Genomic DNA, 66,679 nt, shown 5'->3' with positions numbered 1-66,679 from the left:
CGGGCTATTTTTGGGGCGATACAACGAGGGTACATTGGCCAAGGCGGCACCATCACAAGTGAGGAGTGAATGGAGAGAGCAACTTTGAGTAGATTGTGGTTGTTGACCGTTGACAGACAAAGGAAGAGGCTGAGAAGGAAAAGGAAGTTGATGAACACAAAAAAAAAAAGAACCCATTCGTTTCAGATGCCGCTGCGGAAACGCATCCTGGTTTGTGTGCATCAGCGCTTGGCTGGACCCGACGGCCCCCAGTGAGCTACGCACCCCAGCAGGAACCAGGTAGGTACCTGTTGTAGTTAGGTAGGTAGGTTTGAACAATGGGCGAATGATGAATTGATTGATGATCCGAATCCCAGCCGGCCATCTTCATGGTTCCCAGGGCTGGGTTTGTTGCCAACTTGCCATTGGCCTAGGCCTGGTCCGTCGCGGTCTTGTACCTCAATGTACGCTAACGCCTCAGGTACCTACACTACCTTGCCGCCCGCAGCCAAGTTACAGGGCCATTGTCCGCTGTAACAGACAAGAAAGACACCTGCAGCTGCAGAAAATAGTTTCCCCCAGGGCCAGCCCACCACACTCTCTCCATACCCCCCCTCCCTCATCCACTCCTCCCACACTCCATCTTTCCGCCTTCTTCCTCTTCCTCTCCTTCCAGGGAAACCTATTTTGCCATTCTACCAAACATCGACGTGCCAACACTGTCGACCCGTCCCGGAACTGGCATCTCCTCTCCCTCTAGCCCTCCTCCTCCTCCATCCCTCTCCGGAATATGCGTTGACTGTAGCCTCTTCCTTCTTCCACTTTTGTCTTTTTCTCTTCTTCGACCTCGTCTCTTTTTTTTTTACCCGTCCGTTTCGCCAGCGCCCATTTCCGCCTGTTTAACCCTTCGTGTCTCTGCGTCTCGCTGCCACGTTCGACTGCTCTTCTCTAGCCGCCCGACCGGTCTTGCTGTCTCACTTGTGTCGCTGCACCTTCATTCCGTTTGCGATTCGAACCGACCACCACACTATCCTCCCTTGCACACGCGCCCACCGCCCGTTTCTGCTTACCTCGCTCCTCGCCGCCGCGCCTCTTCAAACACGACTGTGGCCTTGGTGACTGGCCAGATAGCCCCCCGACCGAGACTGCCCGTTTCTGCGACGAGATACGCCCTGCGTCGAGACTCGATTCTTCAAACTCTTCTCCTCCAATTCTTAACCGTGTTGCATTGACTCGTTGTCCGACACACACCCAGAGACTGCCCTTTATTTGCGCCTCACGGCCCAAGTCTGACGACATTCCGACGCTTACTCCCGTCTCAACGACTTTCCTTTCATCTTTATACGCGCCCTCGACGCCGCTGTCCTCGGACCCAGCAGGACTGTTTTCCTCCGATCGACGCCTCTGCGAAACACCTCTTTTCTCACCTTGACTCTGCTTTACAAACGGCCGCCTAATAGTCGCGCCGATTGTTGCAATAATTTCTCGTAACACACGGTGCGGCATCTGGTACGAAACCATGCCGTCCGCTGCCGCCCGTCGACTATACGAGGATCAAATACCGACTTTCATGTCCGTGTTTGATCTGGACGCTGATACCATGGGCGACTGCGAGACCGTTACCGTCCTCGAACCGAAGCTCGTTGGCATGGACTCCAAGACTGTCCTGCCCACGCACGGTCAGGATGGTACCATTCACCAGGACCAAAACCATAAACATAGCGACAGCACATCGACGCAAATGTCAGAGTCGGCCGACTCCTCGCCTACCACAACATTATCAACCACTGACTCGTCACCTCTTACTGATCGCTCACCCTCTTCCTCGCCGGACTCTCCCGTCAATACCAACCTTATTCCTCTCAACAACTACCCGAGTACTACCTTTGGCGCACTTGCCTTGAGCAATGTCACTAGCTCCTTCCCGGCCAGCGACTCGCCTGCCCTCAGCCGTCCTATGACCTGTCCCGCCCCCCGTCGCCCGCGTAACATGAAGGGTCTCTCTATTCTCCCGCCTCTAGCTGTCACCACCATGACCAAGGCTTCCGCGATCGAGCCCCCCTCGCCCTGCTTCATCAAGCCTCAAATACAGGCCATGAAACGCAAACCCAGCCAGCTCAGCCTCCGTACAAACACCAATGAACTTGTACGACCAGTCCTCCAGGTACCGCCTTCACCTGCCTTGCCGCCCATGCTTCAGCGCCGCGCGCTTAAACACTCAACATCGACACCGCATATGCTGAGTATTATCAAGACCTCGCAAGCCCCGATTCTCCCACCCTTGCCTTCCTCGCGGATGCTCGAACGCAACGAATCTGGACTCTCTGAGGTTCTGCGACCCATGAAGACTGGTATGCGCTCTTCCTTTGACGCTGCCATCACTGAAGAGGATTCGCCCATCAAACCACAAATGGCGAACCGCCACGGGTGTGAGCCATATGACGAGAGTATCAACAACGAAGACCAAAAGTCGCCCACATATCCCGGTGGCCCTATCGCCATCTACGATGACAACGTATATCTGTATCTGGAACCCACCGCAGAAGAGGCCGCCAAATTTGACGTCGTCTTCAATGTTGCGCGTGAAGTCGAGAATCCCTTTGAGGTGCTGAAGCGAAAGCAGGCCGAGGAGCTCGCAAGTCAAATACAGCCTGACTCTAGTCCAATTCCCGACACTGCTGTCACTGCTGCCAGCTTCGCCACCGCCTTTGAATTTCAGCCCGACGACGGTACCATTGAAACGCCAACCACGCCCAAGCCCAACCCGCTCAAGGCTCCTGAATACATTCATATCCCTTGGGACCACAACACTGATATTGCACCAGATCTGATGCAGCTGTGTGAAATCATCCATGGTCGTACCAAGCAGGGTAAAAAGGTTCTAATCCACTGTCAACAGGGCGCGAGCCGCTCTGCCAGCTTGATTATTGCCTATGGCTTATACCTCAACCCCGGACTGAGCGTCAACGACGCCTATCATGCTGCCCAGGCCAAGAGCCGCTGGATCAGCCCCAACATGAAGCTCATGTACTCGCTACAAGACTTTCAAAAAGAAATCTCCAAGAAACGGTCGGCCCCAAGCTCGTCCGCTTTCCGCCCCCGCACAGGACGCAGTCCCAACAAGCATCGTCTAACCTTGTCAGCCGATGCCATTGACGTATCTCCCAAGGAACCCTTATCGGCGCCATTACCAAGTGAGGAGGAAAAGTCGAGGGAAGAAATGCTCAAGGACGGCAGTAAACGCGCCCGCGGGAACTCGTCCCCAGGCCTGCAAAGCGTGTCACCCGGGCCGGCCTCAGCCCCATTGACCTTTTCCTGGAAGAATATCGAACCCTTTGCCCCGGTAGAAAATGACAACAGCAAGGATATTGAGCTGCCAGTGCCGCCAATGCCCACGATGGCAGCTCCGTCGCCCCCCATTCCGCCAATGCCCACCGAGGCACCTCCGCCCATTCCAGGTCTCGCGCCTCTGCGGCTTGGTCGCGTGCCACAGCGACCCAAGTCAAGCATGAGCCGACCGGAACCCAGCTCCAATAAGAATACCGCCTTGTGGCTGGGTAGCTTACAACCGCCTCCTGGTCCCCGGCCGCGGTCCAGCGTGGGCACACGGCCGCTTCCGCTGCGCAGCTACCAAGACCAGATGCCCACCGTGCTTGATCCCCGGGCCCTTGCGCCCACCGCGAGCCACCAGACCGTCGAGCTCGCCCCGACAACACCCCTCGACGAACCGCCGCTGATGTCGCCCCGTGCCGAGACCATGACGAACGCGCTTCCCGACTATACTGGCTTTTCCGGATTCGCTGGTATGCGATTCATGGACACGGCGGCTGCGCCTGTGCCCGTTGACAGCGGCCTGTTTTCACCGCGCGGCACGACGTTTCCGCGCGAGGCGGCATTTTTCTTTGGTCAGCCAGCCCCGACGACGGACCCGCGCAGTCCACCAACGAGAGGCGAGGTGCCCATTATCCGATCAATTGATGACCTGTTATGAGAAGGGATTTTCCTTGACGAACTTGGCGTTTAACCCTATTATATATACAACCAAGCCTCCACGACGCGCCAGCCCGGCAGAGCAGGACTTGCTGCCGTTTATTCTCTTACATTATTTCGAATCCACTCCTTTAATCCAAGCCCTCTGTGGCAAATATTCACACCACCCCCTCCCAGAACTATTTTGCATGCCCTCGGCGTTTTGTGCGCAGAGCCACACGAATTCTCTTTTTTCATCTTTTGAGCAAAAAAAAAGACTTTTTACACGTTGGGCGTTGTATACAATCAGCGATACCCCCCTGCCGTTTCCTCTGGTGGAAATCACAGTCGGTCACGACGCATTTTTGCATACGCTGGGCTTGTCATGAGCCCAAACGAACTCTTTACTTTTGACCAGTTCTTCTCTTTTTCTCTATTGCAGGTGCGAAAAGGAGATGAGAAGAGCGCCATCTTTTTTTAATTTCCTTTTTTTCTTACATGCGGAACTAAATCTTTTTGGTTCCGCGTCTGTCGTTTATTCTCACGGGGCCGGTGGTAATACAAGTGATTTTTTTCTCTTTTGGGAAGTCTATTCGCCCTTTGTTGCGTGTAGTCTTACACCGGGGCGTGTGGCATGAGTTTCTTTTTTTCTTCGGTTTTGGTTTCTTAGTTATGATGATGCTTATTAGGCGTGACGGAGGCTGGGCAGTTTCCAAATGCCGGGAGATGTCTGTGGAAATACAAAAGCGATGACCATGATACTCAGTTTGTGCATACCATGTGAATGTCGTGAACGTTGAATATCTGAGTTGGTAAGACGTCTTTTATCCTGTCGAAAGTCATCTCGTTGTATTCATAACTAGGAGCCAGCCAATGTTTTTCGCCTTGGACTGGCTGGTAAAGACAAAGAAAAAATATTATGTATATATAATTCTATTCCCCCTCCAATACCGCATCTTACATCTCTCTGTCTTATTTTTTTTATGAAGAGAATACGTATATACAGTTCTATTCCCCACTGCAACACCGCACCCTGACATCTCCTAGTCGTCCTTCTATAAAGAGATTATGTATATACAAGTCTATTCCCCTCTCCAACTCCATACCCTTGTCATCTCCTTTGTCTCCTTTTTTTTTCACCTTCTTCATCCCGACTTGGCCTTCTTCGCCTCCTCCTTGGCCATCTTGTCCCTCCTCGCAATCCCCGCCTCCACACCGATGCCGCCAAAGACCAAGCCCACGCCGAGCCACTGCATGCCGGTCAGCCGATGCCCAAACGCCAGCACCGACAGAATCATGGTGAACATTTTGCGCGTCACCGTCACCGTCACCAGCAGCACTGATGAAAACGTCGACAGCGTGTAAACTAACACATCATTAGCCTGTTTTCTTTTTCTTTTTTTTTTGCTCGCTTCGCTCGACGTCGGCCCGTAAACCATCTTCATCTGCCCTTCTAAAACCGGGCATGACACAAAGTGCGTGACGCACAACCACCCACGTCGAGCGAAGCGAGGAACCCATAAAAACTTACAGATAAATACTTGGCCGACGGCACCGCAGACGGCAAAGCCGAGCACATCCCACCACACCGCCGGGTACCGTGCCATAAACGCCATCGCAGCACCCATCTCACCCGCATCTCCGGTGCCCACCCCGAGCCACTCACCGGCGCCCGTCGCCGCGAGCAGCGCCGGCCCGACGAGCAGGTACGCGCCGGTGACGAGCGAGCTCATGGCATTGTTGGCGCACATCATTTGGGGGCCGGCGTACGGCTGAAAGGCGCCAAAGATGTAGTCCTGGGTGCTATTCGTCAGCCCGTCAAACAGCAGGTTGATGCCGAGCAGCAGCATGCCCCAGGCCGCGCTCGCCTCGTCGCCGAGCTTGCTCCCGCGCTTCTTGCGCCCCGAGTGCAGCGTGAAGACGGCCACGCCGGCCGTCACCGCCGCCACGACCGCGTACTTGTGCAGCGGGTACCGCCGCCGAAACACCGTCACGTGCAGCAGCATCACCGGCACCAGCTTGCAGCTCTTGGCCAGCAGGAACGTGATGTAGTCGAGGTGCGCCAGGCTCGCGTAGCCAAACGGGGACGCCAGGCTCGACGTCACGGCCACGAGCGCGAGCGGCGCCAGTATGCGCGCCGAGGGAATGACGGGCGGCACGCGCGCGCCGCGCGGCGTCGACGCGACGAGGTACACGAGGCCGACGAGCGCGGCCAGGACCGACTGGATCGTGTTGAGGAAGACGGGAAAGTGCCAGACTTCCTGCGCGGGGCCGTGGCGCGTCGTGGTCAATTTTTCTTGGAGGTACGCCCAGATCAGGCTGTAAATACAACAACGTTAGTTAGTTTGATTTCTCAAGCTCCAAAGAGCGGCAAGTTGATTAGGAAGGAGCGCACAAGGAGGCGTAGATGCCCGCGACGGCAATGACGAGCTGCACAACGCCCGCCTCCGCTTTGGCCGGCGCAGGCTTGCCCACGACAGCAGATCCATTCGGCTTGGGCTTTGCGTTGGACGACTCCCAGGCGGCTGTTTCCTTGTTGAAGAACTCCGATGACGCCTGGCGTTTGTTGGGCACTTGCTTCGTGCGCGTCATGGCTCGAATGATTTTGTGTGTGGTGGGCGGATAGGGATCAGTGTCGTGCGCTGTTCGTGCCTCGTATCAATTGGTAGAAAACGACAAGAAAAGAAGGGAGGATTCGCATAAAAACGAGAGAAAAGAAAGCGCGCTTGAAAAATCAGGACGGCGTGGACAGGTGTGTAGTGTCAACTCTTGGATTTGGCAACTGGACAAGTTGGCTTCATGGCTAGCTTGCCCCCAGATTTAGATGGACCCTGGATGGTGGGTGGGGCTAATGGAGATAGCGAGTGCCGCGACGCCACAGGCACAGGTTAACAGTAATTAAGTAGAGGTAGGTAGCCTGTAAAATAAATATAGCAGTCCAGGAACTCTGTAAACTTACACCATGTTACGTGTCAACAACACCACCACTTAGCCTCACGCACATCAGCTGCATAACTCATCAAAGTCAGAAGAGAAGTAGCAATATATTTCATCCCGGCCAGAGGCTAAATACTAGTAATTACCCCGTGACCCGATGCCCAATCAAAAAGACAATGCCATGCAAACGGCAAAGGGGTATAAGCAAGAGATGAGTGAATCGCCAGCCCAACTGGGCTCAAACTAGGTTTTTTGTTTTGTAAAGCAAAGCAAGTCGTGCGTCAGGACAGAAGAGAGGGAGGATATCATGATTCCAGAGGGCGCGGCGCGCACCTTGTCGGGGAGGCGGAGTTGTAGAGTGTCCCAGGGTGACAATGTCGTGGTATCAGCATAAGTCATGGAGCCAGCGCACATGCTCCGAAGAATAAAACAAAAAAGACATGCGAGCCTGCATAGCTAAAGTTTATACAGTGAAAGCGTCGATCAAAGGCGGATAATGTTCAGTGGCGGTGTCGTAGAGGCGGAAGGAGAGTTGTGTGAATCGACGTTGTGAGTTGAAGCAGAGTGAAGAGTTCGAATCCCAGTCGCAAGCGTAAACAAATGAAGCAAAGAATGATAACGCGGCTCACTACTGGAATGAAAGTGCGTCGCCGTGGATGATGCTGGTCCTTTTGCCAAGAATCACGAGACTGGTTCTTGCGCAGAGGCTGCCAAAACGCCATTCAAATAAAGCCCATGCATAAGTGGTATAAAAAACGCAGGTAAGAGAGCAACGCAGCAATCATGCAAACGTGCAAACGTGCCTACTCCGTGTCCTGGAGCTGGCTCCGACGCATCTTTTCGGCTTCGAGGTTTTCGTACAGGAGGAAGAGGGCAGATTCATTAGCCTTGGCCGTGCCCATGATAGTAAACATGCGTTCACCAGTCTCATCGTGGGGGGCCTAAACAGTTAGCTGGGCCATTTACATTGTGTGTCTCAGACATACCTTGGCAATGGAAATGCGGGCACCAGACGTCTTGCGGATTTCCGATATCTTGCTACCGGCACGGCCGATGATGCATCCAACCATGTCTGCGGGGATCGAGATGTTTTGCGTCTGGATCTCCTCGCCATTCTCATCATGGGTAGGAGGGCCGCGAGAGGCGGCATCAGAGTCGGAGCGACGAGAAAAGGGACGAGAACCACCGCCGTTGCTAAAATCAGAGCCGTTGCCGGTGCGCATGACACGGGGGGTGCTGTACTCGGCGCGTGTGTTGCCCGTGGCGGCAAAGCTACCGGTGCTACCGGTGCTGCCAGTGGTGCCAGCCTGAGTGCGGACGACGGGGTTGTACAAAACGGTGCCAGTGCCGCGCTGCCAGTCATCGACAAGGCACTTGCAAATCTCCCAAAGAGCGCGTTGAATGCCTTCGGGGGTTCCCTGAACTTCGACAATGCGCTCGGTCGACTGGGGCAGCATTTCCTTTTGGGCGACCATGCGGACACCAGATACGTCCTGTATGTGTTTGATCTTCAGGCCTTGACGTCCAATGACGGTGCCCATCTGGTTATGCGAGATGAGTAGCTTGATGGCTTTGATGCGTCAGTAAAACAAAGTGTAGGGCTTATGGGCTTTGATACATACGGTGAGTCCCGTTGCCTTGGACAACGCCGCCCATGCCCATGGCGGGAGCACCTTCGAGGAGCGCACGTGCAACAATGGCGTAGGCGCGAGAAATGGCGTCGCATCCTCCCGTGATGGTGAGAACGCGGTCATGAACGCCCTGGACGACCTTGGACACGCCGGCTTTGACACCGGTCTCGTCACGTAGATCGGCGACGTTCTTGCCACCCTTGCCGATGATGACGCCTGCTTCCTTGGAGGAAACTATGGCACGGAGGGTGAGCTGGGCCTGGGCGTACTCCTCGTCCGTCTTAGGGGCGGGTTCACCGTCGGGTCCGAGGCGGTCCTCCATCTTGAGGTGATCCATGGAGTCCATGAGGTCGTTGGAGCCATTGGAGGAGTGGATATCCTGAGTAGACATGGTGGGTGGAATGAGGGAGATGACGTAGGCAAACGAAAGCTCGGGATGGGAGGAATCGAGAGGTTTTGGATACTGCAAAAGTAGTGTTAGCATCGTGAGAAGATACCATCATAACAAATTGCTGGCGATAGGAGCTGCATTGCCAAGAGGCGTAGACGTTGAGCACGTGTGGCCTGGGGGCCGAGACGTGCTACTGGCCGCGCCGACCAGGGGATGCGCCAGCAAGCAAACATTATCCACGTACCTGAATCCTGTTCCAAAGAGAAGAGGAAAAGGTTGATTAGGACGGCGGGAGGAGCTCAACAATGGTCAATGGCCGTTGAAGAAGTGTTTTTTGGTGAGTCGACGTGGGATGAACGCGACGACGTTGGCGGGGTCGAGGAACGGGGAGGCGGCGGGGGGGAAGGGCGTTGAGTTGAGGGAGAGAGATGAGCTGAAGATGTCGAGGACAGAGGCGGGAGGAGGAGTGGTCGGGAAAGGAGATGGAAGAGGAGGAAGAGAGAGGGTTAGGCGAGGGGTTGGAGAGGCGGGAGGAAGAAGGTGAAGTTGGCGTAGCAGGAGTGGTGGAGGGCGAAAAAAAAAGAGCTTGGTGGAGGTGACAAGGTAGGTGAAGGAGGAGAAAACGGCAGGGACTGTCGCAGGAGCGCAAATTGGGAGCCCTGGAAGGACCGCTGGACAGGCCCATTGAGAGCCCACCAGTAGAATCAGGCGGCCAGGACCCCTCCTCAACAGACGAGGCGGGGTTTGCATCTCTACTTGCTGGGTACTTGTCTTCGTGTCTATTAGACGCGTCCTCAACAAGTTCCTCGTAGGTACAGTCACCACAATAACAAACCTCCACCTTCTAGGTAAACAATTGATGTCGACAACGTGACAAGATGAAGATGCCTTTTTTTTTCCTTTCGAATTTTCATCTTAGAACATTTGAAGAAGGAAAAATTGGAATTCCCCATTGAACGGTTTGCCTATCAACCTGATGCTTTTTTCCCTTGTCAAACTGCTTACTACCTAGGTACGCCACCAGGGCACCACCAGCTCCCTTCTTCACGTCATGGTGACTCCCAGCCAGCCAACCAACCAGCGGCAGTGGGACCCGTTCCGGTGCTGGTGCGGGGGCGGTTTGCCGTGAGCTTCATTAACTTGAGCAACACAAGAAGCTCAAATCACCAACATGGCAAGCATGGCCATGCCCTTGTCGACCAAGCGATGACGTCGCTGCGCGCGCCGGAACACGGCATTGGTTCACGCCTGGTTCACTGTCGCCAATCCCTTCCCCGCTTCTCACATCCCAATGTCTGCGGCAGCAGAGCCGGCACCCATTACCGATATCCGGACATGATCTACATGACGAGGTTTAATTGCAGGCGTATTCTTCTTGCGATAGTGTACATTATTTTCTTTCTTCTTCATGCCGGGAGCATGGCCCCTCTCGGCTGACACTCGGCCGTTGCATGAAGCATATACTGAAATTACCCCCAAACGAGCTTGCACCAGCAAATAAACAGATTACCGCTGCCGCAGACTCTTTTCATGCTCCAACCAGAAATTCTTGCACGCCCGGTGTCCCCAATGCTCTACCCACCACTCGCCAAAGCTATCTTCCACCTCAAAATCCACCTTGGCGATGCGCTCGTCCCGCTTCAGCCCGCACACCACGCACGCCTTGCGCGCCGTGCCCACCATCTTGGCCGTGTGCGCCGACAACGTCTCGCTGAGCTCCGGCACCCGCAGGCCGGCCTGGGCCGCCGCCACCACCGACCGCAGCCGCCCGACCTGCTCGCGCCACACGGCCACCACGTCGGCCGCCTCGCGGTCCTCGCGCGCCGCTTGTGTCTTGTCCACGCCCGCCAGCTTCATGCCTTTGCTGCCGGCCGCGGATATGGACATGCTCTTGGCTAAGATCTTGTCGCGGTGCCACCGGTGCTTTCGGCCGGCTATGATGCGCGCCGCTGTCGTCGCGAGTGAGAGGTAGCCTTGTAGAAACTGCACCGCTTTGGGATCGGACAGGATCTTCTCCTTGACACTGCCGCTTAGCCCCAATGTCGATTTGAAGAGGGCGCTTCCGGAGCCCAACAGCTCGGGGAAGAGCGAGAGCAGAACGGATGGAGGTGGCACATTGACGGGCGGTGCAGTATCGTCCGAAGATGTAGCTGTGTTTTGTATCAAAGTATTGTCTGAAGACGTAGTTGTGTTTTGTGCCGGGGTATCTGTCGAATTCCAATCCCACGAGGACGGATCAGGTATCGTGTCCATCGCCCTCCCGCTGGTGCTGGGTAGACTCGGCTCATCGTCCCAAGCGGCCCATTCCTCATCATTGCTAGCCGTCGCCCATGAGTTTGCCGATTTTGGTACTGACACATTGGTTTTATTTTGCCCCTTCGGCTGAGTCTTCGGTTGTGTTATCTTCTGCGTCTTGGTCGACGCTGCGTGTGTCTCGAATTGCGTCCAGTTCAGGTCTTGTATTGAAGATCTCTTGGGTTCTGAACTAGCCGGTATTGAAGCCCCAAAGTGTAGCGCACCGCTGGCGCTTGAAGTATGCGGCTCTTGCCGACTCTCCTGCGCCGGAATAGGGTCATCCAGCGATAGAAGATCCATAGACGGCATGGAAGGTTGTGGCGGTGCTCGAGCAGACGCCGCCTCTTTTCGGGGCGCCGGTTTTGTCGTTGTAGATGGCTGCTGGAAAGCTTCAAAATCGCCAAATTCATCATCGCTCTCCCCCGCGAATTCCCCGTCTTCTAATTCAAAGTCTGCGGCGTCAAACAGCACGCCTGGGTCGTTGTCCTGCGACGGTACCGGATTCCTCCGCTTGGGCTGTGGTAGCGGCTGTGTACCTTGCGTATCTCGGAGAGCTGTTTGCGAGGGACTCGACAATGTGTTTTCTGGAAACCCGCGAGCTTGCCGTGCTTGAGCTGGCAACGTAAATGACGGGGCTGCATTGCCAGCAGGACGATCCGACGTCACCGGCATGCTCCCCGTTTGAGCAGTCGTCGTGCCTGGCCATGCTATCGTCTGCGCAGGAGGTTGTTGATAGGTTTGCTCTATTTGGCTCGGCTGAGGAGCGTCTGGCTCTGCTACCTCGAAATCACCCCACCCGTCGTCTTCATCCGCGACATTTTGCGGTTGCGGTGCTGCTGCGGGCGACGACCACGACGGCTGCGCCGGGAAAGACGACCATTGCTGAGGCGAATGGAAAGAGTTCAATGACGGGCTGCCGCTCAAGTAGCCCTTTTTATCGTTGCTCCCCGCATGAACAGCATATTGCTGTGCCGGAGCGCTGACTGCACCATGGTACAGTGGTTGAGTTGATTGCGTGGTCGGAATCTGATCAGCATTCCCTTGGCTGAACTCGGCAAACAGATCCGCTGACATGACAACTCAAAGCATCCAACTTCCAAGAGGCTGCTGCAATTGATTGAGAGAACCAAGGCTCCTTGCGCGGCAGCAAGGATGCTGTACTAATATGGGGCCAAGAACAAGCCACATTATGTGGCTAGTGTCGCCGCCGTGAGGCGGGACACGTTCTCAGGGTCGTAGAGGTGATGTTATCTAGTTCTATTATTATTACTACATAACTAGATTTATAGTCGTTTTTACGCTTACTTTTTTCAGATTTGCCATCTCATTTATCGTTGAATTATCTCTATTTTTACTTGACCGGTATGACTGCTGCCACTGTGTGTGCAGCTACTATTAATAGCCATTCGTTAGGTATGAAAGCAGCGCGAAGAGCTACTGCGAATAAGCTACATCTTGCTTTAGAATCAGCCGCTGTGGTGCATCTTGTTATCCTCGAATGCCTCAAACAATTTTCGAGAGAAGGTTCGGAGTCACGAGGTCCACTGCATTTAAGTACCTCGGGGGTACCGTTCCAGCCATGCAGCTTGCTGGGCTAAATGGGTACTATTCTGGTTTCTTTTCGTGATTCGCGCCTCTCTGACTGGTCAGAAACGCTGCAAGTAACTTTAACCAGCCTTCCCCCGCACCGTCAACGGGATACTTGATTCTTAGCATCATCGAATACGGCTACCCATTATCTGCCCCTTTGACCGTGCATCACCAACTATACTCCCAGATTATCCATCGCTGATAGCCCCCCAGCACCAAGAACCGCGAAAATGGGTGAGCCCGATGTCAAGCGCCTCAAGACCGACGATGAGCCCGAGTATGAATTGATCTACTGGCCCGGCCTCCCCGGCCGCGGCGAGTTCGTGCGGCTGCTGTTTGAAGAGGCCGGCGTGCCGTACACGGACCACGCCCAGGTGCCGGACCAAGCCGTCGCCCAGGTCCTCGCCCTCACCGACGCCAAGAACACCGGCGACGCCAGCAACCCGCCCATCTTTGCGGTGCCGGCCCTCCGGCACGGCGCCGTCCTGCTCAACCAGACACCCAACATCCTCCTCTACCTCGCGCCCAAGCTCGGGCTGTCGCCGCCGCCGACCGAGACGGCCTTTTACCACCTGCACCAGGCCAGCCTCACCATCCTCGACGGCTTCTGCAACGAGGTCCACGAGACGCACCACCCCATCGCCGTCTCGCTCTTCTACGAGGACCAAAAGGCGGAGGCCAAGCGGCGCTCCAAGGCCTTTATCGAGGAGCGCGCGCCCAAGTACCTCGCCTACGTGCAGCGGCTGCTCGACGCCAAGACGAGCGGCGAGGGGCCGTGGATCCACGGCAACAGCCTGACCTATGTCGACCTTGTTCTCTTCCAGGTACGTTCCCGTTTCGAATGGGCAGAGCGTCGCTGCTAACAGGAAACAAAGTGCATCGACGGCACGTTGTTCGCATTCCCCAAGACGATGGCGCAGCTCAAGAGCTCAGGCAAGTATGATGGCGTCTTTGCGCTCTACGATGCCGTCAAGGAGCGGCCAAAGATCAAAGCCTACTTGGCGAGCGAGCGACATCAAAAGTATGCCGACGGCATCTGGCGCCACTATCCGGAACTAGAAGCGACGATGGAGGCTGAGGTGACAGTGAAGGAGTAGCAAGTTGTACATGTTATTGGATACTTTGTCCATTGCTTTCCAGTCTCGTCGACGAATTTCGCGATTGTCTGTTCAGAGCTCTTGTCCGACTCGTGAGAAATAATGGAACCAAGAAGAAGAAAAAAAAATTGAAAAATTATAGAAGAGAAAAATAACTATCGGAGATGAGGTACTCTCGGGTTCTCGCCGAAGCGCTTAGTTGCCGCCCATGCCCTTGTAGATGGCGGCGTGAGCCTGGCGGTGTCCCTCGCGCAGCTGGCTGTTCTGGGCGGCGGGAATGGGCTCCTCGGCGCTGGCCGGGGTGATGGTGTACTTGAAGTGGTCGGCCGGCACCTGGAGGTCGGCGAAGACGCCGCCGGTGCCGCCGGCGTTGGGGGCGTAGCTGGCGCCGTTGGTGTGGCCGCCGAGGTTTCCGAGCAGGCTGGTGATGCCGCTGAGGATACTGCCGCCTTGCTGGCCTGGATTTTTTTGTCAGAGTTTTTTTTAATAACACAGGCCTTTTTTTTTTCAAAAGAGGGGGGAAATTACTCACGCTTATCGACGGGCGCGGCTGCGACAACGGCAGCGAGCAGCGAAACGGTGGCGATGGAGAAGCGCATGTTGAAGTATCGAGTTAAAAAGAATTGGCTGGCGAAGCAAAATTTGCTGTAAAAGAGTGTATAGTAGCGAATGACTGTCAAAGTGAACGAGTTTGCAGGTGTCAACAACGAACGCGCCATCCCGTCGTCTTTATACGGCGATGGCCTCAAAACTACGCCATCGTACTGCTCAGCTGTCCTGGCTGCGCACCCGTGCGCGCGCGTGCGGGCCCCAAGCGTTCATGCCGAGAAATACATTGACGAGAAAACCTGCACCAATTGCGGATACGCAGGTCGTTTCAGGGTGCGTGTCGAACGACGGCGGCGCTCCACGTCCAAGCCCGCGTCTGTGCGGCTGCGACGGCATGAACGGCATCTCCTTCTGAACATAGTAATCAATATAAGACGAGCCGTGCAATGTTTCGATCTGGCCTTGATGGGCTGATACATGCAAGTTGAAGGGGGTCATTAATAGTAGGGGTTGGCCAAGGCGGCGTGGAAGACGGAGCGATGTGGTGATCGATGAGCTTCGCAGATGGTCATCAACTCTGTGCTGGATGCAGCAAACAGAAGCCTCCGTTGATTGGGTGGATTTGGCGAAGGTCTTACTCGAGACGTGATAGAGTAATCAATATATATACTTATCAGAGATGTCTGTTTAATTCCAATGTAGACCATAGTTCCTTCCTTGCGTGAACGTTTGCACGAAATGAGTCCATCATTCGACTCTACATTATAGTCTGCTTCAACACCCCCTTCACACTTTGATATGGCCGCATCTTTTTGAACCCTTATCGTCTGATTTATCAAGATCAAACTTTGTTTGCAAGCGTAGCCGATCAAAATAACGGTACTCTTGGCGTGGGGAAGACTAGCATAATCGCCAATATCTTGCTCACACCAACTCCATCGGGAAGCATGAAAATACACGCATGTCCCATATTTGTACATTTCAATTCCAATCAGTTCCTATACTGTATATCGCGACTCATCGCCAGGAACACCAAGCTCCAGAGCTGCCTCACATCGCTCTCCGTCCCGGCCCCCGCGCCCGGCGGCGGCGGGAGCACGCCGAGCGGCGCGTACGTGAACCCGTCCCGGCGCGTCGAATTCGGCGAATACGTCCAGCTCCACACCTCGGACTGCAGCGTGCTCTGGTTGTCCTCAATTACGTCCCAGATGCGATTGTACGCGGCCCGAAGCGCGCCGTACACGGACACGTCGAGGCAGAACGCCGCCGGCTGGCTGGTGGTGGTGTTGCCGCATCGTCCCAGCTGCAGCGCAAACCCCTGGGCTACAAGGGCGAGCTGCCAGCTCCAGACGACGGTGCCGTGGTACGCCGCGTTGGTAAAGTTGGCAATGATGGTGGCATCCCCGGACAGGGCTGGGTTCGCCACGACGGCGCCAATCGGCGTCGTGAGCCCGGCGGGAAAGGGGCGCAGGATAGCATTCGCAGTCGAGTTGATGAATTCGGTGAGCTGGTTTTCATCATCCGTCGTATTGAAAAGAAGCACGTTGCGGAACGCAGTGTCGGTATGCGTGATGCGGAGGGGGCCCGAATCATTCGCACTTGGCAGAGCAAGGCCATAGTCCACAAGCGTCTCTCCAGAAGAGTAGTTCGCCACAGAGTCTGCGTGTGTCGGACCGTTGTAGAATGTATTTTCCTTGACGTAATTCTCCAGTAGCGCGGTGCTGTTGCCGACAGAGTCGCTGTATTTGAAAAATGCGAGCGTCTTGTTCTGCCACACGTCGGCGCGCTGGCCAGCCGCCGCCCGCCACTTTTGCGCGTCCTCGGCCGGAAAGACACCGGACATGGCGGACAAGCTGGCAATCGCGCGCAGAGCAGCCGGCACAAGTGCGCAGTTGACGTCAAACGGGATGCGGCCATTCGCTAGACCGCGTTCGGAGTCACGCCACTGTCCGACTGGAACGCCGTCCTGCAGATGCATCAGATTGGCCGCCGTCTGCTGCTGTTCGAAAGCCGCCGTGAGGTTCATAATCTTGGAGGCCAGTCTGTGACCCAAGTCGCCCCACGTCATGTTCTTGTTCGCCACATTCACCGCGCCAGCCTTGGTCGTCAGCAGCGGCCTCACGCGTTCGGGCGATCCTTGGAAGTATCTGTTCATGAGAATGGGCAGATAGTAGTCGGTATCAATCATTTGATAGGTAAACCCGGCGGCCGTGGAGTTGAAGATGCCGTTTTGCATGTTGGTGAAGGTGGCATAGTCGCCAATGGTCTCTTCGTGGGCCACCGTGCCGTCAGTCTTGTTGATGCGCTCCAGCGCCGCGCCCAAAACGGCTTCCATGGCGGACCCGGGGCCGCTCTTTAGGATCGGCTGCAGCAAGAGGGTAGCAATCATGCTGTCCCTGCCAAAGTAGGTCAGGAAGCGCCAGCCGCCGGCGAGAAGCTTGTCAGAGTACGAAAAGAAGGACAAGGCGTCGACTTGTTCGGGGTCTATACCGACAAGCGACATGGATTCGTTGCGTAGGATATCCTGCGGCTTTAGCTGCTTCAGCTGCGGGTAGTTGTAAGTGGCGGAGAAGCGGTAGAAGCCGGCACCGAGCGTGACAGTCTTATTGGTGACGTGAACCCGTCCGTCCTGGTTCTGCCAAGGCGAGAGTGTGAGGGTTGTGGTGGTGACGTTGTCGAGCCACAGGCGGGATATCTGCACGGCGGTGCCGTTGACGTGTTGGATCTTGACAGCATCCTGGATCAAGGGCGTGAGAAGGCTCGGGCCTTCGACAAAGTCGCGAATGGTGCGCACGCTGCCGAGAATGGACAGGGATAATGAAGCGGAGTTATTGAAAGACAGAACCCCTTGGACGCCAGTCTTGGGTTCTTTTGACGAGCCATTCTGCACCACGGACGACAGAGGAGAGCCCAGTGTCGAGTTGACGAGCGCGATGGCGAGACTGCCATTGTTGCCGTTTTGGGGCGCGAAGAAGGCGCACACGCCGCTGTTGCCGCCCGGCCAGGCGACAATCAAGCGCGGTCCGATGATGGAGAGATTGCTGTCTGGAAGTGGGCTTGTGATGACGGCCTGGGCATCGACATGGCAGTCCGAGTAGAAGTAGTTGTCGTAAGGGGGGTCGGGTAGGTGTAGGGTCGTAGCCGCGCACGAGGAAGTAGAGGCTACTGCCGTGGCTGCAAGAAGGAGGAAAGCTGCAATGAGAAGCATCATGGCTGCAGGAGTAATGATTGTTTGGAAATGCAACTCTTGCCGGTGACGAGTAGACATGACTTTTACATAGATTGCCACTACCCCTCACCCCGCATTTGAGGGGTGGCGATGGACTGGCAGGTTGGCTGTTGGATGCCATGATGCCAACATTTGGAGTGATGTAGCACATTGTTGGCTTTGGGCTAGTGAGAAGCAGGTTTTTGTCGCCATTATCGGTAGAGTGGCGATTTGCTCGGCAGTGAGGCCCGTTTGTTGGAAACGCCACAGGAGCAAGCCACTTACACGTCGAGGCGGCGGCAATAAGGTGGCTGTAGCGCGCGGAAATTGGATCAGGACGTTATTTCTGGTGAAGGAGGATGGGAAAAGCTGACAACATTTTTTCCAAAGAAAAGAATCTACTGCTATTGATTACCTAGTGCCTCTTGACGAATCCATGGACTCGGCTGGATAAGTCTAGTTGCGCTCTGCATTTCCCAAGTTTCCACTCAGGACCGGGTTCTATTGGGCAAGTGTGCCCGCTCAGATACTATTCGCTGCACACTCACACATCGTTGAGTTTTGAAGGCACCGAAGAGTTTTTTTTTTTTTTCAAATTTATTCCGTCTGCATGTCACATTCTATTGAATTCTTATTACAGAGCATGTCCTTTCGGCGCGGCATTTTGCCAAAAATCAACTCGAGCTGGGCACGCATCAACTACCCTACACAAGTGCACGTCGCGGGCGCTCCATATCGCCCATGGCAACGGCAATGAAAATTGTGCGATTTTGACAGTAACTAGGAGTTGACTAACAAGGCCGTTTTGCGATGAAGATCAAACATGCAGCTTATTATAGCGTGCCGCCCGCACACTGGTTGTCCGTGACGGCGACTCGGCGACCCCGCGACTCATGAGATGGAACAGGTCTGACGGGCATTGTTCGTCAAAAACAAGTGTCAAACCCGTTTGCTGCACGGTCCATGTCGTATGGTAGCAGTATCATGAGCAACTCCCAACTCCGTCTTCTTGTTTGCAATTTGATTGAATGCACGAGCCACGTTGCTTGATGCCTTCTGGAACCCGGGGTGCAGAAGCTTCTGTGCGGCAAAGGGATCGTTGTCTCTCTTCTTAATTAAACCCTGTCGAAGCAAAAGCAGCGGCCGCTGGTTTGTCCCACTAAACAAGGCACCCATATCCTATTCACTACCCCATGCAATAGTCAACGTTATCGTGGAGAAGAGTTTGTGTTTGTGGTTTGGAGGGGCCCGGGCGCCGCGGAGAAGCAAGACAAAAAAAGATATTAGTTGGTAAAAAGAAACGATTTTTTTATAGAGGAAAACGGCTGCGGTCGCTGATGAACAAGGCAACAAGGCCGTCGCTGTACTACCCCGCGAGACAAATTTCGTCACCAGGATTTGCCCGAGCTTCGGAGTTGGTGGTGGTACAGAGTAATACTTTTTGTTCTGATTTGCTATTTGAAAGAGGTTGGGCGGGCGACACGCTGGCTGCTCCCTCCAGGTAGATACCTCGAGCAAATACGCAAATACAGGCTTGCCAACGTTACATGAGCCATAGCCTGTAACCATCTCCCAAGGCTGGGCGGGCGCTGTTGCGCTGTTGCCTGCTTGGTGGCGGCGGAATCGGAGGGGTGCACTCTGTAATTTGCAGTGTGACAAAGGAGTAGTTATTCTGGCTAATTATAACAAGAATAAATGTTTGGCCATGTCCGCGGCAACCCGTTGACCAACCAGATTCCCGTCACGTCAACACGCGCATCTGGTTGGCCGATGACCAGTACGAGTGACTACCGTTAGTTAACCTGTAGGTTGGTAGGTTACAACCACACATTTCGTCACGAGTCCGGCGCGTAAATTATGTGAGGAAAGCCTCGCAGCGCGAATGTACATCTTTTTTTAACATGTTTGCCTGCCAGATCGATCGGTTGGTTGGGGAAAGTAGCTAATAAAAAGCGTACGGGCGCACCCACTGAGTTGAGACAAGGGCTGCTGTGCTTCCGACACTCGGCGCAGGTTCTGGAATCAAGCCAAGCGCCTTGGGAGAAGCAAACTTGGGCTGGATGCAATATTGTTTTGTTGTTGGGCCTTGTTGCGTGCCTGTTATTTTTTCTCTCGTCTCCCCCTTTTCTTCAACCCTCACCAACTTTTGTACCTATGTAGTTACTTATTTAGTGCACTTTCTTTTTCTTGTGCCCTTGATGAAGCCTTGGAAAAATGTCTCGACTAGGTAACTTGTACAGTTACTTTGCGATCTATCAGATGGGAAAAGAGGCCATATTATGTATCAGTAACGAAAAAGAAAAAAAACCGGTACGCTGGATAGGTCAACACGGAAAACGTCTCGAAAGCTGGGTATATCCTTGGCAGTCATTCCGGAACGCCGGGAACCTCGCGAACCGGCTTTTTTGTCAGACTTTTTTGATGAACCTAGGTAGGTACTTTGTAGATAGTGCAGCGCTGGCAACCCTTATCCTTACCGCCTGAAGCCATCTCTGCCGCCACGCGGGGGGGCGTGTGCAGCGAAACGAAACAGCGGCCCGTCTTCACGTTCCAAAGAATAATGTAGGGGAGCATGGAGCATGTATGTATTAATAATTAGTCACCCACCCGGCCCATCCAGCAAGACGGTACACACGGTACCAACTGGTTGGGCGCTGAAAATGCGGTCGAGTCACACATTTATATGTAGGTACGGAAGCTCGCTGCTGCAACCCATCGCCTTATCAAGATGCGTGTCAGAGGGCGGTGAAAATTCGTCCGGCTCGGAACGCCCAGAATGTGGTCATCCGGGGCTTCCTAGTTATGTACATACATACTAGGTATGTAGGTAGCTGGCCACGCTGTACAGATTACGGAGTACTGATATGCAAACCGTGTACTCCGTACGCGATGCCATCTGCGCAAATGCCCGACATTTCGAGAGCTGCGACCGACGTCCGTACCTTTGCTCGGGGGCTCCTCTTTAGGAGTCATCGTCTATTGCTGGCTCCCGCCAGCCGACAGGATGCCACCACTTGCATCGTGCAGCCCTTTTCAGCCTGGGTGAGGAACAAGAGGCAGCCTGAAAATGACGCAGAGAAGAAAGAACGAACTACTCCGTAACCGCATGTACCAGTATGTAACCACCTACCTAGGTATCTACCTTATGGGGGAGCGAGGAGCCGCCCGCCCTGAAGATGATGGGCGTGCCGTGCCGGCTCTTGTCAAGACTACGATGCCGGATCAATTCCAAACGAGCAGCACGGGGAGCAGGAGCCTAGTCTGCCGCCCGCCTCGGTTTTTTTTTTCCTTTCAAAAAACCCCAGGGGGAAGCAAAACCGCCCGCGGTCCCAGCCGAAACATTTCTTTTTCGACTGTGCCCAACCGTGCACACCCTTGCGTCCATCCAGAAAGACCCTTGCGTCGCGCAATATCAGTAAAAAAAAAGAAAAAAAAAAAAAAAACTTGCCGCGCGAAAGAAGACTATTAGTATGTACAGGTTTTTGAAAAGAAAGGGAACAAAGCGGTCAAAACTGCAAAGCGACTCATGTAGTGCCCCGTGGCTGCATCGTCTTCTAGTTATCAGCGGCGGTCGGTGAGTTGATGTGCGCATGGCGTTTTGTCGCCGTAACAAAGGGCGGTAACAGAAAGAAAAGTTTCTGGCACGACTTTGCAATGTTGGAGGCAACGAGCAACGAGTTGGGAGCGCTTCTACGCCCACGCCCCCCGGCGACTTGACAAAGGGCCGCCCAAAGGGGCAGCTTGAACACGGCCGGCAACCCGTTGCTCTCACCCCCCCCTTCCGGTTATTTCTTGATACTGATTCGTTACATTTCATTACTCACAACCCCTACGTACTTTGATTCACTTTGGGTGCCACGCGCCGTCTGAGAGTTGATGCCGTGTTTCCTCTTTGCCCTCTTTGCCCACCCTCCTCGGCCATCGTCTTCAGGCGGTGATGCTTCGTACCAACGTATTAATAGAAATCAATGACTCCTCCCCTTTGTATCATGCCCGAGCCTTGCTTGTCTCTTTGTATCAGCTATTTTTCTCTTTTTCCCTGCCTTTGGATCGTTGCTACGTCTTTGATCTTCAGTACATGCCGATACAGTCGTTATTTGCATCCAGCTTATTCATAGTACGACACCATTCTCGCAAGCGCTGAGTGCATCACCGCCGACGCCGATAACATCAGCCTGACTCATCACCAAAAAAAATTCCGGCCCCGGAACCCAGTCAAAACGTTGCGTCTCACAGCTTGGACACTTTGTCGAAACCTCTCGAATCCCATCATTTCGCTACGACTTGCAAATTGGAACCGGATCCATACTTCCGAACACCCGGGCAAAAGTCGCGACCCGAGGCGAACTTGAAGAAGAAGCTTCGCTAGTTGCAACTTATTCATACCAGATAGGCCCTTGGCTCCAACCGCCCTTGGCTCCAACCGCCCTCGGCCCCAGGCTATTGCCACAGATTGCCAGCCCGGCTGTGCTTACTCGCGTAGCAAAGTACAATCGGTGTGCCTCCCATTCACCACTTCACACCCCCCCTACCGACATCCCCCACCCCCCCCCCCCTTCCCCAGGCTCACAAGCCAGAAGAAGCACAAGCCAGAGACGTCTCCGGGCGCAGTTCTTATTATAAGCCCTACTGCACTCACACTTGCTTCCCTTTCACACGGTTCACCTCAAACAAAGACACAAGCAAGCGACAGCCGCCATACCCTCTTATAACATCCTTCCCTCCCCACGCTTGTCTCCTACCCCAGATCCTCCATCAACAACAACACTTACCATACTCGACCCCACGACTTGTCGGCTCCTGCCCACAACCCCATACATCCATCACCAAACCACTCTATACAACATACAGACAGACATGCCAACAGCAACCATGTACGGTTCATTTGGCTCCTACAGCTCCATGGGCATCGGCTCATTACCCATGAGCAGCACCAGCAGCGTCACATCCCGCGACGAGTCGTGCGCCTTTCCGTCGTGGCCGCGCCGCGCCTCGCTCAGCTCTCCCTCGTCCTCGTCCTCCTCCTCGACCGCCTACGAACCCCGGGCCAGCGCGTATCTCTCCGACGACGACCTGTTCCTGTCCGACGAGCCCAGCGGCTCCGAGAGCGGCGACGACGTGTGCTGCCGCAGCAGCGTGGCCAGCGTCAGCGCCTCGCCGCCCTTGGTCAGCGTCGATCTCGTCTCGCCGCTCCGCTCGCCCCCCAGCGAGGCCGAGATGCTCGACGCGCAGCGCCAGCGCAGCAACATGCGCAAGGACCTGATCCGCATGGTGCAGCAGGAAAAGGAGCGCCGCAAGCAGCAGGCCAGCAAGAGCCGTCGCGCAGCGGCCTCGAAGAAGAGCAGCCGCCCCTACGCCATGGCACCCATCACCGAGGCCGAAGAATGAGGCGCATCTCGGTCCGAAAACCCTTACCTTGCTTGGTCTGCCCCAGCGCCCCCAGCGCCGACTTGTATTGTGAGCCACATGTCAATAGATGCACTGGCCACACGGGCGCCTCCCCGGAAAGCTTATTCCACGGACTCTCCACAAAAGAAGGCGCGCCTAGCCCGACACCAAAAAAGGCCGACCGACTTTTTCACAAGGCAAAAACACGGTTTCACTCTTGGGCGGCTACTCTTTTTGTTTCTCTCGTTGCAACAAACAGGCAGAGAGCCTCTGCCTGGAAATGACGTACACAGACAGCCCGCCTGCAAGGGCTGTCAAAGGGGGGATTTCTCGGAGCGCCACACCAAGAGTACAAGATACCCCGTCTGTGGCGGTGACGCCCCGCCAAACACAAGTCTCGGACACTTGGGCACACATGTGGGACCGGGTCCTGTCGGAACGCCAAAAAGGCAACCCGCGATACATGCCGAGGGCCGGCCTTCCTCCATACTGCTGCCTGCTGCCTGGTACCGCCCAGCGCTCAACAACCCCAGCGGCGATTTTCACTCACTCAAAAGTCCGCCCCTGGACATTCAGGGTCTCGCTCACATGTGAATCGCCACTTTGAACATGCGCAGAGCCGCAACCACTTCTTCCCCAACTTTGATTACCCCAGGCTTGTTCTTGTTCCCGGCTATCTGCCTCGGCTGGTGACTGGCACCCGCTTATATTCTTCCTCTTCTTGTTCCATTTCTTATCGACCTTGACGGGATATAACCATTTTTTTACCATCTTCACATGTTTTCTTCTTCTCCTCATCATCAGCGTACACGCCTTTCTGAGTCAGCTTGTTAGCATCTGAGCGAGCCATTCGATTTCTTTATTCCCTTCTTCTTTTTCTTCTTCTTTTCTTCTTCTTTTCTTCTTCTTTTCTTCTTTGGTTTTTGTTGCATTTTATTATAATACGACAGTACAGCACACTGTGGATTGTTTCGGCAATCAGGGGCATTTGCCTTTCTTCTTTTTTTACTTGGTTCACACGCATTAGATAGTCACGTTTAGGATACCCCCCCCTTTCTCCCAGTCTTGAGCTATGGAAAGACTTTTTAGCTAGTTTTCAATACCCATTTGTTACTCTTTTTTTCAACAGCAGTGCCCCATGCAAAATACCGTGACGTGAACGCTGGCTCGTCATTTCTTCCGCTCGGCTTCCCATGGATTATTCGGCCACGAGCAATCAAAAAGAGTCATCAACCAGGGCTTGTAATGCTCGTCAATATATCGGCAAATGTCCGTCAGCACCTTGACGAGCCGGTATATCGATAGCAGAGTGCGCGTCGAGCCCATCGGGACCCCGTCCAGCAGCACAATCTCCTTGCCGCGATCGCAGCCAAAGTAGAGGTACCAGTCGTGGCCCGCCACGTACACGAGCGGCAGCACCGGTATCAGCGGCCGTCTATGCGGCTCCGGGATGCCCTCGACGCCCCGGGACGGCCACCAGGCCCCACAGGTTCCTCCATACCACGCACCCGGATCGGTCCCGTACTTGGCGTCCAGAAAGCTCGACAGCCGGTTGTGCAGCGCCGCGGCGTGGACGCCCAGATCGAGCCCCCACAGGTCCACGTCGGCCGCCACCGCCGAGGACGGCGCGCGCGTCGCGATGAAGGCGCCGATCGGGTCGTTGTTGCCCACAAGCTCGTCGAACTCGTCCACGTCCCCGGATACGTGGTTGACAAACGGATCCGGCCTGCCAGGCACGTCCAGCTTGCGCGCGATGCTGCCCGACAGCCGCACCTTGTCGCAAATGTCAATCGTGAAGCTCATCCGCCGCCCGTCCACGGCGCCGGGCTTCTCGCGCAGCAGCTCCTCGGTCACGGAGTCATACGCGAGGAGCACATCGACGTCGCCGTACTGGCACCGCAGCGTCTGCTCCCCAGGAGCGGTCCCGACAACATGTTCGATGAGCGGCCGCCTCACTTTTTCGTTCCACTCCGCGTCGTGCGCGCCGCAGCGCGCCGCCGCGTCGACCAGTTTCATGAGCGTGCCCAGCTCCTTCCCGCGCTGCTCGCGCTCGTTGCGCTGCTGAAAGGCCTGGCCGTTGACGAACGGGCCGGGGTAGAAAAAGGACGACGGCAGCGGGCCCTCCTGCCCCAGCTCCGCCGTCACGTCCTCGCGGATGCAGGCGGGGAGGAAAAGCGTGGCCGGTTCGTCGTCCCGCCGGGCCAGGGAAAAGTACAGCTGCCAGAGCGGCCTGGGCAGCAGCGCGGTGGCCCTTTTCCAGCGTGTGTTCCTGGCGCAGCACGGGGGGCCGGAGCCTGCTCAGCCATTTGTGCGCGAGACTCTCCTTTTGCGGCCGCCGCGGTTCAGCCGCGCGCGTAGACTGTGCTCTGGACGCGGCGGCATCTGGATTCGCCTGTGGCGGCAGAGGGGAGGCGATGCGGCCGGTCTGCTGGGGTGGCTCGGCCTGGCTGTTGCTCGCCGCCAGGGCGTGCGCATCCAGCAAGGCCTGATGCTTGACAGCGAGGTTGGCTCGGTGTTGCTCCCACGTGATGCTCGTCGGACATCGTCCGCCGGCAATATCCAATTTGATAAGCTCGTCGTCTTCGCGGGCTTTTCTTTTGCGATCCAAGTAGGCCTGGTACGCGCCGACGGGGGCTGGCGCGTTGCCAGTAGAACCTGGGCCCCTTTCTTCGCTCAGCGCGGGAGTATGAACGGCGTTGTGGACTGTGCTCTCTCCTGTTGACATATTGACATGTAGGGTGTTTTATTTTTACAGCGCAAGTAGTGTAGGAGCGTAGGATGTCGAGAAGGGCGGATGCAGAAGGCGTTGAGTAGCCCCACCCCCGACGTGTTCTCGCGTGTTGGGTGGTGAGTGATAAGAGAGTTCTCAGGAAAGATCCAAGGGGCATCGTGTATTATAAATAAGTTACTCGGGATATTCTAGGGGAGCTGTGCAGAAGGGTATCACAAACTATAATATACAAAGTTGCCGCTTCGTCCCTAGCAACAAAAAAACGAAGGTCTCATGATAGTTATATCTAGTACCGATAAAATCACTATCAGTATTGGATTTCAGCCTCTCCCAAAATTAATCAAACAACTCAGTTATGCAATCAAGATGTTCTTTCTCCAGGTATTTTCCAACAAAGCGCAAGTTTTTGATCAAAAGGTAAATGTCCGCCAAATCACGCGTACCTCCGATCCATTGGCCATCGAGCAAGTCCACATGGGCGCCGCGATCGCAGGCAAAGTACAGATACCACTCATGCCCGCGCACACAAAATTGAGGGCTAGCCGGAATCAGGGGACGCTCCCATATCTCGCGACCGTCATCGTATGGGCGATCCAAGCCTGCGCGCTCATCATGCCTCCAATGCTCCTTGTGCGCCTCAGTGCACCCCTCGCTGAACCCGTCCTTGCCTTCCCCCAGCGGCATATCTAGAACAGGCCAGTGTGCGTCCAGAATTTCGGTCAACCTCTTGTGGACAGCGGCGACCTGGCGTCCCATTTCGGCGCCCCAGTCGGCCACGGCGTCTTGCTCCGGCTGCGTCGCGCTCGTTTCGAAGAAGCAGGCCACGGGTGAGAAGCAGTTCACGAATGAGAACCGCAACTCGTCCTGCTCCCACGGGTTCACAGTTCCCCCCTCGTAGAAATCCACGTCTGTACCTGCTTGCACCCTTTCCAACAACCGGTGCTCCTCCAAGAACAGGCCCATGGTCACCCTTCCTGTCTGTTTAGGCGGGCGGTTCGTAGCAGAGGTCGGGACAGGGTCAGCTATTCTTATATGCTTTGCTGGGAGGACTTTGTGGCGAACGTTGGGGAATTCAGCCATGACATGCTTCAGGAGGGGCATGCGGACATTGGTGTTCCAACGAGAATCAGGGAACTTATTTGCCTCGCATTCGTTTGCTTTGGCAATAAGAACTTCGACATTGTCAAAGTGCTTCTCAGCGTTGAAGCCTGTATACAGCGCCAAGCCAGCCTGAGTCTGGCAAGAGGCCTGGTCAGGGTAGAAGAAAGCATCAGGTAACGGCCCTCGCCCGAGCCGGTCTGTGATGATGTCTCTCATGGATGAGGGGAAGAAGAACCGATAGCGACCGGGAGAATCCGTACCCCGGCGCAGCTCAACATGGAGTTCCCAAAGGCTGTTTGGGAGCATAGTGATCGCATCCGTATTGGTCGCTGCTTTGCCAATCACATTCGGCGATAGTTTCGCCAGCTAGTCATGCCGCTCCTTACTCGCCTGCGATCTAAGTCGTGAAGTAGACGGCGGTGGAGAAGGTGCGCGCAGGTGTGACGTCGGAGATGCCACGGACGACAATGCAGCGCCGTTGAGACCCCCCGGCGTTATAGTATTTGCGACACGGCGAGTTGCTCTAGAACCCGCTCTCGCGCGGCCCGTGTCAGCATGGCTGTTATGAGCCATGTTTCGACCATTGTAAAACACCGCTCCATCTTCTATGCTCTGGTCCGAGTAGTGACTCGCACTGTATTGTATCGCGTCGGGCCTCGGTGTGCTCTCTTCCGATAAGGGGACGAACAGTCCATCGTCCGAGCCCATGTCAGCTGGCGACGAGGTCGAGGACGCCACTTCATGCTGGGCCGTTGTAGGTTTCTCGAGGACAAATCCCAGCGCTGCCAGATCCTCTTTAAAGGGGAGAAGTCGAAGATATCGCGCTACCTCTGCTTCGGAATCGAGCGCTCTTGCCGAGTTGGGATGATTGGTTCGCTGTCTCTTGCGGCTCGGTTCTTCGGGGGCAGATTCTGTCGTGGAAGTTGGGGAAGGCCATGTGCGGCTGGTGCCCCGAGCCCATGCTGTCCCATTTTCGGATCCGATGGCGCCGTGTGTAGGTTCGCGGTGGCGAATGCTGGAAATCATTGAGGCCTCTCTGGGGGGTTGTGGTACGTGGTGAAGATGGCACCGGTTTGTACTTGGGAGCGCGTGAGACGTGTAAAGTGGCCCTGAAGCGTTCTGAACGCGGCCGACGCGGCGGCCTGGCAAGACAGGTTGGCAAGAACGTGACTGCTCTACCAGATGAAAACAATGAAATTTGAAAATGGATCCTACTCTTATTATTACCAACTAATGGATTTTTGTCATGTTGATGGAAGGTATTCTGAGTAGTATCAGCGCGTTTTCGTTCCCGCGTACCAATCTCACTATCTGCTCGCGGCCAATCTCATGTTTCCACGCCTATAATTAAGCCCTCGATTTGACCATATAATACGTCATTGAAGACTTGAGCTTGGACAATAGATGCGGCAAAGAGCCTTGTGGGATTCTTCGTCGCTGCAGCCTTTCGTTTTCCAATCCTGCTGTGGCAATCGTGCCTTGTAATCTGTCGTAAAAGTGCCATCATGAATACAGCCAACACATCGGCAAGTACAGAGGTAATAGTTCCATAAAGTAAAAGAACCACCGAGCTACTTGTACATGTAAAAGATATTATCAATGGCTTATCTGCTATCATGAAGAAAGGGACTTGGGCAGAAAATGTCGCGAATAGTCCTTGTACCCTACAGTCCAAATCCGCCTCGATTGACCATTTGCTGTTATCAGTTTCCCCCCCAATTCTCAACTCTGTCGTCGTCGTCGGCCCTGGCTACACCGGATTTCCACCATGTGCCCCTGCAAGGAGGAAAAAGCAAAGAAAACGGAGAGAGGCTGGCTGCCCGCTCGCGGAAGCCCCCCCGGTGCACTGGCTTTGAACTAGTTAGCTTTAAGCACGACTGACAGGTCTCGCTACAATCTGACGGCGTACTGTTGGGCAACGTGATACAAGTGAGGGGAAACTCAGACACGGGTCTTTCTTCTCATTCTATTTCGGGCGGTATCCACGAACCGACGCAACGTGCCGAGAAGCAAATGCAGAATCTTGATTGATCAATCCACAAGCGAGATGCTCCATGACTGGTCCATTTCCGCTGTTTTAGAACCTGGACAATAAAATAGTTACTGGTAATACTTGACCGCCCAACAATATGTTAGACCGCTCTGCATGATTGTGGCTTTTTAGGTCAAATACCACCCCTGCCAGACCAATGGAGCCGACCGGGAGTGATTGCAACGGTGGAACGGCCCTGTTCCGGCGTGATTGTGATGCGGAGTGTGGCCCCCAACGAAAAACGTGCAACATAGTTTTCTTGGCTTGCAAGTTGCGTTGTACAAAGTGGTTGGTAGTAACCAACTATGCCAATGCACGTTTGCGAATCTAGCCTGGAGCAGCTGCGGGGGACGTTTGCCAGCGCGAGGTGGAAAGGGTGTGATATCTCGTTACGGAATAAGTAGTTGACTTTCCTTGGGTAGGGAGCCATTGACATATGTACAAAATGTACAAATCGGTGGGTGCCCAATATACCACCAGTAGCCCCGGATTGATTCATGGTCTAGTTAGAGGGCATGACTTGCCCGTTGATGCCGGCAATGCGTACATGTAAAAGTCTTCTTCGCATTGTCGGTGATGGGAAAGCCTGTTGGCAAGATATTGTGGCTAACATGGGGGGGTTACAGTGTGGCTGACAACTATTCAAGTTGGTGGAGGGGGGGGGAAGCATCCGAGATGGTGCGAACAACCCTGCCATCCACTCACTATTCAACAAGCGACTGGGAGTGGGCTGGCTAGGTTGTAACTAATAACAAGTTTCTATCATTTCAAAGGAAGAAAACTGGGATCCAAAATCGGTATTAGTAAAATCTCCAGGCGAGACTGATATATGACAGCCTGGCCGTGCATTGTACTTGGCATCACGACTGTGTGATTTGCACTCCATGCTGGAGAGAAGCACCAAGTGCGGAGACTGCCCTGAAAGACGAGCATGGAGATCTTGTTGCTTTTGCAGGAGATGCATTACCGGCCACTGATCCTCGCTGGGTGTTTGGTGGTTGGCAAATGCAAGGCTACCTAATGGCATCTGTGCATCTTCACTGCTTCTCGATAGTTGGAGAGGCTAGAACTTGCGTCATGTCCACACGGTCACAAAAACAGGGCGCGCTAGGGCAGCCTGTTGAGGGGGGCCGGCGAACTAATGCGAGGCGTTGATGTCGAGCATTCAGCGTGGCTATCTGGCGGAGCCAAATCCTTGAATAATTCGTGTGATGTGTAGTATTCTGGCTTTGGGCAGCCGGTCTGATGTTGGGCTTGGAGTCGTAAAAGAAAAAGTGTGGTGGCCGAGCAGTTCGTTGATCATAATTTCTTTTTGCGGCCAAGCCTCACAGCCGTTGCAATCGCTTGAGTGGCATAGTTATACGGGATGGTGTGAAGGCTCCTCCTCTGGGCCGGGGTCGTGGTCTCATCCCGGCTGCCGAAAAGCCCGAGCACCCTGACCACGTCGGTTTTTTTTCTCAAGTAATGTTTGAGAAAAGAAAGAGGCTGGGCGATGAAGAAACAGATGAGGGAGCAGAACAACGATCGCTTGACCGATTTGCCTGCAGGCGTGCCATGTCTCTCAACTCTCAAACAAGCCTTGTATCTCTGTACTTTTGTATAAGCCGAATTCGGCGTCTGACAGCATGGGACTAGAGTAAAAAGATTGAATTGTTGTCAAACGCGGTTACCCGTGATTATCAATGCTGTCTCAGCCAAAGGTCTGCCCAACTGAAAAGAGACGGAATGTTTACGAATGTAGCTAGTCCATAGAGAAAGAGGGAGGGTCAATAAACGGAGGTATTCGTGGCTTCGGACTGTTGGACAAGATGCTGTACAACGCGACTGATAGGCACCTTTTCTTTTGGCATGTATAGTATGTCTGGTCGGTAGGAAGACGGTGGTCGTGGTAATAGGTGACATGAGGTGCCGTGGTTGGCTCGCCTAACGTTATGAAGAAAGACGAGAAAGGAACCATCGGTCGATGGTCAAGGACTTGGTGTAAGACAAAGTCTTGAGTGTCTGTCATGAGGAGGAGCACGCACAAGGGTAGTGCTGCCCATTTGGTTACAGGCGATCTCGCGAGACCGTACTCATTCTACAAAGAATCAAGAAAATCCGAAAGCGAAATAGCTATTGATCCGAATAGGCCAAGAGCTGTCACCGGTGTTACCTGCAGAGTATCCGTACGTGGATGCCAGGTACTGAAGTACGGATACGGCAAGTTCTGCAACGCTGGCCACGAGCCGTCAAGTGAGACAGCGCGGCAGCAGCCGGCCCACGGAGGATTGAGTTCCCGTATGACAGAGGGCGGCCTCTAGCAAGCCACAGCTCAAGCAGATGCAGAGCAACAAGACATTTCTGCAATAGAGGATGCCATATCCATGCAAAGGCAGTCGGTAGGATCGGCGGTCAAAGCAAAAGATGGGTACATAGTCGGCCGGCGGAGATGGGCAGGGTCTAGTGGAAGAGTGGAAGAACCAGAGGTCCGAAGCGAGATACAGTAGTTATCGGTAATACTCCGTAATTCGTACATGGTACGGAGTACGGACTACATTCATTCATTTCAGGATTGAGAATGACCATGTCGGACGTGGCTGGGACGGGCCGTAGATGAGTCGTGGGCGAGGATCAGGGTAAGAGGTTTGGCAGACAGGGAATGCATTGGATAAACGATATAGACTAGTCACGGGAAGCAAATGAAGAAGGAAACAAGGTGAGGATAGCCATGCCCGTTGGGAGAGAGAATCGCGATTGGTGGCTGGTTGACGAGTAACTAGGAGCTGGCTGATGGCGAGGCGCAGGACGGTGGAGTCTGGGAGCGAGTGGCGTTGATTCATTTAAATGCTGGATAGAATAGGTAGTTAGGAACAGGGGAGTATGGAGAGGAGAATGGCGTGTAAAGCGAGGGAAGGAGCGTGATTCTGTGTGGAGGAGGATATGGAATGGGATAGTATGTATGAGGAGTGAGTGAGGAGGAGAGCCAAGGAAATGGCGGCAGTTACTATGACCTGTACAAATTAGTACTGTGGGCTTTAGCCAGCGCCAGCGCTGTTAGGTCCACTGTTCACACTGTTCAGCGCTGTTAGGTGCATTGTTCAGCGCTGTCAGGTGCATGCCTGGAGCCTGCCAGGTGGTGAATTGTTAGCGTTGTTAGTTGTTAGCGGCGGGACATGGGGATAGCGACGATCGGACCCCTGCAAGTCCCTTTGCAAGTCCCGGGAGAAGCCCCGTTGACAAGTGTGATGGGCGCTACGATTGGCCGCAGCTCGAGACACGCTTGCAGCGCAACGGACAAATCAGAGGGCCAACTAAAGTTGGGCGCTTCCTCGACGGCTTCGATTGCACGTCTGGCCTGCGCGTCCCCACTCTGGACCGCCAGCCATCAAGCCTCGCTGCACGCTAGCTCACCCAGTCAAACCAGTCAGTGCTCGAGCTTCACCTTGTTCCTCGTCGTCCCTCTTTCTTCACAGTTGCACTGTGTGTGTGCTCGACAATGCCCAGCAGCAATCACAAGGCGTCGCTTTCCCCCGCCGACTCTATTGACCCAGGAAGAGCGAATTATCTGCTAGTGCATCAACCATCCTTGTTCGCCCGGGTCGAGGTCAGCACGGTTGCTGTTATTTTTGGAAATGGGCAAACGCACGCAATTTGAGCTCCCGCTACGGGGTAACCGTCGCCCGTTCTTCATGACCACTGGTTCCCTTGTATGTACTCCGTACAGGCACCATGACCGATGACCGATAGTTAGCAGGAAACGACCAACCGGAATCGATTGCTCTGCTGTACCAGTAACTAGCGGCAAGCCGGTATGACCAGGCACCAGGCTCGTACGGCGCGCGCCCACGCCAGCCCATCTCATCTGCAGCGACGCCGGCAGCTGTGTATAGAGGAGTGGCGCTCATGCGGCGTACAGAGCAGCACAACCCTCACTGTCGGATGTGTTGTGTGTGTGTTGTGTGTGTGTGGTGTCGGACCCCGCAAGTCTACCAAAACGTGCGAGCACGACGCTGCAATTTATCTGAGGCGGGCACGGCAAGCACTGGAGAAACGAGGGCCCAAGAGACGGGGCGAATTGGGCGAAAGAAAGACGACGAGGACGAAAAAGAAACGAATCGCGAAACAAGGCAGTGTACTATCGAATGAGCCCTCTGGGAAACAACCTATAATGCCGTTTGATAGGCTCCGTTATAGTCGGGCTCATGTCCACGCGGGACGACCGCCCACCGAGCTAGCCATGGGAGCCCTGCATTGTTCGTGACAGCACTGGCCAATTCCTGTCCGGAGCAGATGGTTCTTGTGATGGATGGCATTCATTCGGTTGAGCACCGTCAGCTGGCCAATGCAACCAACGCTTTATTACTCTGCGCGCGCACATTCGCCTGCCAGCGCATCCAAACCGGCTTGCCTCAGAAGGCTGTGGCTTGTCTTGCCTAGGTAGTTACCAGTGGCTGCAACCAAGCAACGCATGTGGTCTCCGATTTCGTTTGCCTGCGAAAAGCTCTAATTTTATACAGCCCTCAGCAGCCTGTCCACCACGAACAATCCATCGCGCCACTCCTGCAACGTTAGCCGCCTTGGTCCATCGCTCCCCAAGAAGACCCAAAGAGGACCTCGATACTGTACATACCAACCCCTGGTCGCTCACTCACACCCCAGCACGCTCTCCATCGCCAGATCCCTGCTAGCAGACCGTCTCTCTCTCTGTCGAACGGATACACAAAGCCTGCTGCTGCTGATACCAGGCGGTAGGTAACTAACTAGGTAGCCTGTCTGTGTCTTGCCTGTGTTGCGTTGCGTCGTGCTTGTGGCCGTCCTCCGCCTCTCTTTTTGATCCGTCACTGGTCCCCTCTCCGTGCCTACTGAAGCTCCGCTGTCTTGCACATTTACTTGCCCAGCCCACCGCACTCGCATTCTCACCTCGACACACTTTTTTCCTTTGGACAATCTGGTAAACCTCTTGTTCCCTCTTCTTTCGACAGCCCAGATCTAGCTTTGACTGCAATCTGCTGTGCAACTCTTCGCACCCTCTTTGTTCGCAGCACGCGCCACTGCCCCCCCCGCCCCTGGGTCCGAGTAAGTTACACTCCCTCCTCCAACCGCCAGCCCTTTGCGTATCCCCTCATCTACAAGCGCCCGACCGACCCACTCCGCACCAACCTGTCGCTCGTTCTGCGGCTACTTACTTCAGGCCGCTTCCAGTCCGCCGTCTTTTGCCCTTTTCTATTATTCGAGGCTGTCACCCCTTTCCTTCAAGTCTCCTCTTCCAACTACCTGCCTCGTGTATTCTGCGCTTTGTTCCCTGCCGCGCCGCACCGAGACGAGTCGCATCCTCGTCGTCGCAACATCACCATTCCGTGTATTGAGAACCCAGCAGTTCCTGTCGCACAAAGCTTCTGCACACGCAAACCGTCACACGCCTGACGCTCAGTGTTTCCACGACGCTCGCTGCGACCACCTTTTGCGCCGATACTGATTCTTCCTCGACCAGCGCCTCCATGTAATTCGCGACCCGGACCGCCATCGGAATCCAACGCACCGCCATCTAAGTCACGTTCGTGGGTCGTCGCCTTCTGCGCTCTCACTACGAGGCACAGAGGCTTTGATCCACGGATACCGGCGTGGAACGGTGCACTCGCCGTCCCACGCTATTGTCTGCCGCACCGAGCCTGTGACGACAACTCACTGCAGGACCGCTGCTGCGAACCGTCCCTCCTGCAGGACATCGGACTCGGTCGCAACAACCACGCCGTCAACGGCCGACATCAACCCCCACGCTACACCAAATCACGCGAGTTCGTCACTTTGAAACCATTTTATCCCGTCCTTCAGCATGTCTGCCCCGGCTTCTTCACAAGGCCATGCCATTTCCCGAGCCTCCGAGCGATCGTCTACCGCGAGGGGGCGAAATGTACATGAGTCTGCTATGCCTTCAATACAGGATCTCAAGTATTTTGATCCTTGTGGAGCAACAGCATCCATGTTTCTTTATGTCCAGGGCTCTTCCGTCGTCTGCTGCCACCACGATTCACTCACCATCGAGCGCCGCTTTACTGGCCACCAGCATGAAGTTTTGCTGCTTGCCATCGACAACCATAGTCAATATGGCGGAGGTCGCGTAGCTGCCAGCTATGACAGCAGCAGAAGGATGATTGTCTGGGACCTGATGACGGGTGAACAGCTTAAGACCTTCACCGCCGTCGCAGATTGTCACATTACCGCCATCGCCTGGATGCGCAATGGTAACTTGGCATTTGGTACGTCAATATCCGCATTCAACCTGTCTTCCCTCTAACTGGCTTTCAGGCGACACCCATGGTTCGATTACTATATTTGAAATTGCTACTTCAGAGCATATGAGGTCAAAAACATTGGAACGGACAGCAATCACGGCTCTGGCTCCATCCCAAGACTGCCTGACCTTTGCTATTGGGTTTGTCCCCAGAGAACTCGAAATAGTGCTGCATTACTGACACGACCTAGATTCCAAACCGGAACTCTGCTCATTGCTCGCCTCCAGCCTCGACTCGCCATTATGCATAACTTGACAACGTCTAGAGCCCCATCGTCTATTATTAATCTTTCCTGGCATGCCTCTTCGTCTCGACAAAAGTCGGAGATGCTTGCCGTGCAGAAACATGATGGCGATTTGCGAGTTTGGAGTGTCACGAAATCGTACAACATTGAAGACCCCGCCAAAGTCGTCCGAATTCTGCGCAAGGCAGAAGCCATTGAAAAAGGTTCCAATTGGATGGGTTGGTCCAAGAACGGCCGTGTCATCCAGTTCTCCGATAGGTAGGTTTAAAAACTTTGGTTTGCGGCATTGGCATCGTACTGATCAGAGCAGTGAAACCCTCTCGTGGGATGTCCGCACAAAGCACGTTACATTTGACTCGATTCCCACTCTTGAGCATGTCCGCGGTATGGCGCTCTATGGGCCCGGCGCAAGCCTCTTCACGGTTGGCCCCAACGGCACCGTGCAACAATTCGATCTCAACTCGCCAGCGATCATGGTCGCCAATGTCCAACACCCTACAAGCCATCTTCCGCCGTCGCCTCCCAACTCGATTGAGGAGATTGCCAACCAATCCGTTCATTCCGCGACCACAATCCACACATCCGAGTCAGAGAGCTCCTTGAGTTCCATCCCTCTAGAAATGAACGTTTCAGAAAGTGACGAAGACCACCTGTCACCGTTTGCGCGCATTGCTCGTGGCCAGGCACATCCAGACTCGGGCAACGAGACGTACGAATCGGCGAGCCCAGCATCCAGCAGAAGTGGCCTGTCTTCCTCCCACCAGTCACAGTCTTCTGCCGTCTCTGCTGGATCACAAACGCCAGGTCGCCATCCCGCATCCATTCGGTCGCAGAATACCTACATCTCGGCTGGAACCTCATTGAAGTCATCTACCATTGGTCGGCAACAGGAAATCGATACGTACTCAATGGGGTACTCTCTGGGAAGCACTAGCATGGCATCTTCGCGTTCGCGACAGCGCCCATCTAGGCTGCGCCACGAAGTGCCTAGAAGCCCCGATGAAAGCAAGGTCTATGACTTGTTCAAATATACGAGAACACGACTAAGCGACATTCCATACAAGCACCCAATGAATGCTGACAACTCGCGCCTGACCAACGACGATCTTCGAAGACAGATGCTAAGCACCATCTTTGGTTGGCATGCTGATGTCGAAGACCTCATCCGCGATGAGTTAGGTCGACACCCGAACGGTTCTTCCAGCCGCATTCTTCTTTCCAAGTGGCTTGGCGATATGGAAACAGATATGATGGCTGATAGCGCCAAAGACATGACTTCTTCTGATTGGATGTTATTTGCTCTTAGCGGCATGGGAAGCGCTGCTGGACAACAAAAGATTGGGCGAGTCTATGTGCAGCGGCTCCTAGAAAGCGGCGAGATTCACGTCGCAGTCACCATCATGCTCGGCATGGGCGACCACAACGATGCCATTGAGATTTATATTTCCCACAAGCGGTATATGGAGGCACTTATCCTGACCTGTCTAACATTTCCTGCCGTTTGGGAGCGTCAAGCAGCCATTATTAGGAAGTGGGGTGAATGGGCAGTTCAACATCACCAGCAACAGCTGGCAATTCGATGCTTTGCTTGTACGGACCAAGAGTCTACCGAGCCATGGAGATCACCCTCTGCCGTTCAGCTCAACTTCCAGAGCATGACAACCAGCATTCCCGAAGTCCTCAGCCCTCCCCTGTCGCCCCCAGGCATCCAACGCGGCCCACAGCGAAGCGTCGCCAAGTCATCTGCTTTGAAGCTCATCACTTCCTTTGGCGATGTGAACCAAAAGGCCAAGTTTTATGCCAACATGGATGATGGCCAAACCCCAATTGCTGCGGGTGTGACGCCAATTGCAGACTCTGCCATTTCCCCAGGTGGATCGTACGATGCCGCAACGGCGTTTTTACGCCCATCTAGCAACAGCCGTTTCAACACACCTACCTCTGCACGTCCCACAGGCTCTTTAGCGAGCCGTGGCCGCCTCCCATCTATTGGTGAAGCTCCCAATGACATGAGCCGTGACACACTGACAAGTGAAGTCAGTAGACATGGACGCAACGGCCACTCCCGTTTGGCGTCTGCTGACTATGATAATATTGCTGCTGGAAACTCTCTTACACGCGCTTCCACTGCCAGCCCCATGATGATGCGCGACCGGTTCACGCGCGTTGTTGGAGACTTTCAACCTGGTGAGCGCCCGCCTTCTCCCGATCAAATTGTCATGGCACGCATGCAAGAGAGTAAAAGCAATGTGCGAAATGGTTCGAGAAGTCGGATTCCAAACGGTAAGCTTCTTGAGCTACAGCCCATGAACCAGACTCCTATCAACGGCCCGACATCTCCGGAGCAGTCTGTCACATCCTCAACTCGTTTCCACTGGCCGACAAGGCGCCGCGGTCCGGGTTCTGTTGCCAGCTCCATCACTTCGAACTCTAGCGCAGGTCGAAGCTATAGACATGGAAGACAGAGGGATGAATACATACACAGCCTCGAGGCTGCTAAGCACTACTCTGGCCGAAACCGAAGCAGAGGCCACAGCAACGAACGACCACGCGAGAGCTCCAGGACTCGCCAGGGCAGCAGAGAGCGACAAGACAGGTCCCGAGAGGCGCCGGAGAATCGTGGGCGTACCGAAGATCGGAGCTGGGCTAAACCGAAGCGATCACCCACCTCTCCGATCCCTATGTCGCCTGAGGATTTGGCCAACTTGACCACTCCAAAGTACTTTGATGTGGCAGAGTCCACGGCGTCTAGAAGATCCGCCAAGACGAGAAATAAGACTTCGAGCCGCACGTCAAGCCGTGGCAGCAAAGGACGAAGCCCAGAGAGAAAGCGGCCGTCCTCGGCACTGGACATGCGTGGGCGAAGCCAAGGCAGAGAAACTGTCAGGGCCCGATCACCGACCTCTCCCGTCCCGTTGTCGGCAAGCGTTTTGCACCTGCAAGGCTCTGAAGACGAAGAAGATTTGAAGCGCGCTATGGAGGAGCAAGAGGCTTTCAGAGCGAAGCATAGTCGCAGTGTCAGCCAAGGACTAAGCTCGCCGGCCACATCTAGGAGAGAGACTTCACAGAAAAGGACTGAGGAATTGAGTATTTCTGACTTGCCGGGCAGTGTGCTGCCACTGAATTCACTGCCAAGAGCTGTGCCAGCTGAACATGCTGGAGATTTGCGTCAATTCAAGGACGAGCGGCTGAAACGGAAAGAACAGGCGGCTCGCGAACTTGAAGAGCGCCGAAAGTCGCTGGCCAAGCGGGCACACACACCTGGAATCCTGTATCCTGATGAATACGCACCCGCTACTATACAGGAGCGCATCACAGTCGAAACCTCGGAACCGAGATCGTTGTCCAAGGACCTCCCTCCCAGAAGCGCCACAGAGCCCCCCAAGAATATGTATGCTCGCGGCGCGAGCCCCATGATTGGACTTCCAGCAACACCGAAAGCCATGCGACTTGTTTTGTCCAGCGGCATGCCCAACGGCAACGCCCCGCCTGTTCCATCCTTGCCGACCAGAGAGCCACAGGAAGAGCGACCGGCGGCCCAGGACCAGGCGCCAAGCTTACTGACGCTGCTGCCGTCGACTGTGTATCAGCCGCCAGCGCGGCCAATGATTCCAAGAAGTATGTCGGCGCCAATCCCCGACGACCCGCCGCACTTTCGCAGAAAAATGAGCACAGGCGGTATTCCCAACATTGATGCCGTTGTGGAAAGGGCTGATCGCCGTCGCTCCAACGAGGAGCCCCTTCCGCCACCACCGCCACCTCCGCCTGCTCCCATGCTGCCGCCCATGCTAAAGGAGCTTCAACACTTGGCGAAGCCGCCGCCGCCGCCTCCTGCGCCGCTACCGCACACGAGGCCGACGTACGGACCTGGCGGGGCAGTAGGCTCTGGTATGATTGAGATTGTGATGGATGACGAGGAGCAGCCGCCGGTGGCTGCACCGAATGACAACATGGTGCCTGTTCTGTCACCACCAGTACCGCCGCCGTCCCGGGGCCACAACCGCGGACGCAGCGTCGGTGGCGAGGGGAGTATTTCGGGGCGCAGCACACGGAATTCGGAGCGCCGTAGCCGCAGCCGCAAGAATACCTATCCCCCACCGTCGTCGATGGAAATGCTGAGCGGCGCGGCCTATCACTCGGCCAAGTCGCCCATTCTGGCACCGCCTCCCGTCATGTTTGACCAGGATATGATTCGCTCGCCGATTGACAAGAAGGGCAAGCATATGTCGACTGGTCTACACCGTAGCGAGATGATTTAGGAGAGCTACGGTGTGATGACTGGTAAGTGGGCGTTGTTCTTTTTATCCCTTTTTTTTGCTCGCTTTTCTGGCCTTTTGTGTGTACTCTCCTTGCATAGTACATGGTCATGACGATACCTTTTTGCATTTTCTGTTTCTTCATTTTTTCTTGTGTCTATTTTTGACTGTTTAAACCATTTACGCACACGCCCTTTTTGATAGCCGCATTCTGCCCCAGGAAATGACCAGGCAGGCAGTTGGATGCGCCGAAACTATAAACAGGAGGGGCGACTGGACAGGGAAAGCGAAAAGGGTTGGATTGGGGGTTAGGATATTTCCTATATACTCTTGTCATTTTTACAATGCTGCCTCGCGGCACCTTGTACCAGGTAGTCGGGGTGAATCTTATTTTTTTTCCGCACGAGTAAAACGTATACGTGCAGTGAATATGAATTGTCTACAGTAGATAAGTAAAAGAAGAATTATTTTTCAAATGTCACAGAATAGTCTACAATCGATGAGTATCAGGTAAGAAAAAGGTCGCGTAAAAGCAAAGAGAGATCCCCCAAATACTTAACCCAATTCTTGGGTTAATTGTGGAAAAGCCAACTGAGCGCAGCATTTGTAGCTAACTGAACGTGGCATTTATTCCTCTAATTAACCCTGATTAATCATAGACTATTAATAGTCCTATCAACCACATATAATAGTCTACCAGAACCAGGCGGACACTGGTGTATGGAGGTGACGGCACACATGAGTCACTTGCTGGGGCTCAATGAAATGCGAAGCCAGTGCTATGCGCTATACTCATCGACAATCTTGACACAAAGACGCTCCAGCATTCCAAAACTTGTTGAGAAGCAAGCTTGCGCCGAGGGCCGCCGCACTGGAGTCTCATTACAATGTCCAACCACGTCATCTTGCACATGCGTAAGTGACGCAAGTGATTTCTAGTGATCATCATCACATGTTGTTGCTTTTATGCTGTGCTGGCAAGGAAAAAGTACGTGGCTTTGTAATACCTGTCACCCAACTCATCGCTCACGTGTCGGAGTACGTAGATGCGGACGTTGTTGTGTTACGTTGGCCATTGTAAAGGCGAACGGAGCCGGAGGCCATGCGCCTTCCGCTTAGCCCGGCTGGCAGGTATCACGAGCGCGGACGCCCGGAAATCTCGGGGTATCAGAGCAGTGACTTGCACATGTATGTACCAGAACAATCTGTAACATGTTTTTTATCATGTAAAGAGGAATGATTCGGTGGGAGGGTAATTCACTATCAGGTGATGCCGCTCTGACGGGACGGAGACGGGATAGCCTCAGCCGATGCGTCCGCAGGCTCCATAGGTCATTACGACAACTTGGATGGAATTGGCTCAATTTTGAGAGAAATCACATGAAGAACGCGTGTTGTACCCGTCTTATTTTATTGTGCGTATGCCATCTATCTGTTGGGGCAAGAATGGCAGGGGAGCGTGTAAGTCGGGCGGTGCGCACAACTCGGAGGCGAGGCTGTCCAGGCAGGAGCAGAAATTAGTGTGATTTCAGCCTATATACGCGGCAGTGTCAAGATAAATTTGACACTATAAATTTGACACTACTGTTGATCCTTGCGATGCTAGTACAGTCGGTGCTGGTACATACAGTCGGACGCCTAACGTCATCACATCATGGCACCGGACTGAGGTGTCAGTGCGCTGAAACGGTCTTTCTACTATTTTTGTTGGGCGGCAGGCTTGATTCGTAGTTCAGCCCAAAAGGCGGGGGGGAATTACCGAGTCCACATCACATGTAAGCTGTCCATCCTGCACCTCCTCTTTCTCCGGGAGCCCCTTGTCTGAAGCCTGTGGCGAGAGAATGGGCACGGAGGGTGGCGTCAGATAAATAGCCCCCCCTCGGCCACTACTGGGTACGGTGTCTTGGCCTCAGAAGTCACCGAGTCGACGGAAACAGAAGCTCGTCCTTTGACACATATCAACACAGCTCAAGTCAACATGGCGACAGCAACGACAACGACAACGATACAGCGCAACCCCAAGGACTCGCTCAAGTCGACGTGGCGGCTGGATCCGAACAAGGATGGCTGGACCATGGCGCACCACCTCTTTGGCTTCATGGACATTCACCAATCGCTCCTCGACGTGCCGGTGCCGGTGCACCAGAAGAGCGAGCCGGTGCCGTACCTGCCCAACTGGCAGATGAACGCCTTTGTGCTCTTCTGGGGCGCGATGCCGCTGCTCGCGCACCATGCGTTCCACAGCCTCAGCGGCGGCCGGGACGTGCACATCGTCTTCGCGTACGCCTACTACGCGCTGGCCATGGTAGCGTTTGCGGTGCATGAGCTGCGGATGCTGCGCCGGCTCGGGCACCGGTACGGCTACCTCGACGGCGACAAGCACGGCCGCGACGGCGTGCCCGACGCGACGGTCCAAAAGGTGGCCGACTCGCTGCTGCTGGCCGTCTTGTTCCGGCCGGCGGTGCTCATCCTGCTCGCGTACCGCGCCGACCGCGCCCCGGCGTCGATCAACCTGTACTGGCTGCCGCTGCAGGCCGCCGCGTACCCGATCGTGACGGATTTCTGGTTCTACTGGTACCACCGGCTGATGCACGAGGTGCCGCTGCTGTGGAAGTTTCACCGCACCCACCACCTCACCAAGCACCCCAACGCGCTGCTCACCATCTTTGCCGACACGGAGCAGGAGGTGTTTGACATTGCCGTCATCCCCGCGCTCGCCATCCTGACCATGAAGCTCATCGGGCTGGAGCTCGACTTTTACGCCCTCTGGATGTGCCACATGTACGTCTGGTTCACGGAGCTGCTCGGCCACTCGGGGCTGCGCGTCCATCTGCAGGCCGCGTCGCCCATCTCGGGCCTGCTCGTCTATCTCGGCATGGAGCTGGCGCTCGAGGACCACGACTTGCACCACCGCACCGGCTGGAAGGGCAGCCACAACTACGGCAAGCAGTCGCGCGTGTGGGACAAGCTGTTTGGTACGTGTACGGAACGCATCGAGTGCAAGGAGAACAATGTCAACTATGATGACATTGCCTCGTTCCCGCTGTTTTAACTAGAACCACTTTGGGTTGGGGGTGGGGTGTTAGCTGGATCGCGTGATTGGGGGAGTTTTCATGAGCGGGAAATTGTATGAATTAAATTAAATGACGAAAATACAACTGTACTTGAAAAGAAAATAAATCACGACACGAACTTTCTCTTGCAATTTGGCGCGTTTAGCGCAGTCAACAATAACCACTTGTGTGCTCAGGCACCTGCTCTCAGGCAGCCATCCCACTCGTCAGTACGCCGGCGGAGAAATCAAATTCTTGACAAAAGTACGGAAACGACCATGCGACGCATCGACACTGCTGTGACTGGTGCGACGAGCAATCGAGTTGGTCACCTCGCACCCGCCCGTCGACGGGTGACGAGTGGTCATGACGCGGTTGGTCCGATCTGGGGTTCCAGTCAGCTGCTTTGCCCCCCGCAGTGATGCTTCACCCTGATTTTTAGTTACGATGCGCGTTATTGATCTTGGCTTGCTCAAGCATGGCTTCGTACTTGGCTTTGGCAACGGCAGAGGTGGGCATCGTGGGTAGGTTGTTTATTTTATTGAATCAAGTGATGAATCTTCGTTTGTTATTCTTGTTATTGCATCACAACTCTCCCCCTCTTTTATAATAAAGGCATTCAACGGTCACGAGAGGATGTTGACTAGAGAAGAGCGGCACTAGCGTGGCACTTGGTGCTTGGTGCGTGTTAGCGCTCATTAACACGTACCGAATTAGACTCAGTCACGTGGACCATCCGGCTAGCAGAAACGACCAGGCGTAACAGTGCAAAAGGCAGAGCCCATCAGTCTACCTCTGGGTAATTGTTGTGATACTTGATTTGCGCAGCTATTTCCAGCCCGAATATGCGTCACTTTCGGTTGAGCGCGTCGTGAATAATCCAGTACCGTTATCGAATCGGATATACGCTCGATAGTGTCGCAGCCTGAGACAGTGGATTCATTCACCTTGTGGTGACTGCGACGACTCATACTCCAAATCAGATGGCTAGCGAATATCGAAACCCAAAATCCACTGTCGTTAGCAAGTCACGTCGAGACCCAGAGCGCGCCGCGTACGCAGGATCCGATCCGATCCGAAACTGGTCATTAAGAAGTTTGTTGTTTTTTTCATTGCTTTACCGACTTGACCTCCATGGTCGAAGCCGATGTGTCGAACATACAAAAATTCGTCGACTCGTAGTGCAGGCACGCAAAGCCATGTTCCCCATACACCAGACCGAAAAGCAAATGCCATATATGTCCACCAGTTTTTTTTCCATCAACCCAAAACTCCTCATCCCCTTTAAACCTCAGCAATCTCTCTCAGACGACGAAGAGTCGAGCGCATAGCGGCCGCGGCAGGGGTGCTGTGGCAGAAAATGTTAGTTTTTATTTCTTCATTCGGTTCCTCCATCTTCAATTGTATTCGGGTGATTTTGTCGTCGTGGGTTCGTGGTAGAGTAAAGACGTACGCAACGGTGTAAGCACCACCGGCCATGGTGCGCTTGCAAGAGCGGCAGTTCCAGATGCCGGTAGACTGGCGGCGGACGGTGACCTTGCCGCAGAAAGTGCAGGTGTACTTGGCGTGCTGGCTGATTTCCATCTTCTTGACCTGCTTACGCAGGGAAGCACCATAACTGTAGGCAAAGAGTTAGCTTTTAATTGTCTGCAAAGACTGTCTCCCATGTTCGATTCGTTCCGGGCAATCATTCGTGTGTCATCCATGCGTAAGCTATCCGAGTTCTAGCGACGCCACGGTGCGTGTGCGGTCCGATTTCCGGTTCATGTTAAAAGTTCGTCGGTGTGTACTTGTTTCCAAACGCGGCGAACGCCGTAGCAACTAACAGACAGCAGGTGGCAATTGTCGCGGTCGGATAACGAATAGAAATTTCGAGGTACACCAAGTTACTGGATTATCGCAGTAGGGGTAGACGCCGAGAGGTTGCCGGATCGAATCGAGCATCGAAGACACGAGGTATAATTTTTGTATCGACTTACCGAACACCGTACTTGCCGCTACAGAGAGTAATTAGCAAATAGTTCAATTGGTTCTTTTAAATGGTATACATACGTAACTCCGACCTTCTTCGTGCGCTTGGTCATTTTGGCGGTGGTATGTGATTTGGGTTGTTGAGGTGTGAGTGCAAATGGCTATCGGAACCGTTTCCACCAAGATGGCTTGCAAAGTTGCGAGTTGTGATTTTCCTTAGGGCAAGCACGTGAGTCGTTGTGGGTGGCCAAGCGATTTTTTTGTGTGGTGGTACTTGTGGTCAAAAGATCCGCCTCTGGGTCACGGGACAGATCACGTGCTTTTGAGACACGAATGCGGCTAGCCGTGTTCGGAGCTGCAACGCGATGAAGCTACCGAGGTAGCATGATGTTTACCCGCCACCACCACGTTTTCCAATGTGGCCTATTGCGTAAATAGCTCCGTGATTCAATCATGACATCGTAGAATGTAGTTAGTTAGTGGTGTACGAACAGTCGAGTTATTTCTTAGTCTAAACATCCCTTCTACAATAAGTTCACCTCTACCCCGCCTGTCTTGTCCGGGCGCATCATTGAGGATTCCTGATACACAGCTACAGGTAGGTACCGACCGACGTACCTACACATACTTACTAGGTGCCTGTCCCTAAGCTTCCAGCTCAAGGGCCACGCCTCATCAACACCATTCTCTGATCGCGTGCCATCACACAGCATAATAGATTCCCCGCCATCTGTGTACCCTCGATAGAATGGCACCTCGCAGGCAAAATCGGAAATACGACATTGTCGTCTTGGGCGCCACGGGTACCTTCACCCATGTCGCCGCAGCTGCCCGAGCACCACTAATGTCGCAACAGGCTACACGGGCCAATTGACGGCTGAGCACATTGCTTCAAACCTCCCAATCAACATCAAATGGGCTGTCGCAGGCCGATCCGAAGCTAAGCTGCAGGCTGTCGTTGAAGATTGCAAGCAATACAACGCGGACCGCGCACCACCTGGTTAGCACCTGGCTTGCTCAAATACTTGTTATGACTATGCGCTGGTGAACGGCCACTGACAAGAATGTTTCTGACAGGCATTGAAATTGCCGATATTGGCGACGAAGAGGGCCTCAAGGCTCTTGCTGTCAAGACCAAGGTCCTGTTATCCACTGTCGGTCCTTACTGCAAGTATGGCGAGAAGGTCTTCAAAGTATGCGCTGAGTCGGGCACTCACTACTTTGACGTGACCGGCGAGTCTGTGTGGGTGGGCAGCATGATCAAGAAGTACGACAGCGTGGCAAAAAACTCTGGTGCCATCATGGTCCCTCAAATTGGTGTCGAGTCTGCTCCTTCTGACCTCACCACTTGGCTGCTGGCTGAGCATGTTCGCGAGGAGCTGGATGCCGATACAAAGGAGGTCACCATTTCTATTCACAAGCTCAAGTATGTTATTCACGTATTACTGGTATTTTTGGTGAATTCGGCGTGTAAACCTAACAGTTTTAGGGGAGCACCCTCGGGTGGCACTCTCGCCACCGTCCTCGGCCTCTTTGATGTCTTTTCTCTCTCCGAAATTCGTGCCGCGTTCTCACCATATGCACTTTCGCCGACGCCTCACACTGAAAAGCCGGAAAGACAGAGCTTGCCTCTGGCGCATGCGCTGTTTGGCTCTCACTATGATCCGCACCTCGGCCGCCTCACGACCTCCCTGGCGGATTCGACCGACGCTGCTATTGTGGAACGCACCTGGGGCCTTCTCCCCGAGATTCCATCTCGCAAGGGAGAATTCTACGGAGACAAATTTGTGTGGAAGCAGTACATGAAAGTAGATAGTTGGTTCCAAGGATTGTTCGTCCACTGGGGCTTGGTATGGGGCTCTGTGATCCTCGCGTTGCTGCCACCGGTCCGGAGCCTGCTGAAGAGCCTCGTCACTCAGCCAGGAGGTGGCCCCGATCGCCAGGCTAGATCAAAGGAGCTTCTGGAATACCGAGGCATCGCTGTGCCCGACGATGAGGAGACGACGCAGAAAGCGTTTGCCACGGCTCGATACGATGGCAGCCCCTACGTTTGTGAGTCTCTCCAGTGTTGGACTGCACCTGATACTTGATGCTAACACCATAAAGTGACGGCTATTCTGCTTGCAGAAGCTGCTGCTACCGTACTCCAAGATGATGTTAAGCTTGATGGCGGCATCTACACCCCTGCCTGTCTTGGACAGTCCTTCATTGACCGACTGGACAGTGCTGGATTCCATTTCGAGGTCGAGACAGTGGCAAAATAAATGGCGTGAAACTGTTCGAGGGATTCACGAGATCCATTCAGCGTGTCAGTAGTGTACAATATGTACCATGTCAACATTGTGATGGAAGTTGATAATTGGATCATGTAACGTGGAAGTAATATATTGAGTGGTTCATGCCTTAGTAGCGCCATGGCGTGCCAAAGTTACAGGCTTGCACTGAGGCTGGTGGAGCTGTGGCGCCGCCGAATGTGGACAAGTGTCAGTGCTCTTTTCGTTAGTACTCAAGCAGCGCATCATTGCCACTTTAATAATTAAAAAGTCTCGCCAGCAGTGACGAGTCTGACGACCCATCAACATTACTGCTTCTTCGCCTTCTTTTCGCCGTGCTTCCACAATCGCGCGACGCATTTCTCTTTCATTTTTAGCTATGTGTACGATTAATTGAGGGATACAGGTTGGTTCATCGAGAGGAAGGGCTAGCACCAATCAACGCCACTCATCCGTCTCTCCCAGCGCTCCTGGGACGTCATGGACTCATCGACAATATCATCCGGCGGCGAGCGAGAACCGCTGCTGCCAGCCGTCGAATCTCGCTCCAAAGCGCCGCGCAACGTCAAGTTTAGCGCCAACCCCGTCACACGCACCATTGAGCCCGAGACGCGGGTCGCGCCCACGAAACCGAGCAGCATCGCCATTGGTGTGCCGAGCGGCGCAGCCAGCTCGGGGGCGGCAGGGGGGGTGCCTGGCACCGCGGGCGCTCCGCCGGTGCTCGCGGCCCTGAATAACAAGCTTCGACGACGCAACAGTCACACGGCTGTGCCGATGCTGAGCTCGGTGCCGCAGGGGGCCAAGCTCGGTCCCCAGCGGAGTACCAAGAAGACGGAGAAGTTGAAGCTGCTTCCGAACCCGGAGCTCGACGAGGACGGCGCCGACGAGGAGAGCGGCCGCGAGGTCTACTCGCAGTACACTCGAATCAAGGACCCCACCGCGCGACGTGATGCGGCCCGCCTCGGCAAGTCGGATCGGAGCAAGCTGCCCCGCGTTACGGCCTACTGCACCGCCAACCGTTACGACATGGACGGCCTCATGCGCTTCCTCAAGGGTCGCGGCAAGTCCCGCGGCGCCCACCCCAAGCTCATCGACGAGTGCATATACACACCCTACGCATACGCCAAGGAGCAGACGCCGCCGAAGACCCGGCGCGACCCCGTCATGTCATATCAGCGCCGACACTCGACCGGTGGCGCCGACGACGCCTTAGCCGCCCTGTCCTCGGATCGCCACGACTCGGGCTACGCCGACGACGATTTTGCGACAGTAGAGCACGATATCGCCACAGACCATATCGTAGAGGAGGACCTGCTCGGCGCCAACATGAACAATGTCAGCGATAGAGACGTGGTGCCCGACTTTGATACACAGATCCACACGCCTGAAGTGTTTCTCTTTGATTATGGTGTCGTGGTAATATGGGGCATGTCGGAGAGCGAAGAAGCGAGATTTCTCAAGTACATTTCAAAATTCGAGCTCGAGAAGCTGGCGCCAGATGATGTCGAAACGGAGCAGTTCAACTTTTACTACACGAAAGAGTACCAAGCTCGCATCTACAACGACTTCATCACGTTACGTGACAAGAACAACTACATGACCAAGCTAGCCATTTCACATGCCTTGGCTCAGAGTGTCAAAGTGAGTTTTCCGCGTGACTTTTCGCTTCCTTGCTCTCGTTGACGCAGAAGCTAACAGCCGACAGACATCCTTGTTCGAAGAGCTCATCTCATCGACAGTCGAGACGTGCAAGGATATTCCCACCCAGATTGCCCTCACCGGCAAGATTGCGCTGAGCAGGTCGCAGATCAATATGCAGATTGGCGAGCTCTTCATCCTGCGCATCAACATCCATCTCAACGGCTCTGTACTCGACACACCCGAACTGTTCTGGGTCGAGCCCCAGCTCGAACCCGTCTACCAGGCTGTCCGCAGCTACCTCGAGATGGACCAGCGCGTCGGCCTCTTGACGGAGCGCCTCGACGTCATTGCCGATCTCCTCGCGGTGCTCAAGGACCAGCTCAGTCATGGCCACGGCGAAAAGCTGGAATGGATTGGTGAGTGCCAACAAATCCCTGTTCTGCCCCAGTGCTCGAAAAACACAATAGCTAACGAGGTTGGCTTTTCTTTTCAGTTATTGTCCTCATCGCGATGGAAATCGTCGTTGCTGGTATCAACATTATTGTCGACTTGTACGCTGGCGAGTAGGCCACTGCGTGGCGCCGCCTCGCGGCTTACTTTATGGAACAGCATAGTTTTCATTTCCTGGATAGCGACTATATCACTGACTCATTATGCACGTCATTCTTCATTTTACTTTGGCATATTTCTCTTCACTATAGCTGCTCGTTATGATATTGCCATGTGCTCAGGGGAGGGGGGTTGGAGGAAATCTTTTTCAACAGAGTCCGCGGTGCTGTAGAATGGCATGATGAAGGCCTATAAACTACGCAAGATGTGTCAATATGTAAAAAAAATTGTATGTTATTCTTTTCGTTGCCCCATTTCGAGTGTGCCACCTTTCTGAGATGAAGAAAATAAGGAACAATCAATCACATTCCTTGTGAGCGTCAAAATACACGAATAGCAGCATCAAACGCCAGAAAGTACATATGCCCCTGTCATCCCTAGGGTGTTGGTATTTGTGATCCGTCTTTAGTCCATCTGTGTTTCCTGGTCGTCGGTATCGTAGTTGGCCATTTCGACATCCTCATCCTCGCCATCGCCCTTGTTATCGTCACCGTCTTCGCCCTTGTCATCTTCCTTGTCGTCTCCCTTGTCATCCTCCTTGTCATCATTGGCCTCTTTTCCGGGTGCCACGTCGGCCTCGGGAGATCCCTCCTTCTCTTCGGTGTCCTTTTCCACGGCCTTTTCCACCCGCTTCTGGTAGACCTCCTTGTCCACCTCAGGGAGCTCTTCCCAGCCTTTGACAAGCTCCTCCACAATATTGCTGTCGGCATCCTTGGCTTCTAGGATGGGTCGCGTCTCGTCGCAAAAGAGATCAAATGCCGACCTGACAATGGCGATATTTTTCGTCTTACGTACGCCATTAGCGGACTTTCGCTTGCTCCCGCGCGCGCTGGTTTCCTGGGTCGGCGACTCGGGGCCGCCATCCTCCTTGCCATCCTCGGCAATGGTGGACACCTTTCGGTGACCGCGCTTTATGCGCAGAGGCTTTTCCTTGGGCTGTTTCTCGTGTTAGCGGGGTGGATAGCCCTACAGATTCGGATGGAAACAGCGCCTGTGGTGACACGTACTGTTGGTGGCGGGCTAGGGCTGCCTTCTGAGTCCTCGACATTGGCACTCGTGCGCTTCGAAAGCTGCTCGAGCAGAAACGCGCGCTCGATTCGCAGCTTTTCTACTTGGCGCTTGATGCGCGTCAGGCGGAGCCGGGCGGCGTCGTTAGCCTCCTCAACTTCGTTTGTGCGGTTCTTGAGCTGGACGCATTTTCGTCGGTATGCTTCCTCGACCGAGGGCGGAAGTGATGCGGGAATGGCTGTTTACGATTCAACGTCAGCGCCTAGAATTTCTTCCGTCTGCTTCATGGTGGCAGCCGCAACGTGCGAAGGGTGATGCTTTCAAGCATTGGATGGGGGAGGTATTTCGCGATGGCATGATGTTGGGGGACCGAAGGCGGCAGAGAAGGTGCAAAGGGTTGCTTGGAATAGCCGCCATGCAGGCAATGTTACAACTGATGGCGAACTGGCAAGGGGTTTGGAGGCGGCGAGATAGGTAGGTAGGTACTCACCAGTCTGTGGTGCCATTCTGTTGTCTCTGACGGCAGCTGCGAATTTGGAGTATGCAGAGGGAGCGCGCTTGGCGCTTCTGGTGCGATTGGAGCTGAATGCCCGGCTTTGAAAGCGAAATCGCGATTCCAAAGGATGCGCTCAGCGATGGGTCGACCGTGCAATGGCGCGATGGGGATGCGTGGGCGAGGAGGGACGAAAAATTGGTTGGTTTCGGGGTGAAGCCGGGTGAATAAGGTGTGTCGCCCTTTCAGAGTCGCTCGCTGTAACTAGTCCCAGCGCCCGTCCCTGGGCAAGTTGGTGGTTTACGGGTCTTTGGAGTTGTGGCTGATGCCTGATGCGCCACTCCACGCGCCATATGACAGGCTGGGCCAATTCCGTAGCTGTAGGAGCAGCAAGTGATTAACACCTATCCGTAGTAACAAGGTACATTATAAGGTAGCTATTTTATTCCCACCGCGATAGACGGTCGTCTTGAAAGAGTATTTAATTCACTTGTTTATGCCCAGTATGAGGATCCTTACCTACGCATGCAGTATATGATCCCCCGACTACAATGTAGCGAGTGCGTGCGTGCATGTATTCAGTAATTCATGACTGCATAGACCAATTTGGAATTCCCGCTATATAATTTCTGACTGCATCTTTATCTCTGAGTTGGGATAATTGCACCCAAGTCATAGCACTCCTTATTGCACCTCTATAAACCTCCTCCCCGTTCATCAAGGTAGAGAGAGGCCAAGGCAGCGGCTCCTCTATGCGCCCTAAACCAGGGGTTCGCCATGTTGGATCTTGGCCGCGCCATACTTCTCCAGGCGAATCGCCTGGATGGCAATGAAACCACTGGTATCCTCTGGGCTAAATCCCTCGAGAGTATCCATACTAGCCTGTTCCTCACTGTACAGGTTGCTGTCCGGCGCAGAGCGGGAAAGGACATGAGCTGCTCCCTTGTAGACCATCATGTTGACTGTGCCATTCACATGCTTCTGGCTGTAGATGATGGAATTCTCGAGGAGCTCACGCTCGGGGGAGAAGTACATGCCTAAGACATTTGTTAGACAGGACCGTCAAGATTATCCAAAGAAGATATACCATTGTAGAGGCACTGGGACCACTCGTTTCCGATCCAGGACATAATTCCGCGAACCTTGGAGTCCACGGTCATGCCTTCGAGATCAACGTGGGCTTTGGGTTGTTAGCATCATCGATTGAGGGGTAGAATTCTCACTTACCTAGACGCAGCACCGTATGGGCAGGGGCATCGTAGCAGCCTCGGCTCTTCAGTCCGATAAAGCTTGTGATATTGTCAGTACAAGATCGAGTCTTGAGGGGTGCTGGTCGGGGATGGTAAAATACCGAGATTCGACGATATCCACTCGACCAACGCCGTTGGCGCCTGCAATCTCATTGAGCTTCTTGAAGAGCTCGACTGAGTCGGTGTAGGTTTCACCGCCTTCCACATCAAGCTTGACGGGGATGCCGGCCTTGAAGGTAACAGAGAACTTGGTCGGGACATCGGGCGCATCGAGCGGATCTGGGTAGCGCAAGGATTAGCTCGGGAGTCTACCGCGGTGAACCGGGGCCAGTGTAGTATAACATACCAACAGATTTGGTCCAGACATCCTTGGGCGCAACCACCTCGGGCTTTTCGAGGATGCCCGATTCGGCTGAGGTATGTCTTGTATACTTGTTAGTTTTACTTGAACTCCCTCATGGTAATGGGAAGAAAGGTAAAGCAGAGGGTGATGAAGGAGAGAAGAAATAGCCGGTAAAAGCAGTATAGTTGAGGAAGACAAAAAGGGAGGCCATCGTCAAGTTACCAAGCCTCCAGACCTCCCTTTCCAGTTGGAAAGACTACTTACGCCAGGTTGGCATCGAGACTCCAGGGAGACTTGGGAGAGGACGAAACTGGGATGTTGTTCTCGGCAGCAAACTTGAGGAGGTCTTGTCGGCCCTGGAAGCGGTTGAAGAACTTCGGCATGCGCCACGGGGCGATGACAGACACAGTAGGATCGAGTGCTCGCCAAGCTAATTCAAATCTAACCTGGCTTGATGAATATTAGCTTCCGTAACAATAGTGATGTTCGACCTGAAGTAAATGGTCATCCCATTTGTGTATTTGACCATTTGATGGTGTTGAGAACCTTCCGGGCGCCGTGTGGGTCCCGGAAGCCTTCAGAGACGGGAGTGAAGCCGATCCCGGAAGGTCATCATTGTTAGCAGCGGAGGTCAGGGCCGACCGCAGCAATGGTAAAGGTTGAAACTCATTACCATTGCTGGCTGCGAAGGTCGGGATCGCAGCTGCCGATGAAAGGTTGCCAAGGCTGCTGGTAGAGGTCAGGCTGACCTTTGCCAGCTACAGTCCTGGTCTTCACAGCTAGCTATGATGACCTTGACCAGCAGCTCTGGCCTTTGTGACTGCGGTCCTCGCGGCTAGCTGTGATGACCTTGACCAAATGCTGCCTTTGCCAGTACTGCTCCCGACCAGCAGCTCTGCTCCTGGCCTAGCATAGCCATACCATCAAGGGACCAAATATATAAATGGGGTGGCCATCTACTTAGGGCCATGGTTTTAACAAGAACATACTCATTCTACTCGCAGTTAGTAGAGATCCAATAAAGATTTGGGAGGTAGATTCGACTCACCCCCTTGCCAGTGCATCCGTGGCTGAGAATCTTGCAGTTGTACTTCTGGGCGGTGCGGACGAGGGCGCGTGCCAATACTGGCCGGGCAAGACTGGTTCCGAGAAGATATCTGTCCTCGTAAATGGCATTGCATTGGATGCCACGGAAAACAAGTTCCTCAAGGAACTCCTTCTGAAGGTCATCGATCACCATGCGCTCGGCACCGAGAGCCAGAGCCTTCTTCTCGACGGCGGCCCAGTCCTCGTCCTGGCCGACGTTGCCGAGATAAGCAACCACGGTGTAGCCCTATAAACAGAATACATTAGCGACATGATTTCCAGAGTTTTCCTGTATCCTTCGTCTGGCACCATCGCTCTGGTCGAGTTGTGATAATGGCAAGAATGGCGCAGTACAGGGTGATAAAACAGAGAGACCGACCTCATTGATAAGATACCGGAGTATGACGGATGTGTCCAGGCCTGTGCTGTATTAGAATTCGTCAAAAGAGTCGAGGTCGGGGAGCAGAGGTCGGAGCGAAGAGGTAGGAGAGAAGAGAAGAGGTCGGAGAGTGTGGTGGGTGGAGGTCAGCAGCGAGGGTAGCACGCACCTCCAGAGTAGGCACTGGAACAGGTCAGCTCAGGTCAGCTCAAGTTGCATCATAAAATCAAACATTGTATCTCTTACAGGCAGACTCGTTTGTCGTCAGACATCTTGTGCGGCGTGATTCGAAGCGTAACGTTAGAGAGACAATGGCAGCAGGAGAATGTGGCAGTGGCAGTAGGAAGAGTTGGAAGATAAGAGCTTCAAATTTTCTTGCTTTTCTTGCCAGTAGAGTGACTCAATTCCCCCCTCTACCCCGCCTTAGTACCTGGTGGGTGGTCGAGTGCACCCAATGCACGCTAAATGGTAGCTGAAGCACCCGACATCGGATCTCTTATCAGGTTCCCACCGCCTCAAATTTGGGCTATCACACAGCTTTTTTGATATAATGATGAGAGCGATCCCTCTGTCGTTGAATACATTGCGCCCTTACTACCATGGGGAAGGCCAGTTTCAGGTCCGGCGGTTGCCATCGTCACCTCCTGAAACTTTGTATTGTGGAATCGAGCGTAGGCAATCGCAGTATGTGCTGGCTCATTCGGTTACTAGCCCAATCTATGTGCTGGTCCATGATGTTCTAGCCTGTCCAGTGTGCTGGCTCATAGTATTGTACTATTAGCCTATTTTGTCTGTACTGGCCTGTAATGTACCAGGCTGGTGCGCCGTCTGAGTCGCACAGCCAAGCTATCAAGCGTAAATACCCGGAGCCACAATCTTCCGCATCAGTTTGTCAACAGCTCTTCGATATCCTCCAAATGAAACCTCCCATGGAAGGCGAGGAGATATTGCGCCATATACAGAGTGGTGCGGATGCCGAGACTGTCCTCACAAGGGTTCGCGATGGAGACATGCTACTACGGCTTTGTCTGAGGGCATCTGCAGGGCCGATTCAAGGCTGTGCAGATCCGGAAGCGACACCAAAATCGTAATAATCTCAGCAGGCAAGGAAGATATAGGGCACTGACGTGACTTTATTAGTTTCGTACCGGTAGATATTCTTAGGCCGCGTCTGGGTTGTCGCGTACTAACACGCAGAGCGCGTCGTGGAGACATCGAGTGTTGGAGGAGAAGGATGCAGGTGAGAATTCGTGTAGAGAGCCAACTCTGCTCAGGTTAAAGCGGCGACAGCTCAGGCCCAGCGCCAAAAACGGATTGAGACTGCAAGAACTGTCGGGTGTGACTATTTAGGTAGGTACGCAGCCGCACTTACATGCCTGGTATATCCTTGGATCTCAACATAGTTAGGCTTAGAACCTCATGTAACAAGAGGATGCGGAAAAAGCATCACCCCCAAGAGCAGTTCCCCCCACGAGAACGCGACATCTTCTTGTTTACGTGCCCCCTCGAGATATTACACCGTTAAACGCCCCTTCGAATACGTACAGGGTAACTTCGCCTACCTACCCTAGGTACTAAGGGCATGACATCCACTTGTAGGCAGCAACTCAGTGTTCACGTGTAGACCAACTCACACAGAGCTTAGTAAATGCTGGAAAAAAGTAGCAATTAGCGCTACCAGAGACAGCCGTACTTTAGGGAAACACGTACACGTAGAAATTGAACACTTTCAGTCTTCAATTGCATCTGGTCCTTGAGCCTTACCAAGAGAGCGAGCTCTGGAAAAGGCGGCGAGCTCCCCAAGTAGTCATACCTCATCCGACAGCTAAAATAATATGTGCCACCATGTATCAGTACCACCGGGCAATCCGCCCACCAACGGCGCGCCTCCTCCCCTCCAAACTGAACCCACTCCCAATATTTTCGACAGAGCCTCTGGGTGGAAGCTCTTGGAAGCGGCATCACCACCACCGAAGCAACGACAGCACCCCGTCACTGCTTCACCCCTCGACGCCGGTCGATCCCATCACCATGTCCCTAAATATTCCCCAGGCCCCAAACTCGGGTCTTTTCAAGCAGGGCTACAACAAGTACGCGCACCGCCTCTCCCAGCTCTTCTCCCCGCGACCCCTATGCCCCGCCATCTAGACACAACAAGTCTCCTCCAGCGCGCACAACTGCTAACTCTACCGCCCCTCTGCTTTAGCTACGACTCGGAAGATGGCGCTGTTCTACGCAACATCGACGCGTGCCGTGCCATCGCCCAGACCGTCCAGACCTCGCTGGGTCCGTATGGCCGCAACAAGGTCGTCATTAACCATCTGCAAAAGATGATCCTCACCTCCGATGCTGCCACGATCCTCCGCGAGCTCGACGTTGTCCACCCCGCCGCCAAGCTCCTCGTCATGGCTTCCCAGCAGCAGGAGGCTGAGATGGGCGACGCCACAAATTTTGTCATCATCCTCGCGGGTGAGCTGCTCCGCAAGGCAGAGGATCTGCTACGCATGGGCCTCAAGACCGCCGACATTGTTCTGGGCTACGAGAGGGCCCAAAAGTTTGCCCTCGATACCCTTGAGAAGCTGGCCGTCGACAAGGTCGAGAACATCCGCGACCAGGAGGAGCTCACCAAGGCTCTGCGCACCGTCATTGCCAGCAAGCAAAACGGCAATGAGGATACCCTAGCTGACCTGGTCGCCGAGGCTGTCCTCGCTGTCCTCCCAAAGAACCCCGCCAACTTCAATGTCGACAACATTCGCGTCGTCAAGATCATGGGCGGCAATCTGGAGCAGAGCCGTGTGGTGCGCGGCATGGTCTTCCCCAAGGAGCCTCACGGGTCCGTGAAGAAGGCCCGGCGCTCCAAGGTCGCCGTCTTCACTTGCCCCATTGATACCAGCAAGACGGAGACCAAGGGCACAGTGCTACTGCATAACGCCAAGGAGATGATGGACTTCACCAAAGGCGAGGAGAACCAGCTTGAGACTGCCATCAAGGAGCTCTACGATGCCGGTGTCCGTGTCGTCGTCTGCGGCGACAGCATTGGAGATCTTGCTCTCCACTACCTGAACAGATTCGGCCTTCTCGCCATCAAGATTCTTTCCAAGTTTGATCTCCGTAGAATATGCCGCGTCGTCGGCGCCACACCCCTGGCTCGCCTCGGCGCCCCCATGCCCGACGAAATGGGCAACATTGATGTTGTCGAGACCATGGAGATTGGTGGTGACCGTGTTACCGTCTTCCGCCAGGAGGACGAGGTTACCCGAACAGCGACGCTGGTCCTCCGCGGTGCCACGCAGAACCACCTCGACGACCTTGAGCGCGCCGTCGATGATGGCGTCAACGTGGTCAAGGCTATCACCAAGGACCCCCGCCTGGTCCCTGGCGCGGGTGCCACCGAGATTCAGCTAAGCACCAAGATTCAGGCGCACGGTGACAAGACCTCCGGACTCAGTCAGTACGCCATCAAGAAGTATGGCGAGGCTTTCGAGGTCATCCCCCGCACACTCGCCGAGAGCTGCGGCCTCGACGCCACCGAGGTGCTATCCAGACTATACGCCGCCCACCACAAGGAAGAGGATGGTGATACTGGCGTGGATATAGAGAACTCTGACGGAACCGGCCTTCTCGACTCGCAAGAAGAAGGCATCCTCGACCTGCTGGCCTCCAAGTACTGGGCCATCAAGCTTGCCACCGAGGCGGCCCGCACAGTTCTCTCTGTTGACCAGATCATCGTCGCTCGCCAAGCAGGTGGCCCTAAGCCCCCGGGCCCCAACCCTGTGAGTTGCCCTCTGTAAGCTCCTGTCGTTGCAATCACATTCGCTAACCGCCATGTCAGAACTGGGACGATGACTAAGTGTAACGCACCCGCGATGAAAGTAAAGATTGAAAGGTGGCGGATGTCTAAAACTTGGTGGACAAGGAGACGAGTATAATTTCACAACATGTACACAGACGTGAGAAGGCGATACCTATAAACAACCTGGCGCGGGCAAAGAAACAGGCTGGCTGGGAGGGCTGTCGAGGAAGAAAAGAAAAGCCCCTAGAAAAGGCTCGGGTCTGGAGAGCGGCGTACTGAAAATAGAAAGGGACCAAAGAAGTCCGACTATTTATTCTGATCTATCGTTCTATCATGTGAATTGTGCCCTTGCTTTAGATTGAAATTACGACACGTTGTGCACCTGAACGGTTCTGTAACGATTTCTTGTTCTATCAACAAAAAGGAAACACGAGAGAAAGAAGAAAGGCTGGCGATTGGTTAGCCCCGCTACGCGAGATCACTGGAGGAACTTGCAAAACGAGCAGAGAAGCAGGCAAAAACGCACGTGGCATTATGAGAAACGCATCAGACGCAGAGTCTTGTAATCATACAATAAGGTAAAGGGCGTGCTGTAACCTGCTGATTCATTTATTCGCCCTCCTCCACATCCGAGAACGGAACAAGAAGGACAGAAAAACAGGAAAAACAGGAAAGAAAATGGGAGTGGGAAAGAACCAACAGTTAAGAATCCTCCAAGAAACCCAGGTAAATAAGAAACAAATAATATAAACAACTGGTCAAGTCATTGACAGAATCAAGATCCAAAAACAAAATTCCAAAATGAACAGGAGAAAACCGCAACAATGGACAGTAACAAGGCCAACATATCGCATGATACAGCCCAGGCGGGTATAAGGGCGCATAGACAAGCGAATTCAAAAAGAAAAAAAGGAGGAAAAAACATAGTCTAGTGACTGAGCTGGTAAAATCCATCCAGCTGGGATACAATAGGGATTCTTGGGTGCCACATCTTTGGGCTAGAACGAACAAATGTCTTGGGTAGTCATGACTGTGTCGTAATGGGGTTGGTGGGTTTTGTTGAGTGGGCGTAATGAATGCGAAGCAAGATATATCAGCGCTCTATGCGAAGATAATGCGATTTGAGAACATGTGACTTAGGCCTCTTCCATGATGCCACCCTCACCACCGCCTTCTTCGCGCCACTCGCGGCTCTTGTCAGCCAGTCGCTTGATACCAGTGACGCGGTTGGCCCAGAGACTCTCAATGGGACTGCGGAAGGTGAAAGCGCGTTGCGAGGAAATGACACCAATGGCCTGCAGCACAGCCTTGCGACTGTCGCGACCAAAGACGGCTGGGTGGTTGATCCACTCTAGACTGCTCTCCAGCTCAGCATCGAGCGCTGAAACTGTGTTGACATCAATGCCGGTGCCCAGAGCGAGACCCTCTCCAGATCGCGAGCGGAGAATCTGTGCGGATGCAGGTCCGTTGCTGTTCCCTGTCGATGAGGTCGCGGAGGTTGGCGGCGATGGACTGCGCTTGCGGTCGGGAGATGCAGAAGGGATGACAGAAGCTTCAGTGCCGGGGTGAGGCGTTGAAGGTGTCGACTTGGGGACCGGAACAGGTGGAAGTCCGCCTTTGCCGAGACCCTTGAGGATAGATCGCGTCTCGTTGAGCAGTGTAAAGGCCCTGTCGTGCTGTCCGCGGCTGACAAGCGTCAACGCGCGAGAGAGCATGTCGGAAGTAAGGAGCTCCATCCGGCGTTGGACGATGCTTGGATGAGGTGGAATGGGCGGTGTATTGCCCCACGCTTTCTTCTGGCCCGAGGAGGGCAGCATTGTAATGGCGAGGAGCGATGGGCGTGGCATCTGAGTGACGCTGCCGTCACGAAGAATGTCACCCCAACTCAGGTCGGCCTGGATTAGAGGCACTTCTTCCACAGACAATGTACGTTCACCGTCATTGTCCATAGAGCCGCCCAGCGCCTCCAGTCCAGAGACAATATTGTCCCAGGCATCCTGAGGTAGCTGCTCCTGTGATGAGCTGTCGGAAACAATGACGAGCTGGACAAGAATATCCCGCTTATCACCGAACCGCAGATCACCAAGAGCGGCCTCCGCATCGCGGCCAGTGGCGCGCTTGGTAGTTTGCAGCGCGCCATTGATCTTGTGGAACTTGGCTGGTGAGCCTTCGGGCAGCTTAAGCTTGAGCTTGACATTCTGGTGCGATAAGGCCTGCATAGAGCCCAGGCAACCAGCCAGACATTCACGGAGCATCATCCAGTCCTTGACGTAGGTGTAGGAGGCCTTTGTTCTGGTGGAGAGCTCGATCATGGTATCGGGTTTGTGAGTCATGCCGAGACCGAAAGTGTGAATGGTTATCTTGGCAGCCTCGGCTCTCGAGATGACAAAGTCGACCGAGTCGGCGTCCGAGGTCGAAGCATCACTGATGAGCATAATGGTGGCGAGAGGGTTGCTGTGCTTGCGCTGCATCAGCAGGTCCATAGCGACGTTGGCACCCTCGACCACATCGGCGCGATGGCTCTTCTGTCCAACAGGTTTGATGGATCCTAAAATACTGCCCCAACCTGGCCAAGCTTTTGTCGTCATGCCTACAATGGGTACACCGCCGCCGCCGGAGCCAAAAGTGACGAGACCCATGCGGTCACGCTCGCCCAGAGTATTAACCATGAATTTGAGAGCGTCGCGGACCAAGTTGATCTTGACGCCCTGCATGGAGGAGGAAATGGGAACAACCACAACGATATCAACGGGAACGTGAATGGATGCTGACATGCGGCTGACTTTGGACGTGAAGTTGTTGGTGTACTCGGTAGGTGCGGTGGTAACAGACTTGGGGCCCCAAGATGAGGTTGTAGACGAGACTCGCTGGGGTCTAGAGCGCTGCCATTCCGTCTCCTCGTCCGTCTCTGACATGTCGGCGCGCTCAAACTCCGGGCTTCGGATAGAGGAGGGCTCAACGGCGTTGAGATCTAGTAAAGCCTGGTTCCACAGCTTGAGTTGATTGCGGTTTGAGAAGCGAAGATGGAACTGCGGCAACTCGTTGACCGACAAACTGAGGGTGAGGATGTTTTCGTCAATATTGCCAGTCTCGGAAACTTCCTGGAGGTGCTTCTTGATTAAGATGGAGCCCTTGAGCGCAACGCGACTCGTCTTGCGGGGATTACCATTCTCATCCCACTGAGGCTGGGGAGGGCCCCCAGTAATCTTCTTTTCCTTGACACAGATGAGCATCTCGCCAAAAAGGAAGCACTCAAGCTCTTGCCACGACTTTTTGTCTTTGCCGACATGAAGTGTCCCGTAAAGTCGAAGCTGACCAAATCTCTCGAAGTCCAAACCGTGCCAACTCTCTACTCGACGATTGAGGCTCTGTCTAGCCTCCTCGAGCGCCACTGGTGACTCATATGGGTAGAATTTGGGTGCGGGTGAAGGTGCGGGTTGAGGAGGCGAGGCAGCGAACGCTGCAATATCGTCGATGCGACCAAGAGAAGGCTGGCGAGCGACGCTGTTTGAGCTGAGATCTTCTGGGTCCGGTTTCCATTTGTTGTCTGGGACTTCAATGGTGATGAGACAGGTAAGAGTTTGCTGCTGGCGCGACCTGCTGATTGTTGGGAACTCGGAGCGAACGGTGACCAGAGGAGCAGGGATGGGGTTGCGGGTGATGGCACGCTGAGGACTTCCGGGTGAGGTTTCCATAGCCTGGACATCGTAGTCGTGGCGCCATTGAGGGCCGCTTTGGGTGGTTTCCGGGTAGCCAGCAGATGAAGTGACGCCCGTAATGCCAGTAACATCGCTGTCGCTGCGAGTGTGTCTAGAGGGACCATAGCGATCTGAGAGATTCTCACGACTGTCGCGCAGGCTACCACGGGTACCGCTCTCTCTGGCACCGTTCGGGGCGGGGGGCTGCTGTAGGGGCGGCTGCAGCTGAGACTGGGGCTGCAGCTGAGGTTGTTGCGGGAGTGGTTGCTGCTGTTGCTGAGGCAGACGGCGCTGCGAGCTGTCAACACTTGGCGGTCTCATGGTCTGGCTATCCCAGGTGGGAGTGGGCGTGTTTGTAGAGCGACTGTCGCTTCCTGCCGAGCGAACCATGTTGCTAATTTTGTCTGGAGTTGAGTTAGCGACTTGCACCAACTCGGTTGCGCGCGTGGAAGACGAACTGATGTCAATGACATTGCCGCCACGGCTAGTATCGAGATGCAAGGGAGCATCGCATGTTGGGCAGTATTGCGACTCAATCTCACGAATGAATTCGTAGAAGCAGGCCTCGTGGGAGACGTGGGAGCACGAGAACTGGAGGATGCGCTCGCCTTGCAAGGTGTGTTCGAGAGGCTCTTCGCAGACGGCGCATTCGCTGCCGACAAATGTTCGTTCTCGACGCAGGCGGCTTCGCTCGGTGGTGCTAGCCATGACGTTGTTCTCGAGGGCTCCGACTCTGCGAGCCGAAGTATTGGAGCCGACAGAAGTGCCTCTCCCACGCGAATAGGTGCCGGTAGGATGTGATTGCAGTGGCCCAGCTGGGAAGGAGAAAGCAGTTAGCGAATTGGGCAGCGCGACAGATGCGACAGGGCTGAGTAGAGAAGAAGGCAAGGAGTCGGGAAGCCGGAGAAGGAGAGGACATATGAGGATCCAAGTAGGAAGGAAGAGAAGAGGCAAGTAGTTGAGGGAAAACTCACCATCGGCAGCCAAAGAAGAGCTGGTATAGTCTGACTGCTGTTGAGCGGGACCAGCAGCCCAGGGATCGATGGGAGCGGCACGGCCAGGAGCGTGTTTGTTGCCTTTGAAACTATCAGGGGTGTATTGAGCGCTGGCAGTATGGTGCGAGGCCCTGGAGAGGAGTCGATTGAACATGGAGAAAAGAGGCGCAAGTGCGGCACAAGTAAGCCAAGGGAGAAAAGAAGTAGATTGGGCAGGTGAGCAAAACGGCAGGAAAAGCCGAAGCAATGGGAGTCGGGATAGCAAGACGGACGAATTTGGGCGGGCGAAGGAATAGTGGTCGAGAGAATTGTGGGGGTGGCCGGTGTCTGGACGTCTGGACGGCGTTTCACGTTGGGGCTGGTGAACAATGCTAGTTGGGAGCAGGCGGGGATGTGTTGCGCATGATGATTACAGTGTCAGGCCGAATGGGAAAAGAGGGTTGGCTTGGCTGACGGAGGAGTCGAGCGGAAGCGTAAGAAGAGAAAAAAGGTGTGGTGGTGGTGGTGGTGGAAGAAGAAGAAGAAGCAATTGGTGGATGGACGGGTAGGGAGGTGAGGCGATTCGTGGTGTGAGCGGCGCTTTGTACACAACGTCGGCAGAGAGGAATTTGCCGACAAAGCAGGAAACGAAGAGATTTCTGGGCTGGACCAGAGAGATTGCGGAACTGAACAAGACGGGATTGTTCTTCGTTTGGTTTTCCTCTGCCTTTTGTCTCGTTTGAAAGTATGTCGTTCGTTTGCCGGGCGAATTGGAGGAGAGAAGAGCGACGGCCAGGGAAAAGTAGTGACGAGAAAGGACAAGGAGAACAAGAGAAGAACAAAAAAGGAACAAGCCGTGTGTACGAAAGGTAGTTAGTTTGGATGGATGGCGGGACGGGGAATCTGCAGGGCCAAAAAGGCCAAGAGAAAAGAGGCAAAAGGGGTTCAGCGGCGCATGGACGGGATGTGGATGGTGGTGGCCCTGGTTGAGTCTTGTTGTTCCCTGGTCAGTGATGGATGATGGGTGGATGGTGGGTGGATGGTGGATGATGGTGGCGGAGGCCCGGTCCATGGGCCAAGTGGCCTGCCAGGTAGGTACCTACAATACAGGTACCTGCAGCCTACTACGGAGCTGCTATGTAATTCGTAGGCAGGCTGTTGTTTCGTCCGCCGCGGCTTGCGGCAGGTAGATGCTTGGGATGGCTTGCTGCGAGGCGGTTTAGTTCCCAATAGGCTAATAAAGCGAACAGGGGCAGCTGGGGCAAGGATCATGGCCAGTTGCCAAAGTCGAAAACGAATCCATGGTGAGTGGGTTGATGGGGGATCATGGACGGGCGTGTCGGGATGGGACAATCGACAAGCCACCCCTGGCGACCCTTTGCGCTAGTGAGAACAAGGTCGGCCTTGATCAAAGGATGGATCCCTTCTGGAATCGGTAGCTATCGGTATTTCCTGATACTGATAGTCAACTACCTAGTAGTCACTGGACTGGCAAGGGTGGGTGGTAGCGAGAGTGGTTGAGAGAAATAGTACATACATACCGGTAGAGTCATGGAGAGCAGATGACATGCATTGCAGCGCATCTGCATTCATGCCTGTGCGACTGTGGCGTGTTGATGTGTGCTGATGAAGAAAGTAGACATTACACAAAGAAGTACTCCGTACTCTCTGTAATACAGACTGGGGAGTATGGATACCAAAATAGCAAAATCGCAAAATAGCAAAACAAAAGAAGATAAAGAAGAAGCAAGAGCTTCTGGTGTATTATTACTACGGAGTACATGCAGTCTCCATGCAGCCACAGCCAGCCACCAAGTACCGCCGAGTTTGCTGCAAGGGCCAGTGGCTGCCCATGAACAGCCTGTCTCCTGCCGAGCCTGTTCGCCTTTGAGGCTGGGAGCCACTGTTTTGGTGGCCACTGGACTGGAGGGGCTTCATGGAGGGGGCCGAATGGCTGGCTGTCCGTCCCTACAGGTAGGTAGGTAGGTAGTTACAAATTGCACATATTACCTGACCTAACGTTACCTCTTCCTTGGTAAGCAGAGCCACCGTATTACCAACGGTTACCAGGCTGTGGTTGTGTGACAATTTGTGTCGGACAGAATCCTTCAAGGCTGTCGTTATTAGCATCACGGAAAACAGAAAGATGGAAATCTGTCTTGCCGACTTGGCTGCAGCTGACGAGCAACCTGACGCCTCGAAGCCCCTTGGCCCCTGGCCCTCTTGCGTCTTCCACCCACCACGAGTGCAGTGGAGTTGGTGGGGATGCCGCGGACCAGGGCCCGGACTGGCGAGCTCGGCTTGCCAACCTGCTCAGTTCGACTTATTAGTAGCTATTCTACAAATTCCTAGGTATCTTGCCTAATACGGATAGTTACTGGTAGTTACCAGTATTCACCTGTCTGCCTTGCAGCCGCAACTCGCTTCGGCTACAGAGTACTCGGCAAAATTGGGGAAAACGCTGCAAGTCATGCGGCTATGTTGGTAGGTAAATGCATGCATTCTTGGTATGCACAGCATAGGTACACAGTGCATGCACAACGCACAACATGCTAAATGCGCTTACAGGTGAACTAGGCGCCGTAACAGAGGTATTTATTGGGCATAATGAAAGTCTCTTGTTAGCCTTAAAACCATCTCTGACAAATGTACTATGTATTCACAAGTCAATCTCTTTTCCCATGAAACAAACAAATTAATGTCGACATTACAACGCAATTCGAAAGTACCACCCCCAAGTCAATTTTGCTATTCAGGCAATCAGGGCAGTTATGATATCATCAGCACGATCAGCACTACCAGGTACCCGTCGCGTGGTTCTTGCCTCCGCTCACCTAGGTACCTAGGTAGGTAGGTAGGCTTCCGGCAATGCAATGCAGCTGCACCTCTGCGCATCTCCATTTACTCGTGCAGTACCTAGCATCTTGTATGAATTATATTGTTGCCAGTATTAAAATTGCATTCAATGAAAAAATTTCATACAATAAACACTGTATACTTTTCTTCACCTCAATCGGTTCTGGTGGACGTTGGTTGTGCCACGACGGCTGATGTAAGGCAGGTACCAAAGTACCTCTCCGCCTCGCTTCTACGTCTGCCTCCAACCCCATTCCACTGTTTAACGTTGAAACTGTGCGCAAGCGTCTCCATCACATCCACCGTCTGGTAATACTAGCTAAGCCAAGCCACGACAACCACAAAGACGAGTCCCGATCGGTTGGCCATTCATCCATCGTTTTACTTCTTGACAGCCATTGCCGCACATTATGCATCGAGCCGCAAAAACACCAGACGACACTCGACGCCATCGAACGGTCAGGCTCGCCCTAACGCCTTGTGCCTACAGCCAACCAATTCTTCCTCGAAATAGACGAAATAGACGAAATAGACGAAATAGACGAAATAGAAACAAAATAGTCTTCTCGGCTACTATTTCTTTTCCCAGTCTACTCGGGAACGGATCCTGCTTCTGGCCAACACCGCCGTATTGACCAAGATGATCTGCCGACTTGACAACTCCCACCGACTGTGGCTGTCTGTGCTCAATGACCAGAACCTTGTATCAGCCGCCGCGGAAAGACAGCAGTAGAACAACTAATAACGACGCCAAACTCATTCGGAAGCCCCCTCCCGAACAAAAACTCTAACCGGCGCCGGCCCACGAGTAGCAACCAGCAAGGAGAATTCGCAGCCTCGTCATCCACCCGTATTGGTACTAATACAGTGCCGAGTGCACTGGCCTCGCCCGCGCCACTGTTACTGTGCTCGGTTGCTTCTCCGGCTATGCAGCAAACCTGCCCGACGGCTGGGTTGAGATGCACGCCTTCAGTCATGTACCTACCTATCAACATGGGCGAGTAGGTCACCAACTAGCATAGGCCAGTGAGCCCGACTCGGAGTCTTCAATGCCAAGATTCACCACCAACTTGTCCGCCCACGATCCCATCGATCAATGATGTGTCGCATGTCCCATGTCGCACAGTAATACCAGAGTACCACCGCTACTGCGTATCCGAAAGACATGCTGATATCGGCACATTCATGACTGGACGAACAAGAGACAAAAATATCGAGACGCCACATTTATTATGCTTGTCAGTTGTTGTCCGTGCGATGAGCCCGCAGCCATCAACTGCCAGTTCGATGTCCGCCAGCAACAATGCCGAATCGTCCGCGCACCCGGTTTTCTCTCGCCTCCCCTGGCGCCGCCGTCCAATCAAGGCACAAATCTTGCCATGGATGTAATTGTTCATCCCGGCCTCATTGTCTGGCATTCCCCCCTGCCGCCACTCAGCTACGAACTCCTCGAACCCTCGCTGGCATCGCCGTCTATTGTCTCAGGGCTTCACGTGGGGAAGTGTGGGGAGCTGGCCTGATGTGCTGGGACTTGGCTCTTGATTTGGTCCTACAATGACAGCCTAAACCTGTCGCGGCAAAC

General features: G+C 54.2%; 18 protein-coding genes across 18 annotated transcripts; 8 read left to right on the top strand and 10 right to left on the bottom strand.

Annotated features, from left to right (window-relative positions):
• Positions 1-1,498: 1,498 nt before the first annotated feature.
• CCM_02415 (protein-tyrosine phosphatase, putative) lies at positions 1,499-3,970 on the top strand (the record flags this gene model as incomplete). The annotated part of the gene is made up of 1 exon (XM_006667567.1): positions 1,499-3,970. The coding sequence occupies one exon, from the start codon at positions 1,499-1,501 to the stop codon at positions 3,968-3,970; it is 2,472 nt and encodes an 823-aa protein (XP_006667630.1).
• Positions 3,971-5,093: 1,123 nt separating this feature from the next.
• Positions 5,094-6,540, bottom strand: CCM_02414 (solute carrier family 35 member B1 protein; the record flags this gene model as incomplete). The annotated part of the gene is made up of 3 exons (XM_006667566.1): positions 5,094-5,314; positions 5,480-6,267; positions 6,344-6,540. The coding sequence occupies 3 exons, from the start codon at positions 6,538-6,540 to the stop codon at positions 5,094-5,096; spliced, it is 1,206 nt and encodes a 401-aa protein (XP_006667629.1).
• Positions 6,541-7,368: 828 nt separating this feature from the next.
• CCM_02413 (KH domain RNA-binding protein) lies at positions 7,369-8,907 on the bottom strand (the record flags this gene model as incomplete). Its single annotated transcript, XM_006667565.1, has 4 exons — positions 7,369-7,513; positions 7,693-7,826; positions 7,872-8,455; positions 8,508-8,907. The coding sequence occupies 4 exons, from the start codon at positions 8,905-8,907 to the stop codon at positions 7,369-7,371; spliced, it is 1,263 nt and encodes a 420-aa protein (XP_006667628.1).
• A 1,506-nt stretch (positions 8,908-10,413) lies between these two features.
• On the bottom strand, positions 10,414-12,276 carry CCM_02412 (serine/threonine-protein kinase ppk6; the record flags this gene model as incomplete). The annotated part of the gene is made up of 1 exon (XM_006667564.1): positions 10,414-12,276. The coding sequence occupies one exon, from the start codon at positions 12,274-12,276 to the stop codon at positions 10,414-10,416; it is 1,863 nt and encodes a 620-aa protein (XP_006667627.1).
• Positions 12,277-13,022: 746 nt separating this feature from the next.
• On the top strand, positions 13,023-13,889 carry CCM_02411 (glutathione S-transferase family protein, putative; the record flags this gene model as incomplete). Its single annotated transcript, XM_006667563.1, has 2 exons — positions 13,023-13,616; positions 13,659-13,889. 2 exons carry the CDS (start codon positions 13,023-13,025, stop codon positions 13,887-13,889), a joined length of 825 nt encoding a protein of 274 aa, XP_006667626.1.
• A 195-nt stretch (positions 13,890-14,084) lies between these two features.
• On the bottom strand, positions 14,085-14,488 carry CCM_02410 (uncharacterized protein; the record flags this gene model as incomplete). Its single annotated transcript, XM_006667562.1, has 2 exons — positions 14,085-14,347; positions 14,422-14,488. The coding sequence occupies 2 exons, from the start codon at positions 14,486-14,488 to the stop codon at positions 14,085-14,087; spliced, it is 330 nt and encodes a 109-aa protein (XP_006667625.1).
• Positions 14,489-15,429: 941 nt separating this feature from the next.
• On the bottom strand, positions 15,430-17,649 carry CCM_02409 (putative lipoprotein; the record flags this gene model as incomplete). Its single annotated transcript, XM_006667561.1, has 1 exon — positions 15,430-17,649. One exon carries the CDS (start codon positions 17,647-17,649, stop codon positions 15,430-15,432), a length of 2,220 nt encoding a protein of 739 aa, XP_006667624.1.
• Positions 17,650-20,535: 2,886 nt separating this feature from the next.
• CCM_02408 (uncharacterized protein) lies at positions 20,536-23,034 on the top strand (the record flags this gene model as incomplete). The annotated part of the gene is made up of 6 exons (XM_006667560.1): positions 20,536-20,688; positions 20,762-20,905; positions 21,273-21,479; positions 21,883-22,142; positions 22,211-22,256; positions 22,498-23,034. The coding sequence occupies 6 exons, from the start codon at positions 20,536-20,538 to the stop codon at positions 23,032-23,034; spliced, it is 1,347 nt and encodes a 448-aa protein (XP_006667623.1).
• Positions 23,035-24,204: 1,170 nt separating this feature from the next.
• CCM_02407 (uncharacterized protein) lies at positions 24,205-25,759 on the bottom strand (the record flags this gene model as incomplete). Its single annotated transcript, XM_006667559.1, has 2 exons — positions 24,205-25,182; positions 25,250-25,759. 2 exons carry the CDS (start codon positions 25,757-25,759, stop codon positions 24,205-24,207), a joined length of 1,488 nt encoding a protein of 495 aa, XP_006667622.1.
• An 8,951-nt stretch (positions 25,760-34,710) lies between these two features.
• CCM_02406 (WD domain, G-beta repeat protein) lies at positions 34,711-39,673 on the top strand (the record flags this gene model as incomplete). Its single annotated transcript, XM_006667558.1, has 4 exons — positions 34,711-35,134; positions 35,262-35,310; positions 35,361-35,672; positions 35,725-39,673. The coding sequence occupies 4 exons, from the start codon at positions 34,711-34,713 to the stop codon at positions 39,671-39,673; spliced, it is 4,734 nt and encodes a 1,577-aa protein (XP_006667621.1).
• Positions 39,674-41,116: 1,443 nt separating this feature from the next.
• CCM_02405 (Fatty acid hydroxylase) lies at positions 41,117-42,722 on the top strand (the record flags this gene model as incomplete). The annotated part of the gene is made up of 2 exons (XM_006667557.1): positions 41,117-41,131; positions 41,535-42,722. The coding sequence occupies 2 exons, from the start codon at positions 41,117-41,119 to the stop codon at positions 42,720-42,722; spliced, it is 1,203 nt and encodes a 400-aa protein (XP_006667620.1).
• A 1,285-nt stretch (positions 42,723-44,007) lies between these two features.
• On the bottom strand, positions 44,008-44,807 carry CCM_02404 (60S ribosomal protein L43; the record flags this gene model as incomplete). Its single annotated transcript, XM_006667556.1, has 3 exons — positions 44,008-44,341; positions 44,703-44,720; positions 44,776-44,807. The coding sequence occupies 3 exons, from the start codon at positions 44,805-44,807 to the stop codon at positions 44,008-44,010; spliced, it is 384 nt and encodes a 127-aa protein (XP_006667619.1).
• A 635-nt stretch (positions 44,808-45,442) lies between these two features.
• Positions 45,443-46,958, top strand: CCM_02403 (NAD(P)-binding domain; the record flags this gene model as incomplete). The annotated part of the gene is made up of 4 exons (XM_006667555.1): positions 45,443-45,497; positions 45,551-45,694; positions 45,772-46,746; positions 46,801-46,958. The coding sequence occupies 4 exons, from the start codon at positions 45,443-45,445 to the stop codon at positions 46,956-46,958; spliced, it is 1,332 nt and encodes a 443-aa protein (XP_006667618.1).
• A 489-nt stretch (positions 46,959-47,447) lies between these two features.
• Positions 47,448-49,175, top strand: CCM_02402 (sporulation protein RMD1; the record flags this gene model as incomplete). The annotated part of the gene is made up of 3 exons (XM_006667554.1): positions 47,448-48,608; positions 48,673-49,024; positions 49,102-49,175. The coding sequence occupies 3 exons, from the start codon at positions 47,448-47,450 to the stop codon at positions 49,173-49,175; spliced, it is 1,587 nt and encodes a 528-aa protein (XP_006667617.1).
• Positions 49,176-49,622: 447 nt separating this feature from the next.
• Positions 49,623-50,731, bottom strand: CCM_02401 (uncharacterized protein; the record flags this gene model as incomplete). The annotated part of the gene is made up of 3 exons (XM_006667553.1): positions 49,623-50,153; positions 50,225-50,463; positions 50,716-50,731. 3 exons carry the CDS (start codon positions 50,729-50,731, stop codon positions 49,623-49,625), a joined length of 786 nt encoding a protein of 261 aa, XP_006667616.1.
• A 746-nt stretch (positions 50,732-51,477) lies between these two features.
• CCM_02400 (argininosuccinate synthase) lies at positions 51,478-54,048 on the bottom strand (the record flags this gene model as incomplete). The annotated part of the gene is made up of 10 exons (XM_006667552.1): positions 51,478-51,755; positions 51,806-51,898; positions 51,946-52,007; positions 52,070-52,247; positions 52,315-52,391; positions 52,576-52,757; positions 53,360-53,644; positions 53,777-53,817; positions 53,946-53,959; positions 54,023-54,048. 10 exons carry the CDS (start codon positions 54,046-54,048, stop codon positions 51,478-51,480), a joined length of 1,236 nt encoding a protein of 411 aa, XP_006667615.1.
• A 1,563-nt stretch (positions 54,049-55,611) lies between these two features.
• CCM_02399 (T-complex protein 1, theta subunit) lies at positions 55,612-57,626 on the top strand (the record flags this gene model as incomplete). Its single annotated transcript, XM_006667551.1, has 2 exons — positions 55,612-57,549; positions 57,609-57,626. The coding sequence occupies 2 exons, from the start codon at positions 55,612-55,614 to the stop codon at positions 57,624-57,626; spliced, it is 1,956 nt and encodes a 651-aa protein (XP_006667614.1).
• A 1,079-nt stretch (positions 57,627-58,705) lies between these two features.
• CCM_02398 (von Willebrand factor, type A) lies at positions 58,706-62,416 on the bottom strand (the record flags this gene model as incomplete). The annotated part of the gene is made up of 2 exons (XM_006667550.1): positions 58,706-62,082; positions 62,242-62,416. 2 exons carry the CDS (start codon positions 62,414-62,416, stop codon positions 58,706-58,708), a joined length of 3,552 nt encoding a protein of 1,183 aa, XP_006667613.1.
• Positions 62,417-66,679: the final 4,263 nt, after the last annotated feature.

Source organism: Cordyceps militaris, assembly GCF_000225605.1.
Source record: "Cordyceps militaris CM01 unplaced genomic scaffold CCM_S00002, whole genome shotgun sequence".
Lineage (NCBI taxonomy): Eukaryota > Fungi > Ascomycota > Sordariomycetes > Hypocreales > Cordycipitaceae > Cordyceps > Cordyceps militaris.
The sequence above is the reverse complement of the archived record's forward strand: the minus strand, read 5'-3'. Positions and strand labels throughout refer to the sequence as shown.